This window comes from Lonchura striata, chromosome 10 (genome assembly GCF_050655825.1).
Source record: "Lonchura striata isolate lonStrDom1 chromosome 10, ASM5065582v1, whole genome shotgun sequence".
Lineage (NCBI taxonomy): Eukaryota > Metazoa > Chordata > Aves > Passeriformes > Estrildidae > Lonchura > Lonchura striata.
Genome location: NC_140712.1, coordinates 11,721,366 through 11,773,510, shown reverse-complemented (window position 1 = coordinate 11,773,510; position 52,145 = coordinate 11,721,366). Strand labels below are relative to the sequence as shown.

The following is a 52,145-nucleotide window of genomic DNA, read 5'->3' as shown; positions in this document are numbered from 1 at the left end:
AAAAATGGAGCCTTTTAAATGATTTCAGAGCGGAGGTATTACCAGATATAGAAAATGGGTAGGCAGGCCCAGGAAGTACAGACTCAGGAGGAAGCATAACAAAGCCATTGGAGAATAGATATGCAAATGTTCCAACACATTTCAAGTATTTACATCACTAGTAGGATATTTCCTACATATCCAAAGCACATGGCAGAAATGTTATGACCTATCACGAACTGTAATAATTTAGTTACGTATTCTGCATTATATCAAGATAGTCTTTTATTTGGGGTATTTAAACACTTTAATCTGCAAGAAACAGCTGTCTTTTTAACACTAAATGTTTTCTAAACAATTTTTTCCATGCCCTCAGTTCACTTCCAACTTAATTAATCTGGCTTTCCTGAGTTTGTATTTCGCCCCTTTCTTTTTTTAACAAGTTGGTTAGGAAAGGCAAAAGAAACTGAAGGATTTGCAATTTCATCAGGTAATGTTAACTATGCACTAGAAGGTGTTGATTTGTTACAAAAACAGTAACAAAGGCACTCAGATCCTGTGAAGTAATGCTTAAAATGCCATTTGCTGGAGTGAGCACTATGAAGAGAGGACAGTACAAGCAGTCTCACATCCCTTCTGTTCCCACAACTGTGCAGCATGGAATGGGCCACCAATCCACCCACACATCTGGCCCATGGAAGGCGATCTTATTTGAGTTTTTATAGGATTTTCCTACCAGAAGCAACTCTGCTCACTACTTCAAAAGTCAAGCAGAAAGGATGTTCACATGAGAACTTCCAGCTGCACTTTCAGATAAAAGGCAAGGACACACAAGTGGCATCACTGCCAGCACTGGGTGGGAGCTGCCTGCAGGCTCCTCTGTTATGGCTACCTGGCCAAGGTTTCCCTGCAGGCAGAGGACAAACACAGCAGAGCACAAGGACAGCATAGCCCAGGCTTGGGCACAGGTTAATTGTTAACTATTTTGTGGATCCCAACTCAGAAACATCTTAAGCATACAGTCAGGTCCCTGCTCCTTCCTTAAGTTTGGAATAACTTCCTGGTGTTGCTCCAATTTGTAAGCCTCACTATATATTTTTCTTCAATTTTGTCTCCTTATCCAAGCTTAACTTGTACCATTTTTGAGAGAGGGAGGAGAGCAGCAAGATCCAAGCATTGGTTAACTCTGATTGGCTTCAGATGGAGCTTCTGTCTCTTGAGTCTAGAACAGTTTCCACAGAGGCCATTTATTCTGTGACCATGTAATAATGCAGGTCTGCTCTAGAGAAGAGCTATCAGTTGTCAGAGATACTGTATGGACTACATGAACCACTGCCTCATTTGACACAGCAATCCCTAACCCCAGAGGTAGAAGTCTGTTTACTGGAATATCAGCTGCATTCACACATACAGATTTGATTTCTGGAGACAAAAATATTTCAAAGCAATTGTTTAAGACTTACTCTGGATGTCTTTATTAAGCACATAAGCATCTAATTATTAGAAATCTACAAAGGTCAAGACTTCAGTTCCAAGATTTCTACCTTGTCAAATCTTTCCTGTTAGGACATTTCCATTCACAGATTTGTCTGCTCTTTTGATCCTTTTTATTAAGACAAATTCTTGCAAATTTAGAGCTGAGATATTCCAACTAAAACCCATTATTACTTCAAGTGAATCAGCAATTTCTAAAGTATCCTTCTATTATCTCCTACATTATATTCCATCTCATAGCTTTGGAGTTTTTAATTTGCATTTTTTATGACTGTGGAACATAAAGGGTGTCTGTCAATTGTTAGTTGAGAACTCTTTGTAAAGGCATGTTCAGAATGCAGTGAGATATTTTAATAGTATTCCTTCCCATGATATGTTAAAATTAGTATCTTTCTGATTCTTTTATGTCTCTGATAATTCTTTTTCGTTGTTGATGAGCCTAAGTGATTTTGTGCAACCACCAAATCTTGTCACCTGCCAGCTCATCTCAGCATCTCTATAGTCTGGGATGTAGTCTAAATCTGAACAAGTGCTATCTCTTTGGCATGAAACCCTGAATATTTATCCTTATTTTTTTGTAGCCAGTTCCTGCTTTGTGGCAATGCCTTTCCATCCTGTTCACACAGACTGTGCTAGGTACACTGATGGGTTTACATGCAATTTTACAATCCAAATACAGGACTCCGCAGATCAAAGCACACATTTCCCCTTTATGTCAGCAGCTCAAGCCACACTAACACCCTCTTGTAAGAGTGCCTTACGTATATGGGAAGGCAACACCAGCAATGGGATGTTGTATGTCACAACAGAAAGAGCTAGTACCCAGGCACTGCAACACCAGCAATGAATTGTTGTATGTCACAAGAGCAAAAGCTAGTACCCAGGCATGAAACCAACACTTGGACTTGATCTGACCAAGGCACTCCAGTGACAAAGATTCACCTTCTTGCTCAGCTTTACTGGGCTCAGCAATTGCAGCAAGGTTCAACTGGGCAGCTGACATCTGTCATCGCACAAACTACAAAGCTCTGTATTTTAGACCAGCCCTAAAGCACATTTTCCATATAAAGAAAAAACTCAAGAAATAATTTTAATACAAAATGTTTTTATTGTTTTTGAAAACATTTAAAAAACAATTTTTGAGCACTTTCAATAAAAAAAATAACTGAAATGCTACTGCAATATTCAACTACTGTAGTTTCAGCAGTACAACAGACAACAAAACACTGGGGAAGAGGGGAGAAACTGGATTTCCTGCACTAAATGAAAATGTGGAACAGGGATTTTTCTTTCCTTATGGTGCAGTAAATAAAGCACAGTATAGTACAAGACTATTATATGATCCTCAGATGCACTGCACAAGAAACGCTTTCCTTCTTTTCAGTTCAGAAGTCAGTGCTTATTGCAATTACTTGCAAATTATTTACTTCATGAATTATCATGATAAAATGATGCAAAAATGTTTTTCAACACCAGAACAATAAAAAATAATCCAAGAAAGGAACATATTCAACAATAACTAAGCTGAATTAGTTAACATAAAAAAGGAAATAACTTGTGAATAACTATGCTCACCTGGTTAACACTGAACCAGCTTCAATACAGCAAAAGAATAAAAAAAAAATAAAAGTGGTTACAGGAATATATCTAGTACTGTACAAGATTAAGTCATTAACACTCATGCACGTTTTGTGATCATGTATTAACATGGTGAAGCAAACTAAACTTAATTTTTCCTGCTGCAATATTCTCACGTAAGAGAATCAAAAATAGAAATATCTCATTGAGATCAATGCACATTGCTACATAAGACAATTTCACCTGTCACTTTTAATGACATTTTGCCTTTTAATAATGAAACACATTAAAAAGTTTTTTTTTTTTTCATTTTGCCTTTTTTTTTTAAATCTGTGGGCCGTATTTGTTGCATTTATCCTAAGGAATGTGCCTGCCACAGGTTCAACAGAATTTTAGTGCAATATATGAACCCAGAAAGTTTGCTGGACTAACCAAGCAATCAAATTTAAAGTGTTTGCTGCAATACTGTACACAGGGTACAAATTCACTAGTTTTTATACTTTAGCAAAAACTGCTATCAAAATAATTTATTTCTTATGTTAGTAGGAAGCCAATAATGTAAACAAGGGGTCAGAACTGTCTCAAATTCAAAGTTTTGGAGTATCTGACAAAGACAGGCTTCCATTTGTTAGGATCACAGAATTTTCCTTTGGGTATTGCATACTTTGGTGTGCAGTAGTGCTCTGTCTCAATGTATCATAAAGAACTAACTAGCACTAAGTACAGGGACCTAACATTATAACACCAACACACAAACTTCTCTAAAATGATACATACCAATGTACAAAGCTGTGCCTGTGCCTTGGATTTTACTTGAAACAATTCTTAGCAAATTTAATACTTTTAAATTTAAACATATATTTGCTTTTAACCCACTGATTATAGAATATTTCTGCTGATTAAGTCACATGTTAGGCCCAATGTAATGTTTGCATTTAAAGAGAATTTTAAATGCACTTTTAAAAACCTTTGGTGATGGCTGCATAATTTAGAATGCATCAACTTTAAATCTACTTTTGCTTTTGTGAGAAATCTTCTTTAAAAAATTAGCAGTTAGGCTAAACCTTCCTTCCCCCAAGTGCCCATCAGTGTCAGTGACTGCGACCCGAGGCGAGGCCAGCCCACTGTGGAACACGGGCTGCTGCAGCAGCCGGGCAGCTCCTCCCGCAGCTGGCATCGAGTCACAGAATGACACAAGGGCTGAGCTGGAAGGGATCCTCCCCCCTTCATCGAAGCAGGTTTCACCTATTCACAGTAGTGCTCGCACTTCACACAGGGTCAGGAAACAGAAACAAAAAGGTGCTGAGTGTCTCTCAGACCCATCCTCCTACCAGGGCGGGAGGATGTTCAACACATCCTCTCAAAAGGCCATGGGCAAGTACAGGATTCAAGCCCTGCCTTCAGCAACTTTAGTCTACAAGAAAAATAGTTCAAGTCTTACTGATGGACACCTGGCAGGACAACAAGCAGAAGGTTACTATGCAGCTTTTAGTCTCCTCCCCATTACCTTGGAAGAGTCACTTTGTCTTAAAGCAAACCACATTATCGCAACATCCTTGTGCTTCAAGGAGGGATCGGAACTCTCCAGGTTTGCTCCTGATGAAGTGGCAAAGCTTCTGATGCAAGCACAGTGAAATCAGACCCCCATAAGGTGCTATTACTTGGCACACCTGTTCGTCCTTGCAGAAGAAGCCCTAAACTGGTGATGAACTGGGGGAAGGGCAAGAGAAGCCATGATATGCCAGCATCTCCAGTGCCAATGCAGCAGCACAAGTTGAATCAGTACTGCCAAAAAAACTGACCAGTACTGGGATCTCAAGTCATTTCCAAAAACTGAAGAAACAGAAAACCACCAAGTCACTTAAAGAAAAACACAAATCACATGAAAAATCTGAGCATCTTCCCCTTAGAGAAATCTAGGGGGTGGTTACTGAACCTCCCCCTTCGTAAATTTATGACCACTCATCAAAGAAATGCAAGAGAAGAAAATCTTTCCTGCTCTATTTTCTGCTTTGTGTCAGGCCACAGGAAAAGTAATAATTTTTATACTAGGCCTAAGGGATAGTATTGTAGCATACTCAGTGCACCACTTTTTTTTGTAAAAATTTGCCTCTGCAAGTCCTCTTTCTAGCATCAAGGCCATAGCTGGGTAAATACCTCTCTCTTTTGACCATTAGAGACCCATATATGCCATGCTGATAAAATAAAAGGTCTTTTTGGTTTGAGTGAACCAGTGAGACATAAGTCTAATTCTCATTTTCCAGAGGGGCAGTACTTTTTTCCTTTTAAAAAAATAGATTGATCAACCCTGTCAAATCACTTTTGAAAACTGAATTCAGGCTTCTAAAACAGTAAGTATTTTTAAAAGAAGTTTTACCAAAAGAATGATCATGTGTTTTGCTGTGTATCTGTAAAGTGCCTGGCAGTATTATGGCTCTATATGAAATATTTTTAGATTAACCACGTTTTCTAAGATTTTAATAATCTTTTGTTTGAAAGAAGGCGAGCAAGAAAGAAAGGCTCAACCTACTGAAGTAGAGAAAAAATGACATCTTCCTATGCCCTACACTAGGTTAGGAAAGAGCAAACTTTTAAAGAAAGGAACTTTCAGAAACAGTATTTTAATGAGCTCCAGCAGCTCCCTATTAAAAAAAAAAGGAAAAAAAGAGGGAAAATATCACGTTCCTTCTCTAGCATTGATACACAGTACCTATCACTTTAAAATAGGGGGTTATGCCTAGATTAAATCTCAGTACTCAAAATCTTTTTGCATTAATTTTACCTAATATAAAAACATTGACATGAGAACTAAAATATCAAGTATGTAATGAATATTAATGGATAAAATAACTACATAGATTTATTTCTCTTAAATAAAAAAATTTAGTGCATCTTTTTCCTTGATCATTCCTGTTAGCTTTTCCCATCTCTGCGTTTTACTGGAGACGCCAATGGCACCAGTGCTACAGAGATTTCCAAAGGTCACCATCGAGCAGTGCTCCAGACAGCTACACAATGATCAGGCATCTGCATGTCACCTGGTCCACTTGTACCCACTCCCCACCACCTTACCTACCTGCAGGCACCCTGCATTTCAAACCTGGATAACAAAGGTCAGTACTGATCATCTACTAAGAAGCAACAACCAATACAAAGTATGGAAAGCCTACTAACAAACTTGAATTAAAACCTTCCCAAAGCATCAACCATAGCTGTCATCACTGGCTGCCATTAACCACTTCTTTATTTGCTAAAACAAGAAATGTTGAATGGGAAACACTCCAAAATTCAAATTTTAATACTGGCTCTTTGATAGCCCATCACCTTCAGAGATTTGTTTAAAATTGGTAAGACTGCCTTTTCCTTACTGAAGAATGAGCAACAGGTACAGCAAACTTTTTTTAAAAATGCCACAATACATAGCAAGTGTTTCTGCTGCAGGAGGCACTTCCATTAAGACAAATACAATACGTCTGTCTTTTAGATACAGTGTGCTACATACATATTATAAAACAAGATTAACCCAACATTTCAACAGCAGGATGATCCTTACTCTCCATCCACTCAAAACCTGATGCAGTCATTGAGTTAATGGATTCATTGCAGATTTGTTGAAACAAGGGGTCATTTTTTAATTCCTCCAGTGTAGCATCATCATCTTGTCCCTGCTGACGACCTGGATCAAACAGTAGATTTGTGTCTAAAGTGTTCAGATCATTAATGCTGCCTGAGAGGTCGGAAGACAACCTGATGTCGCTGGGAAAGACAGATGCAACATTATTGAGATCTGATGCCACCTGATTCACCAGCTGCTGGTTTGTTGGCAGACTGTCCTCCCCTAAAAGGTCTTTTACAGTGCTGCTAAAATCTATTTGCTGCTCTCCGATGTCTGATTGTGCTTGGTTATCTCCAGAAGAAAAACTGATCTGATCGGTGCTGCTATTTTTTGTGAGGTAATTTGGTGTTTGGAATTCATAAACTGAAGTGCTGGAATTGATCATACTTTGTGGGTTGGCACTAGGAAAAGTGGTGGATGTCTCCAAAATCTGAGTGAGATTCATCCTGGCTGTGTAATTTGAGGGCATGTTGTTCATTCCCAAACCTCTCACTGCATCATCACTATCAGAATCAAGTTTGTTTAACAACACATTGGTTATTTTTTTAGTGTTTGTTTGTTTCTGAAGAGATGGGAAGGCCGTCTGCATCATCACAGTCAACGGGACTGACTGGCTTCTCTGTGCTATGTTATTGGCACTGGTGTCTGCATGGATATTAGCAAATACATTGTGAACTTCGGGAGTCACTGGACTTCCAAAAGGTGTCAGATTAGAACGTGGTATATTTGACACAGGGTAAACAGTGCTCCCACTGAGATTACGCTGGCGATGGACAGCAGGGCTCACACTCCGGCATCTCAGACTGTTGTTGAGAGATGAACCAGTTCCTTTGTTGTCCAAAGGAGCAGGAACAGCAAAGCCCTCCTGCTTGGTAGTGCTACTGACAGGGGCTGCCTGGTGCTGCACAGGTGAAACAGGAGTCACGCGACCAAAATGAGTGTCGTGGTGGCGCGGCTGAGACTGGTATGACTGGCCGGGAACTGCAAAAGCGTGAGGTTTCCTGAAGCGATCTTCCACCAGCTCCTGGTAGCTTGTAAGGATGCCATGGTTTGCAACTGAGGAATTACCAACCGCACTGTAGCCATTATTCATCCACTCGAGCTTGGTTTTGTCAGGATGGGTAGCCATAGGCCGCTGCATCGGCTTCACAGGGCTACTTGATATGATGCTGGCATCGTGGTAAGCCATACTAGAGCTGATGGGAGTAAATGCAAATGGGTTTCGGCATTCCACAGGACTTGGAGGGACACTGCTGCTGCAGTTGGAATGGGGTGTGCCAATGGGCGTGTGCCGGCTGCTTCCTAGGGCACTGTCAACGGGAGTCGTCTGAGCCAGCCTTGAACAAGGGCTCTCTCGAGACATGTTCTGGGATCCAGCAATCATTTCGGAGGTGGGTGTTGGAGTTGGGGTGGGAGTGGGAGTTGGGGTGGGAGTGGGGGTGGGAGTGTGAATTGGAGTGCTGTTGTTATGGATTGAATGGTAAAAGTGCGTGCTGCTTGGATGAGATGATACTGGAGCTCCTTGAGCTGCAGCCTGACTCTGAAGTGTCATTCCTAGACAACCACTATAAGGATGTGAATTATTCATGGACATTTGCTCCTCCATGAGCACCAGCTCCTCCACAATGCTGTCCTGGGTAAGGTCATCATCAAATGAAAAGAAGTTTTCATTTGACTGAGGGACTGTATGCTCAAACTCTTTCAGCTCAGACTGCAGAGGTAACTGATTTGAAGACTGTGCTTGTATTTGATCCAAGGAGTCCTGGATCTGGCTCTGTAACTGCTGGCTGTACACATCCTGCTGTATACCTTCGCAGTGCACCGGCTCCCATGCGGATTCCTGTAAGTCACTAGAGCCAGAGTGCCCAGCAATAGTCATAACACTGATATCTTGCTGCTGATCACAATTCACAGATGCAAAGTCAGAGGTTTTGGTGATATGGTGCCATGTATTTGGGTTAAAGCTGCCATCAGATTTTGAATCATTTTCTATGATAAACAAGTTTCCTTCCAATTTTACTTTTATATCTGGAGATGAAGCTGATGCAAGCTGCTGTTCTAAAGCAGGATCACAGGTATTTAAATTGGTGCTCAAAGAAAGGTCTGTTGCTAAGGTTGCAGCAGCTGTAGGAGGTACAGGTACTGTCACAGGTACCTTGATGGGAACTTGAGCAAGTGTTGCTGTATTGTCACTGTTAGCTAATGATCCGACCTTCAGAGACTTCTTAACATTGTTAGCTTTTTGACCCTCCACAGCACTACCAGTTGCAAACTGCTCCACTAGTGGTTTCTTTACAGGTGGTAACTGGGAATCCTGAAGTGTGGAAGGTTGTCGCTTTCTTGGACTTCTGGTGCATGTTTTGTCTTTAATCATGGACTCACTAGTAGGAGGTGAATTGATGCTGGTGCTGGACAAGTTTTGACTGGCAACTGTGAGCTTAAGAGGGCTTTGATTATTGCCTGCTGAAGAAACTGGTGTGATTTCATCAGACTGTGTCTTATATTTGGTCCCTGCTTCTTCAGCTTCCTGATCACAGCCCTTACCTGGTTTTACCTCAATGACATCATCCGTTGAAACCTTCAAGGCTGCAACCTCAAAATTAATTAGCTGTGCAGGAGGCAGGTCAGGGGTTGCCTTTATGGATTTAGACACGTCAGAGCTCTCTTGGCCTTGTGCAGAGTTCTCATCCAGCAATGCTTCTGGTTCTGTTTTGATCTTGACTGCAGGCGTAGCTACAGCAGTGCTAGGCTTGGATCCTGGAGACTGAAGTGAAACAACAGATCCATTTTTGATCTGTGGACCAGTCCTCCCTTCTTCCACTGCTCCTGCACTAGTGCTAACTGAAGGTGTCTGTTTGACGGGCACACTACTGCTGCTCGGGGCAAGAGATATTGCTGTCATTTTTACCACATTTAAGGAATTCACATGTGGGGCTGGCACAACAGTCTTGATTGGGCTACTGGTAAATAGCACCGTTGTGGGAGAGCGGATGGTGAGAGCACTGGTGCTTGCTGGCTTGGGTAAAATCTGCTGGTAGCGATGCCGGGCAGAGCGGTCACCAACGGGGCTAGCAGGAACGTTCTGGGGAGTCTTTGGTGGCTGCTTGACTGATTGCATGTGCTGAGTGACCACCTGAACATTGAGTGGCAGGACTTTGCTATCAGACGATCCCATAGGACTTGGAGATGTCACCAACTGCCTGGTTCTTGGCACCTGTAAAGAGAGAAAAAGAAAAGGTGTGGTAATGAAGTGAGAGGTGCCCAAGCCCACACATTATTTCAGCCCCAAACATTTCAAAAGTGAAAGACAACACAGCTCAATACACCAAAGGTAGTGAATGTCAGTTTGAAACAAAGTAAGTTCTACTTGTCTAAGACAATTTCTATTTCTCTGCCTAAGGATTGGTAGACAGACATATGCCTTCTATTTTTAAGGCATGAGGCACTGGGTGTACGCACTAGTCTGCTCTTCTGCTAATGAAAGGGTCATTCTCATACAATCCTTCACCACCTGGGACGAAAAGACAGACATACAAAGCTAAAGAGGAGAGGGTGTGTTCAAAATACTGCTCATTGTTAACTCAAAACTGAGTTAAATGCAAACTCACTATCAGACAAAAACTAGCTTACCTATCAAAATGAACAGTGAACATCTTAAAACCAAATAACCTTCCTATACTCCTTAGCCCAATTTCATAAGGCTGAAAGACAAAAATATTCTGCACTACAGACATTCATTCAAAATAAAATTGTACCTGTCACTAAATGCACTGGGCCAATGAAAGGCAATTTAGATTCTGTATTAGGGCCTCAGTGACCCACACAAATTAGTGTCAGCTCTCTCATCTAGTTAAACTTCATGTCCAGGCTCACTTTAATGACTTCCAAGATGAACTTGGCCCATGTTAGATGGTCAGAATTCTGCTGCCTCTGTATCAACCCGGTAACTAATGAGCTATGACACACTGCAGACAGAAAAGCATCAAGGCACCCAAGCCCTTGAATGGAAACTATTCTAATCCACTGTCACCACTGCTTAGCTACCGGCAATGTACAACCTTTGCAAAGGGTGGATTCTCTAGAGAATTGCCGGAGAGAATTACCGGTATGGGGCTGGGGACAGCAGCCACAACGATGCCAATAGGTGGAGGGGACAGAATGGCAGGACTTCCATTAGATATACTGGTCACACCGTTGGTTGCAGTGCCTTCTGTTTTCTTTACTGGAGACTCTCCAGGCAAAGGAGACTGCAGTTTCTGTTCTTGCTGCTTCTTCTGGATCTTACGCTGCAGCTGCTGCTTAGCATCAACAGGAGATGGCAGAGTTTTCACTTGTGGTTGAAAAGAATTACTTTCAGCAGTAGGTATAAAAGCTGAGGGCTGGGGGATCCCTTTTATTCCTGAAAACGAAAGAAGGAGAACAAATTGCAACCAAACATACCCTGTCTGCTGTGGTGACACTTCTACATCTAACAGATAATATATGGCAGGCATGTCCAAAACCATTCTGGGAACACTTCCTCCATGAGTTGCTACCATCCATTTCATGTTTAAATATATTCAGGTTCAGTTGATTCCCACATTTGTGGCAAAATCTCTGTCTATTAGACAAGCTAGGCATTAGCTGCTAAAATACTCTGTATGGGCCTCTCATTTCTAATCATGTGAAATGGCAACTTGTGTGTCAGCACAATCTCAGCCCGGTGCATTTCACTGAACTGGCAGCAGAGGGCGGCGGGCACGTTTCAGATGAGCCTTTAAAATCCAGAACCTGCCGTGGTTTTGTTTTGTTACCTGTTCTAAGGCAGCTTTAAATGAAAAATGTTTTCAGAAAGCTGTGGGTCTGTGTCACAGAGGAGCAGCTTTGATCAGATCATTATCTAATGGCCAAGGCATTAAATATAGTGTATCTAGTATCAGAATGGATGAAAACCTCTGTGTGATCAGGGATAATGGGGGAAAACAGCAAAAAGAGACAGAAAATTGTTTCCAAATCAGGGCAAGTTAGCAGATAGAAACACAGCTACACCAGCAGTCTATCTACAAACCAGCACTGTAGTAGCAACATACTCCTGTTCTAGTCAAATATGTAAGTTCAGCACGATTACTCACACACCCTGAAGCTCACATGCCCTTAAGTGCTTTAAAACACCAGGATCCTCACCACAGGAATGGGAGGATCACCATCTAAACCTGAGACCAGTGCTGATTTTCAGATCTTTACCCAGATGACCAGCAAGAACAGTAATTTTCAGCAACATGACTAAAATCACATAAATGAATGCTGAATGCTCAGAGTCAGTGTTTAAGTTTGCCCTGAAGAGAAGTGCTTTCTCAAACCAAGCTGTTACTGCTCTCTGCTGGAAGATCCCCCATTTCAACATTCAGCATTGTCTCATTACCTGCTGGTGCCCCTGCCATTACTGTTAAAGCTGCCATTGACTTGGTACCAATATAGTGACTTTTGACAAGGAAACGAGCCAATTCCAAAACTGTATCAAAAGGCTGGCTCAGCACTTTCTGGGCCCATTCACAAACAAGCCGGCAGGCTGCAGAGACGACTTCCTCATCTGCACTTTGCAGCTGCCCCGATGGCTCTGCTCCGTCCAACTAAACCAAACAAACAAAGGAGGAAAGGTTACTTGAATTAATAAGGGTCATAAAAGCATGAAAACAAAAATAGAAAGCAAATTATTATCAGAATCACATCAGAAGTTGGAGCAGTATGCTCACAGTTTTAAATGAAATTATGAGAATGAGATCACAACATCAATATCTTTCAAAATTAAATGTCTTAAAAATTTACAGGTTGTTCCCAAAGGCATTATATGGAATTGACATTCCTGGAAGAAAATCACAGACAGAATCCTAGTATTTGGAGCACCAACAATTCATTTCCCCCGTATCCAGAGTCTTGTCAACTTAGTAGTCACTACTACCTAGGAACTGCTTCTTTCACTGAAGTATCTCTTCCTTAGCACTGACTTTAAAAAATATGGTAAAAGTAAAACAGAATCATAGTTTAAAATATGTATACAGTGGATAGGAACACTCTGGACATCTACCTCACCTCCTAAACTAGTTTAAGAGTATTGCAATTCATCACGAACTTTACAGAAAAAAACATTAAACACTGATTCAGAACACAAGAATCATAATAAAAATCTTAAAAGCTGAAAATATCTTCACTTTGTTTTGAAAAGCTCTGACATAAAAACAGCATAATAAATGCTAACTTGCAGAAATATATATAAATAAGCAAATACATATCATACCCCATCTCCAGTTTTATGAAAGTCAAGGTTTGGCAGTGTTGGCATATGCACAAAAGCCTTCTTCCTCAGTCCACTGTAGCAATATGTGAACAACAATTAAGGTCTACATTGTCTGCTTGTTAGCTGGGGGATAGAAGAGCAGTAATTCCTCTGATAACCCTCATAAGCTTCAAAAGCTAACTCAACACAGAACTAAGAATTCCTGTCATTAGCATGATCTCACAGCCAGTCAGAAGTCTATCAATAGCTGCATTCTTGGCCAGGTCATTGGGTTTCTCAATCCATGCAGAGATGCTGGGTATGATTAACTTCATTTGATGACTTAGAACAAGCACAAAACCATTCCAGGCAGCTTCAATCAGCTACTCAATATTAAAATAATTAACATAAATCTTGACTAAACTCTCTTTCTAAAACAAGATAGGACAATTAATAAAAAAAAAGTCAATCACTATTTAAAAATGCATTCTCAAACTTAGGTTCTACTTTGTTTCCTTCTCCTGAAGGACTTCCTCAAACTGAAGTTTCCCAGGACAAGATAAAAAGCCCAAGGAGTGCATTTCTTCCTAAGATTTCACACTATTCTTGAGGCACTCTCTCCTCATCCATGATAATTTTTCTGTAAAAATATAAAGACAGACTTTTTCTGACACTGATCTCATCATTTTCGTATACAAAAATATGCTCCCTTTATTATTTGTACTCACTGGTTTATAGGTCTAAAAATCAAATCATCCTTTCTTTTTCCTTTCCACAGCATCATCTGGGAGCTCACACACACTGTCTTTTCTCTATGACACACAAATCCTTTCCAGGATCACTAATTTCTCACATTCTGTAAATATGTCTGTATTCTTTCCTAGGCCATGGAGTTTGCAATTGCTTGCATTAACCTGGATGAAGCATAATTACAGTAAAAGAAATCTAAGGAGCCTGGGAATTACGGCAGGTGTGAGACAAGGTCACATTTTCATCATTCTGAATTAGAAACATTGGAAATAGAACTTAAAGAGATCCCCTGGGTCAAGCAACAATTACATTGTATGAGTTCTTCCTTAACACTTCTCTAGCTCTATCCAAACATGAGTACTAAGTTTCAGATTTCACTATTAGATAATCCAACAATGTATTCTATGAAACAGTTTAACTGACACATAACTTCTCTATTTACTACAGCATGGAAGGCTTTTTCCCTCAATGGAAGAGAAGCAATTCTGGGCTGCCTGCTAGCATTTAATTCTCTAAGTGCATGCTTCAAGTGAGACCTGGCAAAGGCCAGTACCACAGCAGATTCACTTCTTTTGGGTTCTTTTTAATTAGGGCCTACAAGCACCTCAATACCTTTTAGCCTTTTCATGGTCTCCCTGCCCTGCTTACTGCAGGGCTTTGCCTATCCAGCATGTCAGGATGCAGTGAGAGCCAGCCCTGGGGAATGCAGCAGGTAGGACATTACTTCACCATAGCTTCTAAGGGCTCTCATGGGAAGATGTAATTCTCAGCTCAGAAAAGAAAAATTCTGACTGATGAAAAAGCTGGCTTGAAAATCACTAACAGTTTTGGTTCCTTTATTCCAATATCCCTTTGCACCGAATTATAGAACTTTTTTGATGCCTTGCTGCTGTGACAACTAAGTGTCAGAACCAAATTTAAGTACTTGTTTCCAAAGTTATATCTTGCAACCTAACACTACTGCAACTAATAATTTTTAAAGAACGTTGGAAAAGTGTAGGCATTTTTCATTCAACATTACTTCTACATTTAGTCAGTAGTTAAGCCACAATGACAGATGTTCTCCAGGCAAGAGCGTAACAAGTTACTGAGAAGCATTCTAACAAAGGATATTTTGATTTGCCTCTTGTGCCTAGACGACGGGCCTTCATATTTGGAAAGACGTTTTTCATGATCTTTCCAAAGTCAGCAGCACTTAATGGGTGGTAGCCAAGATTGTCACAATAGCTCCTGCAACAAAGAGAAAGAAAGCGTGAATGGAATTGTAGTTAATACAAGAGGCCAGCCTACATGCTAGACTCCAAAGGTTTTCAAAAGAAAACACTTATCCCCATCCATATTTAGAACCACATTTAACATTAATGAAGCTATCCACCACGAATTGAATGCATTAAAAATGTATAAACAGAGCTATTAATATCATAGTTTTTGCCTTGTTCTCTACTGAGTTCAAAGACAAGTCATGTGGAGACATAACAAGCAGCGGCACTATCTAGAGCACAGTTGAGATTTACTCCACATCTCAGTTTGAAGCATATGTTTCGATTCACATATTTCAGGACATAATAAAGCAGAGACCCTGCTCTAGCCAGAAGCACAGCTGAGTGTGGTAGGGCCTGCAGGAATATTTGAAAAGCAATAGGTAAGAGATGTGTCAGTGTCCAGAGAAAGATTTTGCATATAAAATTTTTATTTAGTAGACCTTAACAGAATTAAGCTTAAAAGATGCCTTCCCAGGGAACCAGCTTTATAGGCGTAACAAAAGCACATACTGAGGACCCAGTCCTCCTACCACTGTGACTCTACTGAACGATGAGAGATGCTTGATTATAGACAACCCTATTTAACAGTGCTAAATTAAAGAGATTCCAACTGCTGCTGCAAATGAAGATTGTCATGCAGCTCAGTATACAGCCTGATGATAGAGGGGAATAAAGAAACAAAACATAATTATTTTGCCATCTTTACTTGTTCTAGTAAAATGGGCACTGTAATCTGTCTTCAGTTCTCAAAAAGAGCAATAACAATTCTGATTCGGCATATGAGACATTTAAAAAATTACATTCTTGAGGCAGAGAACAAGAATTGTTGATTTTGCTGCAAAGGTGAATATGCTGGAAAATCAGAAACATAAAGGAGAAAACCAGGACCTATTTTGGAAGTACTTAAGGCTGCACAAAGACAGCAACTCCTTGCACTGTTGCACAGACATTGATGTGCTGTGGCCTAAAATGTACCAGTATAAAAACTTCTCAGTGAGATTCCCAACAGCCACAGCATCAACACGAGACAGCAACAACCTCCTATCCCGTGAGAAGTCCTATCAGCAATACACAAAAACAACCTGCCTCTGAAAAGGTGACTGCACATGATCAGTGTGGTTATCAGCAAGAGTGCAGAGAAACAATGACTTCACACCCCACAGTTGCCTCTGCCCTAACCAGGTACATACACACAAACCAACCCCGGAAACTCAGGTAGATGCAAAGGAAGAGCAGCAGTCTGAAACAGATGCTTCACCCCAGCATCACTTAGTAATGATCTGCATTCAGTCAAAATGTCTTCTCTTCAAGTTGTAGCTCTGTAGAAAGCTGTATGTATTTCTTGAGATTTATGAGATTTGTATTTATGAAATTTATTTTCTTTCACCACTGCCTTTACTTTCTCAGTAAAAATATTAGTTACTACAGAGCAAGTATCTGCTGCTTTTACCCTGGCTGTATGTTGGTATCCTCCACTTGGAAAGCACCACCACAGATTTAATGATTTTGATGATGACAAACAGCAACATTTATGCTCTTAGGTGCTGACACTCCCCTGCAGAGCCTCCCCACCACTTCCAGGGCCACTCTGTCCAAACCAGGATACATTGTCCAAACCATTGCCTACAACTGGTACACAGTCAGGCATCAGTCTTGTTTCTGTGTAGAATATCAAGAAGCTTTATATCCAATTTATATACCAACACATTTCATTTCAATGTATGTCACTCACAGAAGCTGGTTTCTAGATCTGTCCCTTTGAAGTTATTACAAAGGAATTCTCTGCTGCCTCACTGTACCCTCATAGGAATCACACATTGCTCTGTGTTTAATAAATAGATCTCTGTATGCCTTTTGTCCCTTGCATCTTGCCAGGCCTCCCTAGATTCAAACTTTAGACTGAAAATTCCTGAATGGAGGGTCTTTGCTGCTTACCAATGCTGATTACAAAACTTTAAATCTCAAATACCATTCAAAGGAGGACTCTGAATTTTTCTGCCATAGACAGTAGTATCTTTGATTAAAACTCAACAATGTCAGCAAAATAAAGTAAAAAAAACAAGCTAGCAAAATACCAGGATTAGGGACTTACTACTAACCTCAAAGTTAAAATTATTTCCCCCTTATGAGAAAATAAATAAATTAAAAGGGAATAAAGTTATCCATTCCTTGGGTCTAGCACATCTGCTGTAAGACAATCACTTGCTAGCAGTATAAACATACAGTCTAAATGGTCCCCTCTATCCCCAGTGGAAGCTCCTGCAAGCCTGTACATTCTGAGCTATCAGTATTATGGAATTTCAGTCTTCAGACAGATTACCCTACATGGCCCCTCCCCCTCCTGGCTCAGCTGAGAACCCTCCATGTCCATCTGCAGTCTCTCATTGACTTGACAGGACATACCAGGAGTGTCCTCCCTGAAGCTCTTCTCTCTGATCCTTGCACTCTTGGCACATCGCTGAGCCCAGGAGCTGTTTTGCTCTTTGAAAGGTGGGTGGGAAACAGACTGGGGGAGGGAGGGAAGGCCTAAGCAGAGACAGGAATGGCAAGGGACACGCGGTTGCTTTGTTCCTCTGTGCAGAGCTCCCCTACATGATAAGCAGAAAAGGTGCCTTTTTCTTTTTTTTGTAAGATCTTCAAATTGAATGTCCTCCAGACATAAAATACACTGGGAGCACATCTGAATTAAAATACACAAAAAAAAAATAACCAAAAAGCTGATGAAGAGAGACTATACAGCCCAGCTTACTGGGCAGAAAAAATCAGCATGAATAGCAAATGAAGAACCTATCAAATGAAACAAAATAGAATTATTGGTTTATCCAATCCACAAAACAATTGGTCTCTAAAAATGGGTTAGAGTCAAGAACCTCAGAAAGATGTAGGCTCTCATTAGGCTGACAAATAATGCTGGCACATAAATTAATCCTTATAATCAAATAGGATGGAAACCAGATGTCTGAAAACCACTAGAGAAATTAAATTGCAGGTCAGACTCCCAGGAGCAGCAGCAGAGGTGAGAAACAAGTGCTTTAAGTGGAGTTTGATTGGCTTTCAAATGAATTATATGGGTAGTTGCTTATGACACAGGACTAGACTTTGCAACACAATCAGTCCCATCCTATTCCTATCAGAAAATATATAAAAACCCTGGATAAGCACTACCCAACAAGATTAGTATGTACCTTGTGTCCTTTATGTGTTCAACAGACATGGTATACCTATACCTACTGGCCTCTTCTGTGTTAGCTTCTGAATATTTTTCTAACTTGTTGGTTAATATTCTTAACACTTAGTGCATATAATCTATGCATCAGGTGGCACCAAGTGGCCTAGCAGTCAGTAAAGCAAGGATTAATGATTTACAGACTCAAGGAAAGAGATACAGGATGACTCAAAGACCTCCTAATCCATATTAAGCGTATCAAGTGAATCTTCAGGACACCAAACTTAAATATGAATAACTTTTGTCCCTTATGTCACAGCAGTAGAAGTAAGGTAAGTGTTTACTCAAGAGTTTTCTGAATGCTCAACAAATCATTTTGTGGACAAGTAAGGATTTTGCCTGCATAAGGACTGCAGGACTGCAAATAGATTTGAAATCCTAATTCTCTAAACTCAGCTAAATCTACACATGGTTGTGTGCAGAAGGATGTTTTCTAATAGGGACAAGATACCCAAGTAAAATTGACTTACATGAAAACACTGAAAGGATCTAATGGGAAGCAGCATCCATTCACTGCATGCTGGATAACATGCTGGGCACCTCCCCTTGAGCTCCCATACTTTCTAGCCTGTATTCCCACCTAACTCTCAGAGGAAGATGGCAGAAGAACTTTGAGGACCCAACAGAAACCCAGCCTCTTACAGCTCAATGTATTCTGTCAGTACAAGCAGCATCAGAGCACCAACAAGAGGTGAACCAGTTCCCATCTACCTCCTTTCTAAAATTCAGCTGCAAGCTCTCAGCCTTCCCAAGTGCTACTGCCTTATATTGTGATGCATTTTTAATTTATCCCTTTCAAAAGAAAGATGAATCCACTCACTTTTATCCAGTTAGAAACATGAATTCACCCTTAAAATGAAGAGTAACAAAGCACAAAGAGTCACTGTATTGAGTAAGCCCAGTGAGAAGGGGCTACTGAAATGTGAAGGAGCTGAAAACACTATCAGCACTTGCCAATGGTGAACTTGTGTGGAGTGCAAGCTTCTGTCTTTCCCTCTTCATAGAAAAAAAATATGGAAGGTGATGCAGAAGGCTGGTAATTTTGCAAGATTTATTTTGACCAAAATTATTTTGACCAGGAATGAAGATGCTGGTATGATGCAGCAGTCTTCTGAAGTCCTGCACTTTTGGTTTACATATGCAGAGTGCATAAGCTTGCTTATGTGAGCTCATGAAAGATCCATCTCTACACACAGGAGAAATGGCAACTGGTTAATAGAACTGAGTTTTGCGAGGTCCTAGTACCCTTAAGTAAAGAAAAAAGACATACCAAAACTAACTCACATATTTATATGCCTGTTCCTCACGTCCCACTCCAAGACTACTTCTCCTTTTGGGTGTAAGAATAGCTCATGAAAATATTCAAAGAAACGGAATGTTTTAAAAACAGAACAGAAGCTTTCAAAGGAGAGCAGATTCTAAACATTTGATATTTTTCCTGAATATTTGCTTACCACCCTTATTTTGTTAGGGAAAAAAAAATACAATACACAAATACTTGATGCAGCTACATACAAAGCCATCCAAATTTCACACTCCACAATCTGTAGATGATGATATTTCCGGGCATCTGCAGCTTGGCACAGCATGGAAGCCAAGCAGATTTGTTGCTGAAGCAGGCCATAAATTATTTAATAAGAAATATATTTAAGAATAAGGCTCCCATCTCTCTCCCGCACAGCAGCTGCCGCTGTTGCCGTGTCTGCGCAGCGGCTGCTGCTCGGGGATTGGCCACGGCGCCGTGTCTGTGCCATTGGCTGCACTGCCAGGCTGCGTCACCGCTCCTGGCCGGGCAGGAGCTCGCACAGAGGTGTGTGCATGTTTATCAACCCAGGCAAGCCAATGCCATCACGCTTCAGCTCAATCAGAGTAAAACACTTCAGCAGAGAGACTTAATTAAAGAGGCATTTGCAGAATGCAACCCTGCAATAACAATTACTAAGGGGTGAATCCTGTAGGCACTTAGGAGGTGAAGGGATTCAGCTCCCTGCAAATTACAGTAATCGTTCAGATTATGGAAATATTCATACTCGATCACAAATCTGTTATTCATCTTCAGGCAACTAGGCTGAGGATGATTATTTCTTTCCCCCTCCCCCATGGGGTATGTTCTGTAAATGAATTCAAATCCAACTTTCACCAGACAGCTCTCTCTCCCTTGCTTCTAATCACTTCCTCATTACACGGTAGCTTTGAGACTTGACAACACAGACTCACAGTGGCCTTGGTTACTGGTTTCATACATATTCAGATATATTGTGCCTCTATAGAAATCAGGTTTGCTGCAGGAAGGTCCAATATTTATGCATTATTCTGGAAAGAAAGGTGCGATGGGCAAGATCATATGTGCAAAACAGCTGCAGCTATGGGGAACAATTCAACCCCTCACCCTTGTTAAGGCTGTCATATAGGTATGTAAACAAGCAGACTAGCACACGTTATAAGATAGTAACTGATGATTTTTACCTGTGCCACTGCACAAAACAAACCCAATATTCATTCATTCACCTGATACTGATATTCACTTGTTAAGAAACACCTGTACCTTTCCTTCAGCAACTGTACATGTAATGCCCAATTTAAACATCACAATCTTATCTTCAGAGGCAGTAGTAACGAATATAGTTTGCCACAGAACACTGCACTGGCTAAAGCTGTACACATGGCACTCACTTGTACTCATCATAAACCTCCTGCTTGGGCAGGGATGTCTCGGGGTGCTCTTCCAGGGTGTTGCGTATCCACGAGAAGGCGTGCATCTGCTGGGCACGGCTGGAGGACATGGAGAGCTGATCGCTGGGGAGAGAACGAGCGGTGCTGATGAGGACATGGCTCTATAGAGGACTTAATAATTGTCTGTCTATACAGGTGGAGAGACACCAGAGACAAAAAAGGCTTGCTCCTCATGGATTTACCTATTCCTTGAGCCTTGGGCAGCAGTTTCTCCCTCTTTCACCTACAATTTAACAAAGAGACTCCACACTCCGGTCCTTGACTGATACACAGCTGCAAGTATGCAGTGACTCTTAAATTTATTATTCCTTACTGTCCACGTCTAAGCTTCTGCCCACTGAGTTGGTCAGCTGTCCTTTGGGAACACCCAGTTTTCCCAGGAGATACTCAGTGTGTTTCCTATAGGCATCTGCCTGCCTATAACCATCCTACTGGGAAGAGGTTTATTTTGTGACACTCTGATCTGCGGACTGGTTTTCTAGAACTTCCTTTAGTCAAACAAGTGTTACCAGAAATACCATCAGTTTTTTCTTTCACCCACCATCACACTGGTGTTGCTATTTTATGACTTCATACATAAACAGCATAGGAACAATGACAAAGATTGTGAAACACTTTCTCTGATGACTCTTTCATTTCAAGATATTTATAATCACAAGCTTTTCATGCAATAAGAGATTCTAAAGTTTAAAAAAAACCTCAACATCTGATCTTCAGGAAAATAAGAGTACTTAATGTTTAATAAAGGTTGCTTCTGCTACCAACATCATATGAATGATTCCTCAGCAGTTAAGTGCCACAGGAAGTAAAGCAAGTTTTCAGTATTAGCTGTTCACCTTTATACTCACATACCTTTTATCTCCATTGTTGGGACCCGAAGGCAGCTGAAGGTAGAGGTAGAGTTTCTCTAGGTCTGTAAACTTCTCAACTTCTTGCTAGATAAGGTGTTTTGGTTTGGAAAAAAAAATGTGGAGAGAGGTAGGAGAGGAAAAAGCAAGTAAGAATAGTTGAACCTGACAGCTAAAAACTGTCATCTGACAGTGTATTCCTAAATAATATAATTTCAAATAACAATATATTTATTTATGTGAAAGAACATGACTGTGAGCACTATGTGACTAGAAATGTGATTTCCTATTTTATTCACACATCATCACCCACCAGAAAGCACTTATTACAATTACAAAATTCACATACAATAAAAGCAGAATCTGGAAAAATGTTAACAACAGATTGCTTCTGTAACCAGACATGTAACATGAAAACCTGGTCTTGTCAGAGCACACATGAAGCACCTCTGAGAATCCAGAATCACAACCAGCTATGCTGTAACAGCATAGAATGCCAGATGTGATCCTGCAATCCACTATATTTACTAATAGTTAAGTGTCATAGACTTTCATGAAGCTATTTAAAAACCTATATATGTACATATGTATTTTTTTGTTTCCTTTGAAAATCAGTTATTGAAATTGTTACTGCACACAAGCTCTTCATTTAACACCCATCTCAGTTATGCCAGACTCCCCCTCCAAAGGATACCAGCTGAGGATCGGACAGGATCCTCACAGATAAAACTTCCCCTGGTGTATGCAGTCAGTGACTCCTACACAGAGACTAGATTTTGGTCATCTGAAACCAGTACATGGACTTAAAAATAGAAGGAAAATGAACTGTGATAACATGCTTAGGGCCTCAGCAGCAATGCAAAGAAAGCCATGAACAGGAAGCACAGGGGGTTTCCTTTGGGAAGATGCTACAGAAACACTGCCTGAGCTGGTGCTCCATCAGGACAGAGTTGGAGACTCACATGATCCTTTTTGAAGTCAGAATACAGCTTCTGGATTACTGCTAACTCTCTTTGTCTTTACTGGTGTCTTACTGCCAATGTAACATTTTCCAGAAGCAACAGAAAAGAGGAGGGACCAACATGCAGTGAGACCTGGATCACTTCAGCAGTGAGCAGAATGGGGAGTGAGGAAACCAAAAACCTGAACTTCACTTTAAACTGGGGCTCCCTACCAGACCCCGTCACATCCAGACCAACCTTGCCAGCACAAAACTGACAGCAGCACAGAAAGGAGGTTCCACTTCCTCCTCCCAGCCCCCAGACCCTGCACAAGGACTGGTGGGACATGGTATGCAGGGAAGGGAGCTGGGAGAGCGCAGGGTCTCAACAGTCCCAGCCAGCAAGCCCCAGCCCAGAAGTGCAGCACAGAACGGGGCCACCAGCGATGCCACAGACCTGCCCAGAGCCAAGAGAAACACTTCCAGCAGCACACAGGTAACATAGACACTGGATGTGTTGCTTTTGTAAGCTGAAGCAAACCACTGCATTTGGTTGGGGTTTTTTTCTCTGACAAACTCTTGAAATTTGCTGACACCAATTTCTGTGTGGCTCTACAGCAGCTTACACAGCAGTGGTGCTCAGACCACAAAGTATCCAGAGAGGTATTTCTTAATAATGGGTGCATTTTGTCAAATTCTCTGTTTCGTCTTTCCTGGATGAATAACAACAGCATTTAAATTGGTGGGTTTTCCTTTAGCAAGTTCACTATTGCAAAGTCAACGCTCGCCAAAGAAAGAATTTACAGAAAATTAATCATCTTTGAGAAGACAGAAATTTAACAAGAAACTTTGTACTTCATTATTAGACATCCTCTTGTCCAAGGAACTTAGCCCTTTTTGTTTTAAATGGCAAAAGCCCAAGCAGCACACCAAAGGACACTGTCTGGGTGGGACTACCTTGCACGGTAAGCACTATTTCATGAGACAAAAGCATCCCAGGCAAAATAAATTCCCCCGCCACACCCCGTGAGTCTGACACTGAAGTGAAAGACAAGTTCTCCCTTCCAAATCTATGCCCAAGTGCAACACAGGAGGCAAGGTTTTAGAAGAAATATGAAACCTTCCACCAAAATACATTGCAGTAGTTTCAGTGCCCACTGCAGCTGAAGCCATTTCTGGGTCATGGTAGGATGAACGGGCTGTGTGAAGGGCCCTGTCTGAGCCTCTCTGCTACACAGTCCCCTAATTAAAGAAAAACAAAACAACAAAAAGCCCCAACAACAAAAGAAAAAAAATGTGACTGGGATTGTGTTAGCAGAACCTTTTCCAAAGGATGTGAGTGAGCCAGTCACTCTCCCATGAGCAAAACTGCATCACTGCATCTGAGGTGGCTGATTACAGCTTCCTCTCATCCATCCATGGCAGAGGCAGCTGGAGAGTGATGTGATCTCACTGTCTGCACTCTAGCCCCACTCCTCTCCATTCCTGGCCCTAGGCAGCACTTTCTACACAACTCCTTCAGCTTCCAGCAACAGTAGCAGGGAAACCCTGGAACACAGGACCTCCTCAGAATGGGAGAATTAAAAGAAGTCACAGGCAGTTCACAGAGGTAATCCTACCTGGCTGATAATTAGATAAACCTAAGCTTATTAGATGAGACTGAATCTATTTAGAGAAAATCATCTTGAAATTGAGTAAGTGGCAGCAAGGAGATAGAGTGTGGCAGTCAGTGCAAGTAGATTTGGGAAAGACAAAAAAGCATTTTGTTCAGTTAAAATTTGTTAAACAGTGTTTTGTTTAGGCTGTTTTCTCTACACATACCTGAAACCCTCAAAACTTGGTTACAGTCTTGGCAAGTACAGTCTCTTCAAACTTAGCTGACATCCATCAGTTCTCAATGCTAAAAGTCCGGTGAATCCAGTAATAACTGCACTTGTTGTTGCTACAATTGTTCAAAGCATCAAAAATTTACAATTCTTAATGCAATCAGGATCACAGAATTTGGGAAATTGGAGGAGCACTTCAGGTGCTCTACTAACTGACCAAGAAGAAAATGGTTTGTTCATTCTGTGTTATTCTTTGTGCTAGGCTGGATGCATATGGAAATAAGTAAAAAGAAACAAGAACACAAAATATTCTATTAATTCCCACCCCAATCCCCAAATACGTCAACAGTGTGGAAAAAATAGGTCATAAGAGTGGAAGAGAAAAGGAATGATGCTATTTGAGTGGCATCAAAAGGAAGAATGTGATGTTGGCACCATCTTGGACAAACTCCCCTTTGTGCAGCCTGTTAAAGCTTATGCTACTGTTGTTCTAAAAACCACAGAGCCTAGGCTATATCGGGGGAATCCTTTTCTGCTATTTAAAAGGATCTAAGTAAAAATCCTGCTTGAAGTATCCTGACCTTGATTGACTGATTCTATCACATCAGATGAAGATGGTCTAATTCTCCAAAGGCTATTTATAAATCATATTTCTTGAAGTTGCATTAGAAAAATGCAGAAGCATTCTAAACTGCTTGCAGGACACTGAGGTGTAAAGCCAGCACAAAGCATTGCCTCTGGTACTCATGCTCTTCACACATGACCTTTATCCCCTGCAATTGGAACCATAAAAACAAAGGAAGATTCAAAGAAGATGGGGAACAGGCAATGTTCATACTAATTTTTACAACTTGCCTTCAATTTAGCCAAAAATCTATCAAGCACTCAAAATACCTCCATAATCCTATATACTGAGACAGAAAAACTAAGGGCAAAGAATTAAAAACCTCAAGTCACAGCTAAGCAAAGACTTTCCGTAACACATAAAGAAACACGCATCTCTGCGATTTCTGTTCCGACAATTACCAAATACAGACAGATAACTACAGAAATGCACAAAATAAGTAGCAAACAAATTAAACCACACAGATCTGCTCCAAATGAATCTGTCCTTTTCATGCCTAAGATAGACAAAGAGCAAGATTGTCATTGAAACAGATGCAACTTTCTTTATAATTTTAACAGGCATTTTGATTGAGCAAAATAAACACCTGTGAAATAAACCATAATGACCAAAATTATGTGGGATAGGGTTTTTAAAAATGAAAATAGCAGGTTTTGATATCTGCTTCCATTCTGGGAGACACTAACTTGCCACTGCAAGTTTCTGCAACATAAAGAGACAAAGATCTATTCAGCATAAGGTTAAGGACTTAATCTGTGCTATAGGAAACAGAGTTTATTTATGCTTCTGCCTGAAGCAGAGAACCTAGAGATTTGAACATGAATCTCCAAAACCAAAGAATGTATTTCAGGGTTCCTGACCTTGGTGGATTGTTTCTCTTCTTCTGGTTTCCTTTGACTGCTGATCTACTGTCAGGTCACAAACATTAGTCAAGCTTCATTTCAGAGCTGTCAAAAGGGATTACCAAAGGAAAACTCCAAGCAAAAAACCCATGTGCTTTTTCTGGATTGTTTACCTAGTCAGGCCAAACTTTAAATAAGATAGAAGAATATAGTAAGAAACAATCAGAAGAGCTGCTACTTCTGTCATGTACACAGTGCAAATGTCATTCAAATTTGAACTACTTCAAATTTCCATAATGAAAGCAGAATTACAAGTTATTTTTGTCCTCAAGTTTGGATAAGGGGAGCTGAAGGCCAGGGACACCGCAAGCTTTATGCAAGACTACTGTTTTAGAGAGCATGGACTGCTCTTAATATTTCTTTCCACATTTTGAGTATTTATAGACAACTATACTCTAATCAAAGTGAAAAAGGCTGTGCCAATGGCAATGTAACTTGCACCTACTGGCAGAAAGGCCCTGAAATTTGTCATACTTCAGCAGAACAAATATCTATTATTTAACAACGAGAACTAAAAATAGCAAAGTAGTCAAGCATTCTCCCCACTCTATGAATAGAGAAACAAAAAGCAAAGGTGAATTACTCTGGGTCAGATGGTTTGTTGGAACTATCACCAAGACAGAAAATAACTAATACTAAAAACACCCTTTTATTCTAGAAAGCAGCTAATATATACATTTTATATACTTTACCTCAGCAGAAGGAGGAACATATTCCATGTGTTAAACATTCCAAACAAGCCCTAAAAAGACATGGCAACTTTTTTCTGACAGGCCCAAGCACAGCTGCCAAGGGCTCATGGAACTTCTGCCTGTCTTCTGCAGGGCCCAAGAGACAAGTGGCACCTTTGCTGCCACAGCACTGACAGACACTGCCTCAGCACAGCCACAGCACCAGCAGCTCTGGTTTCCACAGCCATTGATCCAGCACTCTCTCACCAGCACTGACCTCTTTTCAGAGGACTAAGGAAAGAAACCTTGGCCTTCCTGCTGAGTGACTATATGGAGCAAATAATTTTAAAAATCAGGTTCAAAAGTTCACTTAGTATGTGGCTACAAATATAACAAGTGAAATCATAAGAGAATCTACTGCTAGACATGTTTACTACAGTTAAAAAGATGCTACAATGAATTTTTAATGACTGTTTACACCACAATTCTTGCTAATTATCTTTTTTGGATTGCACAGTATACAATGATTTTTCTTATGATCTCCCAGAAAATGACAGTAAGTCGGAATGTGAGTGGTGCAGTGTAACAAGTTGAAGGCAGGTAACTCTGGACTCTTGTTTGAGCAGCTGCAGTCTCAGTGCCCTCACACTGAGAGCTCTGCCGTGAGCCACCTCCACACCAGGCTACTGCCATCACCTCTGCTTCTTCCTGCTTCTCTCCCTGCTGAACTGAGCTGAACTTGGCAGCCTACAAACATTTGTGTGCAGCTCTGCACATGGGGCTGTGACTGATGCTAAGGAAGGATTCAGGGCTACACAGACACAGCCTTTCAGTTCAACACGCTTTTAGATTCTGTCTTGCAGCTCAGAGTTTTCCAAAGCACTTAAAACCACAGAAACAATTTTGCCAGAATTCAGGTATATTTTGATTTCCTTAAACTATTCTGATCTTGGATTTTTCTTTTTTAAACCTGAACAGCATTAGATCTACCTTTGCTAACCTAGAGTGACTTTTCCACTGTTGACACAACTCCTCTGAACTCATCAGCAGGACAGACAAGGAGGCATCTGGAACAGAAAACTAGACCATCAGGACACTGCTGCTCTTGACTTGTTCCAAGTCAAGCCATGGAGACTGCTTTGTGTCCAGGACTTCTCTGAGACCTATCCAATACCCTCAATGCAAACTGATAATCCCTGCCTCAGTATACAAAGTCCATAAATCTGCAGAATTTAATGCAGAAATAGTCCTATCGTAATTCCATTTTCTTAAAACAGACTGCCAAAAGTAGATGACTGGTTAGCCTCCTACTTATTTACTCCCTCTCCAATGCTACTTAGAAACATCCCAACATCCCTTTTTTTTTTCTACAAAAATAGCTGGTGTTAAGAGTTTTACAAATGCAGTTTTGCAATCTGTCCTTTTACCACTGAAGACTCGCATACAAAATTAAGATTTAAGGCACCTGCTTGGTGTTCACAAATGTCAATAAGGAATAAAGGGGACAAAAATTACATTCTGCATCCCTATTCACACTATGTGCATCCAAGAACTTTTAAACAGAAGTTAAATGGGGTCTAAAGTTTATCTGAAACATAGTAAAGCTTTAAATTTTATACAATAATTAATTAAAAAATTTTATGGCAAGACAATTCAGAATTAAGCTTTAATTATATGGCTTCGAAGAGTATTCTTTGTTATCTCAGCCATACTATATGAAAGTATTCAGATGGTTGCTTATGACACTTCTTTGTCTTATCCACTGGTACTTCTGGATGAAGTGCTGAAGGTAGAAAGTCAGGATAAGCAATTCCTTCCAGTCCTAAGATTTATGAACTCAAGACTCTGATTTAAAAAAACTTGCAGCCCGCTCACTACTAAAAACAAATAAAACCTCTTTCTGAACTAGTGCTTCCTAAAAATAATCTCTTATCACTGCCTAAATCCTGTCATTTTAATGCACAAATGAAGATGATGTTTTTGCAATTCAAGGGCCTTTCCCACTTTAAAAAATTATCTCTCTGCCCTGAGCAGCACAGCAGAGCTAACAGGACCTGCAGTGTTGCACATTTCTGCGAAAGTACCTGAGATGGTAACTAATTTTCATCACATTCAGTGGTAGTACCTTCAAGTACTGCTAAGGAAAGGCTTGATAATAGCTGTCAGTCTCTAGAGCCATCTATTTTGGTCTTGCAGCTCATTAAATATTGAAAAGCATTCTGGAGTTGTACTTACCAAAATGCAGTCCACTTTAGATTGTACAGTTTTGCTAGATGTGAGGGAAGAAAGAGAGAAGAGAAATATAGAATTAGTCTAAAATCAATGACAAAAACATTACATATAAGAATTTCTATCACTGCACTACAGGCTTTATATCTTACTCTGAATTATCCTATTAGTCTATGGATTACATAGTAATCCATAGTCTAGCTAGTCTAGTAATCCATAGTCAGCTATTTTCCTGTAGAAAGTCACCCAAACTTAACTGCTTGCTAGAATTCTTGCTGCTTGTTCTTTTACATCAGAATTGATTTTTTAAATTAAATACCACTGTAACTATTATCCCAAGCTGCAATGCAGCCAGGATGGATATCACAACTTTTACTGTAGCTCTTATATAATTCAAATGCTTTTGACTTGTTTATCTGTAAACACAATTAACATCCCCTTCTCCCCATGCTTCAGTAAATCCCACCACTTCAAGACATGTACTTCTAGCTTTCCAAAGAGCTGCTACAAAGCACACAGCTGTTATTCCACTGGCAACTCTGGAGTTTTCCAAGTTAGTCTCTCTACCTCCCAGCTGGCTTATTAAGACTACACTGGGTGGGGATTCAATAGAAATATGCCAGGAATGACCTCAGTGCATGCACCAAGGCGGGCAAACAGTATGGAACTTATTATACTTCCTATAAACACACCCATGAGCAGCTCTTGTATTTCTTAAGGGTGCTGTACTTCACATGCTTCATCTGACAGCATTAGTTGAAGGCATTGTACCACTGCTCTGAAGGGGAGCAGGTTTCCCACACAGAAAACCCTAGCCTGAACACATACTGAACAAGCATCAAACAATTATTTTTTTGAGTTCAGAGAGCAATTATTTATTTTCCTAGTAAAATAAAACATAATTCAATCTCCTTAAACAACAAAACATCTCATGGAAGCTATTTTACTTTTGTACAGGTGCTAAAAAAGCTAGACTAAGTTAGGCAGCTGATGGCTCTCCTAAAACTCTAAGTAAGAAACATGCAAAACAAATGGCTCTAGTGTCTGGTGGTGATAGGAACCAGCATCTACTGTTCCATCAGATGCTCAGAGGCAGGAGTTTAGTTGCCCTGCTCATTACACCACTTCCACTTTGAAACACAACAGTCTAAAAATCTGTTTCGTAGAGGCTGCTAACACTGATGCCCCTTCCCATACCAGAAAAGCTCGGGTTAGAGTGACAGAATACAATAAAAGATTTCAACAGGTAAGAATATTTGACAAGTTCACTGAAGCAGATCCATCAGCAGCCATCCACTTCAGCTGACTTTGTGTAGGAGAAGCCATCAGGTGGGTAGACAGGAACACAGAGACAATAAAACAGAGCTGCTGGAGATTTTTGAAGAACAGAGAGTACCAAGGATGGTAATATGGAAGTTTTGCCTTGCCTTGGGAAAGGTGCAGCAGCTGAAGAAGGGAACCTAAATGTCATCTCACTTGTCAAAAACCACCATCTTAGCAGAAAAGTCAATGGACACCAAGCATGGAAACCTGCTGCTGCTGCATGTTGCCAGTGCACCTGACCCAAAGCTGAGGAAATTGATGGGGATGCTCCAGCAGCACTTCTCCACCCTGGACTCCACCACTGCCTCCAACCCCGAGCAAGGTCTCACAGTTCCTGTGCTGCTACAGATCAACAGCCTCTCCTACAAAGCAGCAGGCAACAGGAATCAGGCAGATGTACCCATTCTTGTACCCAAACCTCTTGTATGGCTTCACAAGGCAGCTTACACAGAAAGGGTGCATAAAGGGCAAGGGGATGAAGGGTACAGACATAGGAAACTTAGCCCAAACACACCCTCTACAGACTTGCAAACACCATGCACTGGGCTTTTCAGGAGAGCACATTCCAGCCAGCACAGCTTCCCTTCTGCCAACCTGAGCATCAGCACGCACATTTGCATTAACATCTTCTTGCAAAGAGAAAGGCAAGTTGCCAGGAGGCAGCTGGGCAGGAGATCCCTAGAGCTGTCCTTTTATCTCCAAATATCAGTCTGAGTCAAGAATTGTAAACTCTCAAATTTAGTTCAGGCTCTTTCAGTTGTGACCTCTGCTCCTACAGCACCGATCAACAATGTTGAGAAGCTGCAGCAGAGGAGCAATAACAGGGCCAGTAAATACAGCTCACTTTGTTTCCTTTTTGTAAACTGGTGGCACAAAAAGGACCGTCAAGCTCATGTCCTCCAATCTGCAATCAGATGTTGTGACATTTTAAAAGGCAAAGGTCCCACTGCTTCAACAGGGCTAAGTGTGATCTCTATTTAAAACCCAATTTTTCCATCTTCTGCTCCACACTCTTGAGTATACTTGGAGGACACAATCAAAATTTGTTAGTGGTAAACTGAGGTGTCTTTCTTTCTAACCAGAGCACAGGTAAATGTTGCTTCACTTTATAAACCTTGTGCCTAACAACAAAAACGCTTATTTCCCTTCCAGCAGAAGCAAATTCAAGCAGTGGCAGCCCTGAGGAATGAGCCCTTTGACTGGGACAGTACTGGGAGTGACCTTCTCATGGACCTGAGCACTGCAGAGAAACAATCCATTTGGTGACAATGGAGGATACATCCCCAGCACATCAGGAGATAAAAGGACAAGTGACAAGAAGTGGCAAAGGGACAGACATCCCAGTTACACCTGCCACCTTTGTTTATTTTGCCCCACTTCTTCTTCTCTAGCAGGACATGCATGCTTTGAAAGCTGAAGTTTCATTTACAAGTCAGTCAGTCTGCTTCTGTCCCTGCCAAATGCATCCCATACCTAATTACTACTGCAACTACCATGCATGCAACCAGCAATCCCAAAAACCAGGCTGAATCAGGCCCTTCACAGAGCCATTTCTAACATCTGGAGGCCATTACCCACACATTTTGCTGCAAGCCTAGGAGTAGCTGCAACAGAGCAGCAGGAATTATATTCTTTCTCTAATGAAAAGAACCACTTTAATCTATTTGGAACCTAAACCCATTAGAAACTCAGAAACTGCACCTAAAGCCCGCAGCCAGCATTGTTCCTCCTGGAGGCTCATTGTGATTCACCCCCACCTAGAAGCACACCTGGTGTTACTCTCTTTCACAGCTCTAGTCTCCCTCAAGTTAGTCTACTTACTTGATCCAAAAATTAATTCAGGCTACTTCAAGCAGTTTTATCCAGGACAAGATCTGTCTCTTGTGAGCAACAACAAATATGGCTGCTTTTACAGCTGCCTTGGATTTGCCAACTTGTGCTCAATGACCCAACACAAGAACTGTGCAGCATAAAATTTTATATCAAAACCATGTATGTCCTCCAATAAAAAAATACAGACACTATCACAACCAAAAAGGAGGCACTTATTCAGTGGGTGCCATCCTATTGACTGTTTCAAAGTTAAGGCGCACAGAGTAACTCAAGAGGGACCCTGTTGTACTGTCTAGAGCAATGCTCCTCAAAAATGTCAACTCTGATGTGCACTGATGGTGTTCAGAGCCATCTGGCCATTTCTGGTCACCTACCCACCAGCCACTCAAAAGAGAAAATGAGGTTTCTTTGTCTGTGCTTGGAGAAGCAGCACAGGGCAGCTCCCTACAAAAGCTGCTGTGTCTCATGGAGAACCCCAGACCCTACAACTTCCCAGAGACCCACGTGTTGGCTGTTTCGGGTCTGCAGCAAAAAGCCTTACAGGAAGAGGCAAGACCTCTGAAGGATTCTTGAAGGTAAATTTCAAAGGCTGTAGCGATTGACACTTCTAAAGGCTGAAGACAAACTCCTCAAATTATCTTTGGGAGAATGATGAGGAGAAATCAGATGAAAGTATTTCCTCAAACTGCTCTTCTATCTTCTGCCAAAGTATGCATTTCTGTTTTCCCTGACCCATTTATGTACTGTTGCTCAGAATAGCCCTGACTTGGCATGGGCAGAATGAGGAGTGTGTTCTCTTCTCAGGTGAGCAGCTGAGTTCACTTTGCACTGAGGGAGAGAGAGGGAAAAAAGCAGAAGAATAAGGCAAGGAGATGCAATTCTTTTTTCTAAGTGGCATAAAACCAGATGCTGCCAACCTTCCTCTAATTAAGCAATACTTTACTTTCAGGAAGAGGCAGCTGAATTGTACTGAGCAATATAGGACTATTGTATTACCAGAAGTGGCACAATTGAGTTGTTCTGAGCATGAGTACCTCCTTAATGTTGCAAATAAGAGAAGCCATCTAACTACAAGGGGTAAGAGAAGCTTTATGTTGTGAGACCAGAAAAAGGGAGGTGGCTGCGAGAAATAAAAGAAAGCCCTTGAATTTATCAGCTACTGCCTGGTTAACCCTGAGCCTTCCCAAAGCCTGCACAGCACTGACACTAACCCTTAGCAGCTTTGCAGCTGAGAGCATTCAGCCCCTGTGAAAGGCACAGCCTGACCAGCACGGTGGAAGCAGAGTGAACACTCACCCTGCAGCACAGCTCCTCTCCTGGGACACTCACCCAGAGCACGATGCTGCCACTGGGGCTCCTGGGCTGAGTCCCTGGGGACAGCAGCACCTCCAGGACATCGCTGTGCTGCTCCAGCCCCGAAAGTCACACAGGAGACGTCTCTCACCATCCAGGCACTGGCAGGGCACTCATCCCTCAAATGGAGGAGGATGTCAACAACAGCAGAGCCAGTTCAACCAAACTCAGCAGACACGCACAGCTACCATTTGTTGTGCAGAATTTAATAATGGTTTGAGTAGGTGGTCACATGTGGGAAGCCCAGAGTGATTTTTTCATCGAAAGTTTGGTGCATTCCACAAAATTACCACAGATACTCTGTATCCCATTCAGCCCAAGATTGCAAATATTTGCAAGAACTGAAACATCCTCCTGAAAACAGCGTCTGTATAGCTATGTTTCATGTGCTTACCACTTATTGGACAGTCTAGAGAAAACATTATTTCTGCCAAACCATAATGCAATTGATGAAAAGAAACTGCTTTCCCTAACTGCTCATAACTGAGCCTTACATCTGGAAGGCAGGGCTTAACTCCTGACCAGACAGCAAGGGCTCCCCTCTGCAGGGGCTCCGTTTCCAGTACTAGAGTATTAAGTTACATTATTACCCAACATGCAGGACTTACAGCAAAAAGTTGCAACTAAAATGGAAAACCCTAGCGGGCAGTTACTTACCATGGGCACAGTTACCTAGTTATTCACCTCAGACTGCAAACCACCCTCTCAGCCATTTGAGAGAGAAAATGTTTACGAAGTTATAAAATAAAAGTCCTTTGGTAATATGGAAAAACCAAAAGTCCATCAGGGACTGTTCAAGCCACAAGAAAGTTCTGAGTGGCTCATATGTAGTGTATGGTGACACTGCTGCCCTGGTATTTTACTCACACCTGAAAACAAGCCTTCCACATGAGAAGAATACCCAAGACAACACTTGGAGCTGTCTGCCAAAGAAGGAATGTCTTGGCCATACGTCCTTTCAAAAATTACTTGGATCTGAAATGGCTCCATTCCCCAGGGCATCAGCTGTTCCCCCATACCATCCCCAAGGTTGTTTGTCAACCTGCTTAGCAACAGGCCCTGGGGGCACTCTGGAAGGGCTGCCCCTGTTGGGAGCAGTAGCACCAGAGCAGCACCGCCAGGCACGGGTCTCCCAGGCACAGGAGGCACTTGGGTGTTGACAGCCCCCAGGAACTCCTCCTGTGTGGTGTCCTGCTGCCCCTTTTCCTCTTGCAGAAATCCACTTCAGCTCCCAAGGAAAACAAGTCAGAGTCCACTACAAAGTACCAACAGTGACAGAATTGGCAAAGCCATCTTTCTGAAAGCCTTGTTAAAATAGGGAAGGTCATTATTAAACTGACCACATACCCTTTCGGAAAGATTCAGTCTGAATTCCTACTCTGACGACATCAGGTGACATTTAAAAAAAGAAGCTCTATTTACTCTGTGTGCTGTGAGGAACCACTCAATAAAAGGATTACCAACCCCATTACAGTAAGTGGTACTATCAGAAAGGTACTATTATCACATCCTTACCACGACAAGCACTGTGTCCCAGCAGTGCCTGCAGCAATCAGCCCTTAATTCTAAATCTTACTGAATTAATGCTTCTCTTTCTTAGACTAACAGCTCTAAATATATCTTTATATAACCTTCCACTCAGAAGCACAAAGAAATGTTAAACTGGAGCCAAGGATCATCTAAGGAGAAAATTATGAAACAGCCGCCTATGTGTGCTGCTACTCAATTAACATCTTAACATATGCCATGTTACATTGTCTGGCTTGGCTCACAGTGATAAAGAAGTAAAATGGCTGTAAAAGCATTTCAATTAAATATTTAGAAAGCAGAGCTGCACAAGGTTGAAACATGTTTGAATTAGCAAAATGACGACTATCCATACTGCTCGGCTAACGCCGTAAGAGCTCTAGCACGGGGCACCAAGTGAGGAAAGCACACCCAGGCATGGCCCTGCAGCCCAGGGCCAGGAACCCTCTGCCATCCTCACCTGCCACCCTCGGGCGTGCAGCAGCCAAGAATCAGGCGGCTTCTGATGCCACCTAGGGGCTCTGTCCCTGCCTGCACTGCTCCCTCCCCCGGGAGAATCCAGTGTCGTGCCCCACACACCAGGCACTTGAGCCTAGCACAGACACGGGCAAACAGTGGCAAAACATTTAATGCAAGACAAATTAGGTCTTTCAGGATTCAAATGCAGATATATTTTTATTCCATATAAAAGCCACAAGGACCACAATTGCATCCTAAAAGCACATGAAGTATCGCTATTTCTCTGAAGTACAAAAATAGAGCAATGTCCAATTCTCAGGCCTCAAAAAGTAAACAAAATGAGAATTCACCAACTGGTAAATATTGCCTCTTTCAGTCTGAAAGCAGATTCCTCCTCAATCCCAGGCAAATCACCCTTCTCAGCAAAATCAGGAGGCAAATGCTCAGCAAGCCAATAAAAGAGTGCGACAAGAGGGGTGAGCTGCAACTACTTCATCCTTCCTGTAACCTAATCCACCTCCTGCCACTCACCACAGAGAATAAGCTAAACCAGTTATTCCATCAGGCATAAGAAGGAGCAATGCTACATCACAGTGATGAAAACAGCGGTTCAGCATGCCTTGAAGTTAATGCAGATTAAAATGCGTCAAATGCGTGACTTCAACACTTGTTACTTAAATAAATGCAATTAAAATAGTTCATAGAGAATAAAAATTTAATCCCTTCCCCATTTCTGACACTATGATCATTTTATGAGTATAAATAATGCCAACTATACAAACAGCTGAACAAAGAAGAAGATGAGGCAGTTAATGAAATGCCCAAGTCTCAAATATAGTCCATTGTAATGAACTGCCAAGAAATAATTAGCCAGCAGACATCAGAATACCTACGTCTGAAACGTAGGTCTATAAACATCTCTTTCAGCTCTCTGAAGAAATCTAGTTGTATTCAATGGTAAAGGCTTGTTCCACTATTCTTAGAATAACTGGGAGAACTTGCAACAACCATACACTGCCAGGTGTTCTATTCCAACAAGACAGTCGTTTAAGTTTCTAGGGTTGGGGTTTTTTTAACATTTATTTAAATTCAGTATATTGCCATAAGTTACTGTAATGAACACTCAGAAGAGACAAAGAAAATGCTTTTACACAGCTCTCACCCTGGCTCTTTCAGCACCGCTCGGAATTAAAATCAGTGCATATTGTTATATTCAGGCAGGAGATTCTGTTCCAAGGATGCAATGCCCTCTGTACAGGATGTGGGAAGATAATACGACTTCAGAGGAGCCGCATCCTGTATTTATTACTAATAATCTACAACCTTAAAAAAGCATCATGAAAAAAAACCAATTTCAGTAGAAATTTCATCTCAGGAATGTCCCACTGAAAGTAGAAAGACGGATGCTGCATAAACCAGACATGCAGGTTTGTGGCTACACAGCAAATCATCCATTGCAACAGTTCACATATTCCATAATGAAAACTGCTGGGTTTAAAACTAATTATGAAAAAACAAATCAACTTTTGGTTGCTTCACAATCCAGTCTATAGATAGCTAAAAGACCTGCTGTGCTATTTTCAGCTGAGGTCATCAGAAGCCCCATCACAACATTACTTAAGGGTCTGAACTGGAGGCACTGTAAAGCCAGCAATGAGACACTGGGATTTTTCTCCAGCCTTTGTCCCACAGGGCTCCAAGAAAGGATGCCTAATGAAACTAAGTGGGTGACACTCCTCAGCAGAACTTAAAAACCAAACAGGAAATTCAGTGCATCTATAAAACACGTGCACAAAATTGTTTCTCTTCCATGCCTGCAGAGCCAACAAGCTGAGGAGGAGGAGGAAGGCAGCACCTTGCTGTACATCAGCCTGCCACAGGTCACAGGCCTGGTTCTCCACTGCCTTTCCCTTGGGAAATGGTGGTAACAGACACTTGATAGCAAAGCAAAACAATATTAATGTGAGAGAATAGGAAGAGTTCTACACTCTGCTTACATGAAACACACACCCAGAAATGTTCAAATCTGCACAGTGCTGTGTTTAGTGTACATAGCTCAGAACTCAGCTGAACCCAGCAGAACAGCTCCCAGTGGCAGCAGCTCTGCAGCCAGGCTTTCCCACCACACGTGTTTCCCAGTGCTGGCACAGGTGCCCAGATGGCAGATTTAAACCTGCTGATAAAAACTGGATTTCTTCTTCTTTATTTCACATTATTTCCTTCAACATTTTCAAGACCCACAGCTATCCTAATTAGTTCTCTTAACAGAGAGATTTGTTGCTACTGTTACCTCTTTTACCTCTTTATTTCCCTGCTCATTTGATACCCAGGAGCTGTCACCTGGTTTGCAGTGCCACAGCCCAGTCCCATCCAAGCTCTTCTGTGGCTTTATCCTGGGGGAGCAGATGAGACCCCCCTTCCCTGCAGAGCCCCACACACCGCTCAAGTCACAAGAAGCCATCCTCTCCCCAAAACCTGCAGGGCCAACAGCTGTCCCACTGCCAGCCTGGAAATGTGCCCCAGCCTTCCCCAGCTGCCATCTCGGTGCTCCCTGGGCCTGGCACACCCTGGGAAGCAGAGAAGCAATCCAGGAGCTGCCCTGGGCCTCTCACAGACACTGCACTGAGGAGGCCCAGCTTCCTGCAGGGCTTCCCTGGCACACTCTTCATCCCTCCTCCATGCCACAGATATCCTTCTCTCCCCTCCACATCAAACAGCTCCCCCATAGGTATCAGCCTGTCTTTTTGTACACAAATCCAGCTTTTATCTAGCCCTCTCCTCCCAAGGCTGCTTGCAACATCCCATTACCCCTGCTTCTGCCCCAATTTTTGCACACATGCATTCCTCTTTCTCCTTGCTCTTTTTTCTCTCATGGCTGCCCACCACACAGTTCCCCTGCACCCTTTTTTCCACTTGAGGAACCTGACTCCCATGGAATGCAATTCTTGCAACCTCTTAGGTTTCCCTGTGCTGAGTAATGCCCTGAGTATCTACATGCACTCCCCAAGCATCTGCCTACTAAAAGAGTCACTCACTTCTTTCCTGCTAGATGGGCACAGCTTCAGGGCCATAGGAAAGGCAAATTCTCTCCAAGTTGTGCCATGGCACATCCCAGAACCCTCTCCTGTCTTTGACTTTACCGTCAGGTGAAAATTTAAAGCTGAACACATGCAGGATGAACATGGCACCGCTGCCTGATGGTGACCATACAACCTCCCATCTCAGAGGACTCCCCCTTGTTCAACTTCCACAGGTTCTTTCAGGCATCCATCCTCCAGCCTTGCACCTGCACTGAGACACTTCTCACTCAGCTCTGCTGATCAGCTTCAGCCCACTCTAGACACAGAAACTCTCTGGCTTCTGCAAATAAAGAGCTGCAAGTAGCCAGAAGACTCTTGCCTATCTCAAAGGTCAGTTCACTGAATGCTAAAGCAGTGTAACTCATCAGCTTTCCATCATACTCTGCTTCTAGGGGTAGAAAAAATAATCTGTGACACCTTTTAAAATGGTTTTAAACCCTAAACGAAGATCTTCAGAAGAGTTACAAATGCATGCTACTCCAATTCTTAAGGATTTTTTTAAAAGGAGTTTAAACATAACTGCACTCACCCCTAGGTGGCAAATTAACTCTTTCCAACAGGTATCTTACATGGCCCTGCATGGCAGGACTGGCTGCTCCCACCTGGCTCATGTGTGCAGCTCTGGGGCTGCCACCATCAGGCCAGCCCAGCTCCACAGCAGCAGCAGCACAGAGCTCCAGGGCAGCACTGCAGAAGCTGCAGTGTGGGGCAGGCCAACACCTTGCACTCACCCCACACACTGCCTCCTTCCCTGCCAGGCTGCCTCTGCAGCTGTGATGGCCCAACAAGTGAGTCTACCCGAATACTTCATCCAAAACCTGCTCATGAATGAAAAATATGAACAGCAAGCATCTGACCAACATTTAATACCCCACAACTTTAAGGTTCAGTTCTCTGTCCTCAGAACAGGGAACAATGTGTGCAGACAGTTTGTTGCCTCACCATCCTACTTCTACAGGCAACGAGGGGAACAGGACCTGGCTAACAACTTAGCCATTTTCTTCTCAAGTAACACACCTGCTTTGCAGGCATAGCATCATCCATAAGCATTTTGACATCTATTTCAGAAGTTTTCACATTGTCATGGTTTCTTTTGAAAATGCAGCAGAGGGCTTGTGACCTGTCCTAGTACAAAGTACTGAAGCCACAGCCACACAGGCCACTGAGTTCAGCACCCTATTCAGACAATTTACAGAACACCTGCATGGATTCATTATTCTTAGCATGTATATTCTAAACATCCCAGGGAGCTGCACAGTTACACCACAGCTTACTTAGTAAAAGAGTTAAAACCAGAAAAGGCTGTGCTTGATTAAATCTAGATCAGATTTCAGAAAAGCTGCACTAAACTTCTGACTTTCCAAAAACCGTAACAGCACAGAATTATATTTCAGATGTATGTAGACAGTTCTACAGAAGTACTCACCAGGGTAACAGCGCTGTTGACATTCACCTGCAGGCTACTGCACGTTTTCAGCATCTAACAATCCACTGAATCATGCTTCTGCAAGAGTCTGCTAATGGTACCCACAATTACTTGTCTGAGGGGTCCTTCCAGAAGGAGACATTGTTTAAAAGCACTACAGAATTGATCAGTCTGGATTTTCATTCTTGTGAATCACATCACGAGTAAACACTGCAGCAGGAGAGCAGATGTCTGCATTACGAGAATGAAAATCCTAATTACTAACAGTTTTATTTCAATTTTCACTGTGAACTATCTGCTGCTTTGCCACTCCTTTGCTCAGGAGCTGAACTAATCAAGCCAAAACTGCAACTCACCTTTCTGAGTTTGACAAATTTCAGGAGAATACAACATACTCAAGCTATCTCCAGGTCCTACACTGGGCCTCACCACAAAGCTACTGCTACTTAAAGTACTCAGCAGTAACTAAGAACTTTACTGAAGTGACAAGAAACACTGTAAAGTGACAAATAACAATTATTAGCTCTGCACTGCAAACACTTTACCCATTGCAAATATTTTCATCCTGAACAGCTGGAGCTGGAGCCCGACAGCATCCCAGTACATACATGGGTGACTGAGTGTTCACAGAGGGGCTTCCACACATGGACCCACGGTACACATGAGCTAAACTGCATTTCTCAATTACCTTTCAAGTTTCACCAACTTGATTGTACAAGCCATAATGATACATGAATCCACATTCCTACCCCCTCCAAGAGAAGTAAGCTGCTAGCAAGAAAGAGGCAGTCCATGCAGATATGTTCCATGAAAGCTAAGTGAGGACTGCCTAAACTCACTGATACGAAACAAAACTAAGTATTTTATTTTGTGTTTATTCTTAGCCTTAGAGCTCAAGACTATTAGCATTTTTCAGCTGCTATTAACCAAAAACTGACTACTCAGAGCATATTCAGGGTAATCAGACACCTGGCTTCTACTCAGAAGTAACCAGTAACAGAGAGGTGTCTGGATATCTTCATGGATCACAGACTTAATTACACAGGTTACCAAATCTTAAGGGTCATCATTTTAGCTTTTTTTTTTTTTTTTTTGCATGATAAAATGATGCTCAAGATTAATATTTAACTGAAGATTCACTATGAACTTCATTTAGACAAACCTTTGTCCAGTCTAATTAAACACACAGAAACAACCAATATTTCCAAATATTTCATTTCATTCAGCAAGCTATCTCCCAACAACTAACAGATTATGCTCAAAATATCCCTTTTCCAGGGGTATTTCTCACATTTTAAAATTATATATACCATTCCCATTTCACTCACTTGTTGAATGGAAGAGGCAAATACTTTTCCCTCAGCTGCCATTTAATTTCACTTAATTTTTAGGAGTCAATGATTGAACTAAACCACTGAAATCAAGAATAATGAAGGTAATGCTACAGAACAGGCTCCTGGAGCCAAAAGCAGGCTTAGCTCTTCAGCAAAATGTGATTCCAGGTGTGCAGCTTCCAATTACTGCCAGTGAGTAACTTGACTGTCTTTTAAATATCAACTAATTCATTTAGTTTATATGGCCACTAATAGCAACTGTAGGCCCTCACCATTTATCATGCCAAAAGGCTTAACACAGAAAGAAAATCAAATCATAAAGAAAATTGACCAACCTTAATGAAAGGAATTTTGTCACACTTTGTCAGAGCTTGGATAAAAAGTTTCTGTAGCACAATCTGACTCCTGCAAAAATAGTTCAAAATTATTTTTAGCCTTTTTTTCGGACAGTCCCATCACAGCAGAAGGAGTTGCAGCTTTCACCAAGGGCTGGCCAGCCTCACAGATGCCTCAGGCACAGCTACCAAGGTCCAGAGAAGCAGTGCAAGGAGCACAGAGCAACCAGGACCTGGCACACAGCATCGATGCCAAGCAGCAACGAGCACAGCTCTGCTTGGCAGGGCACCCTGTGTGCTCTTCCCAAGAAACTGCTGCCCACACAACAAACTGGTCCTGCCAGAGGATGTCCAGCTCTGAAGCAGACGCCTCGAGTCTCAATTTCAGATTGCCTCCAGACACTGCATTCACACAGGATCCAGAATCCCCCTGCAGCAAGCACCCAAGCCTCTCAAGTACTTTCCTCCACTGAACTAGCAATAAAACTAACACAGTTCTGAAAGGAGCTGTCACATGTTTTCAGAGCAAATTAAAAAACAAGACTAAAATTCCATCCACAAAAAATATTAAATAAATGTTGAAGTTTTTCAATTCAGAGGCCTTCAAAGAGTTACCACTTGTGGTACTAAGTAACTGCCTTTCCAGTCTGTATTTTAATGTAGCGGTGGTTCTGAAGAGGAAGGGAGAAGGGACACAGGAATATTTCCACTGAAGTCACAAAGACTACTCCAGGTATTTTCAAGTGATTTCTAAACAAGGGCAAGAAGGAGGTAAGGCAAACACAGGAGAACAAGCTGCTCATCCTATTATCCAGTACGTTTTTCTTATACACGCTAATTTTTGTTTGTCTAAAGGATGCTTGTGTTGACACTTACAAGGCAACCTCGCTCCTACTGAGAAAAAGTTGCAACAGTTTGTGTTGCTGACCACCTTAAAAACAGTATAATCCACTTTGCTTTATATGCAAAGTCATGAACTGTAATTCCTACTGTCCAGTGCAATCTAACTTTTTCACCCACAGGTGTCCCAAAACCTTATAAAGGCAATTAGGAATTTCTGACTGAGAAATACAGGTTGCCTGCACGCCTGTGAGGCCATCCATCAGAAAGGACACCCATCCATGACAGACCTTGACATTTAACCACAAACTTCCTCTCAGGGGGAGATACAAATATGCCTCATTTAATAAACAAGTTCTCCCCAGGAACAAGATTGAAGTACTGACAATGGGCAAGGGACGGCGCTCCCAGGCAGCTCCAGGGAAAGGCGGAGTGGGATTCATCACTGTGGAGGAACACAGGAACACCCCAGACAGCCAGGGACACACGTCCTGCCCTGGAACAGGCAGAACCTGCCCTTGCAGGGTGTCTGTGGGTCACAGCTGGGGAGGGACAACAGCTCAGGTCACACAAGCCATGAGGACAATGCACTCAGCGGGGGCAGGTCCCACCAGCCCCACTCCTGTGGCTACACCTGGCCTGCCACCCTTTGACAGGTACAATGCCACCACAGCAACCACAAGCCATTAAAAAGAAGCCACAAAGGAAATACTTGGGAAGTTTTGAATGTTTTTTTTCCACTGTCTTAATGATTAAACATTCAACACCACAAAACACTGGGCAGCTTACTGAAAGCCTGTTGATGGCACAGCAGCTGATAACAAGCATCCTACTTGGTGAGAGATAATCCTTGTTCCATTAAATCAAGAAAGCATTAAAATTGAGATACTGGATAACTCCATTTAGAACAAAACAAAACAAAACAAACCCTCAAAATTCCCAAAGATCTAGTGTAATAGAAATATCCCACCACTTCCAGAATTTTTAGATTTAGGGGATTCTTCTCACTGGCTTGAAAGCACCAATTTGTGCTGGCCTTTTGCTCAGGCTCTTTCAGGGTGACAGTGCACACACTGCTTTTTCACCTATTCAACTGACCTTGAGTCACCTGCTGATAGCTTGTACACACAGCCCAGCATTCTACCTGGACTGCTGCAGAGGGAGGTGAGGGAGCCACCACCCTGTCCTCATTGCCACAGTTTAAAAATAAAGAGCTCCTTATTTATATATCAGGTTTTGTAATATTAGATATTAGAAAGGCTTGAACCAAAAATCCAAATTTGGATCCTGATCTGAATTTTGCAGCTCTGGCCCTTCTCCAAATACTTCTGTTTGGCAAGCAGCTGAGTAGAGTAACAAGAGAAGGCAACATACATAACTTATGGGATCCGTATAAAAACATTAGAGCTCAACCCCTGCTTTCAAAACTATACACACACAGAGAAAAAGACTAACAAAACCACCCCAAGCTCCAATTAATTAAAAGATTAATCAGTGCTTCAGTATAAGTCTGATCACCCCAACCTGAGCAGTACTGTCATCTCACCTAATTATATGATTTTTTCTGATTCATTTATACAGTGTCCAGAAACTTTTAGGGGGAGTTTCCAAGTGTAGAGGTTTCAGGTAGAGATTTGGATTCCTACTTGCCAGTGGCATATAGACACATGTAAATAAAAGCAGAACTCTCCCAAATGGCAAACAACCCAGCTACAGAGGCCTGGGATGACAACCCTGCAATTCTGTGCTTCTTAAGGACTCAGAACTGAACCACAGCGTCATACCTCTGACTTGGTTCAATGGAGAAAATCCTGCAGTGGAAAGTAAAATGTTTATGAAACAAGGAATTGCATATATTTGATGCTGTGAAGTCAACAACTGCATGCACTCCAATGCATTCCAAATGAACAAAGTAAAACTTATCCAAATCTTTTATTAATTGAATAGTGGTTTTCCCTCATATAGTTTTTTTAGATTCTATTGTTTCAAAAAACAAAGACAAACAAAACCCACAGACAAGAGTGAAAAATCCACTCTTCCTAAAAGCAGGTTTATAAAGACCTTTTTTCTGCAAAGCTATTCCCTTCAACTCAGAGCCAGGATATTCAATAAAACCTCAGCTCCGTTCTCCAAAGGTTACATAAAGGTCACCATTCATTTTACTCAGGTTTATTTTCTAACCTTGTAAAAACGCCTGCAGACCAAATTGGCTTGCACACCTGCTGACCTAGAAACTCCAGCACTGTGGTGGCCGTGCCCCGTTTTGGAAAGTTCCTCCTCCTCCCACGCCGCTGGCAGCGATGGCTGCGCCGCTGCCCTGCCCGCAGCCCAGGCTTCCCCTACAGCACAGGGATGCACGCCGCAGGGAATAAGACAGATCTTCAACCCTGCTTTGCTGAGAAGGAATCCTTCTGGGGCTGCCCCACAAAAGGAGTGCCCTGTACACAGGAATGTGCAGTAACATAAAGAGCGAACCTGGCCCTATTTCAGAGGATTGGAAGATGGAACAACCCATGGAGGCCATGTCCAGGAGAAGTCAAGTTGAGAAAGGGACAAATGGTGTAGGATTGCTTTTTGCCAATTCATGAGTTCTGCACCACAGATGGTTATATCCTGGTTTAAAATTTGTTTGCGATCAGAGTTAGGTACATCAAGTGACTGGATGGATTGTTTTATGGAAACATCTTTTCTAAGAGCTAGCACTTTTTTCCCTCCACAAGAACTACATGGGAACTTGTACAGAACCAGGTGGAGTGAAATTAAACAAATTACACTTTCTGTTCCTGTCCATTTGGGGAAGCAGAGTATGAAGGAGAATGACAAGCTGCTAAATCTTTGCCCAAGGAGGGGTGACCTTCCCTGAAATCACCATGAACTAATCTAAAATATGGCCCATGGTTCAGTTTTTTCCTATGTATTTTTGAGTGTTTATACACCATATCAGGAAACACATTCAGGATAGGCAAACCTTACCAACACCTGGAATCACTGGAACCAAGAAGCCAGGGAAAACTGAGTCAGTGACAAGAAATCTTTGCAGTTTTACATTCCCATAATTTCTCAGCTAAGGGGCTCAAGGTACTTTTTCAAAGCAGGTAGACACACTTCTGATGTTGCACAGATTAAGTGAAGTAAGTGCAGCCTGTACACCTGTCAGTGACAATTATTTGAGTTTCCTTACAGAAATCAGTAATCCATAATTAAAGAATTATAACCTGTGTTTCCCACCTCCAACAATGAATTAACCAGGATGAAGCAGGGAATGACAGCCACTGCATTTTGAGCTGGGGGCACAGAATAACCACAAGTACTCTGTAATCAGAGGAAATTTTGAGTTCTCTCAGTTTTGACAGGCTACTTAACAAAATACTGAAGGTTATGTCAGGGTTTTTTTCTCTTACTTCCCGTCTCCCTCTCCCAAGCAACAAGAAAGAGAGAAAATGCAGATGGATTGGTTTACACATTAATCGAACCTGACTCAAGAAATTCTTGTTTTAAAAAAATACATACATAAATTTCCACTGCAAAAGAAAACAAGGATATACCAAAAAGGTATATCTATCTGCATTTGCTAAAAGCCTGAAACACACACCCCCCGAACTTCCTTCCTCATTGCCAGGCATTTTATTAAAAATATCAAGTCAATCAATATTAATTTTATTAAAAATATGAAATCAATCATTTTTTCTGCTGACCTAATTATACACATAAGTAGCAATTCCTATTATGAAAAACCTCAATGGCATTTCCCAAGTTGAAGAACACTTTCTCTGCCAACAGCTAAGTGACAATCCACGCTTGCTGACAATGCCTAATGAGGAGTGATGGATGCAAAAGGGAGCAGGAATGTTTTAAGTCATAAAAAAGAACAGAGCCTTCTAAAGATTAGAAAACATTGGTGTTACAATAAGCTAATCTGGTTTTCTAGCACAATAATAAGAGCACAATTCATCTCCTACTACTTCTTCAACATGAGACAAACTGGGCATTAGGACACAATTTTGCCCAGACTCGCTCGTGTGGTTTTCCAATACAACTTCTAGCTAGAAGAACAACTGGAGGACAAAAATTATGGGCCTGAAACCCACACACACATCCAGCCTGAAATGGCTGCAAATGCAGTGCTTTGTGTTTGCCACTCCACACTGCCTGGCCCTCAGCTTGGTTTACACATGAGACAGTGGGGTGGGGAAGGAGAGAAATTAACCTCTCAAGCAGAATTGTAATATTCAAATCCTAACAGATGCCTTTAGGACAAAAAGAGCTGAGATGAAGGCAAGGTGGAAGAAGCTGTGGCCAACCCATGCACAGATGCAAGCACCAGATTACTATTTACAATGGTAAACAAGTGCTCATTGCAGAACCATCACCAGTTATTTGCAACAGTGAACAAGAAAACAAACCTGTCCGCTTCTTCAATGTTTGCAGATACTGGATTTTGGATTAATACTGTCAGTGGAGGGATTAAATTACCTAAAACTGTCGGTCTTTTATGCCAGCAATGACAGACCCTCAGCTGACACCATTCTCCCTTGGCTATCTCTGCATCTCAATCCTCGTGCCATGCTGCTTTTATATCCGTACTTCGCTGGCTGTCTTCAGCTGTAAGATATTCCTTGGCAAGTTAATGTGATCCTGAGTAGACTCTGTCTTCACCACCATATGTCTGGGTACAGAAACATCATATACAAATAACACACACTTGGTAATACAGTACCCTCACCCAAAGAAATAAGTGAAACCCCATTAGTCTATATGCTCAGACAGCTGACTGGGGAGGTTGTCCCGCCTCGGGCTCCAACGTCTGGACAAAAAGCTATTAATAAATATGAAAGCTTTAACGAATCTAAAGAGAAATAAAAACAGGCAGATTAAGGCCCCGTGTCCAGTGAAGACCAGGGCAATTTACAAACCCGACCATGCTGACACTAATCAGTCAGGCTGGGCTCCCAAAGATGTGTTCTCTCTGTCTAGACTTCTAATCCGTCAATGGGAAAAGACATCCAGTGTTATTTCTGCCCACTTCACCCACACCGTAAGAACACATCCAACCACCTCAGCAACTCACACACAGCACGAAACAAAACCAGACACCACTTTGCTGCATGTGTTCAAGTGGGGCAGCTGGGACTCAAATACAGATAGACAGTGATGAGCTTCAATTACTGTAACCAAATAGCAGTTAAATACCTGTATATGATGTTGTAATGCAAATAAATACTTCCTGATTTGTTTTTAAGCACAGCTACGTCACTCTTCTATCCTCCCCTCCTTAGCTCAAACTAGTGGTCACCTTTTGTGCCCAAACACACCCCAAAAAAACCAAAAAAAACCCAAAAAAAACCCCAAAAAAACCAAACAAAAAAAACAAACCCCAACAGACTGGACACCTAAAAAGCACATTTGTAAATCTTCAGTACCTATTCTGACCATGCCTGCAAACGCAACCAGCAGGGCCTAAACTATTGTTTCAATTCAAGGGACTCCACATGTACACAATTACTTAATATATTTTTGTCAAACTACATTTTAATTTAATACAGATAATTAAATAAGTACAAATTGAGATAATTAATAGCTCATTGTCCCACTCATGGTCTGCATCAGTCTCTATATTTGTCTGGGAAGTGGAGGGACAAGCACAGACTTGTTTGTGACCCTCAAGTCCAGTATTTACGTTGCTGCTATATTTTGCTATTCTATTTTCACTGACAATACAATCTGAAGATTGAAACCCTTAAAAAGACCAACCAAACAAACAAAACCTGTAACAAACACAACCAACTAAAAGCCTCCATCCATGGTGTACAAACACGTGCGGGGGAAAAAAGGAGCTGAGAGAAAACAAGAGAGAAGAGTACTGAGCTGGATGTGCTAAACCTGCTGGGAAGCAAAGGGGGAACTGAATGCACCGACCTGCCAGCACATGCAACTGGCAGGGGAAGAGGGGAGGAAGAGGAGGGAAGGATAAAAGAGGAAGAAGCTCTGCTCTGCTCATTACGCCTCATTCTGTTAACAGCAGTGCACTGCCATTTTCACAGCTGGCCTTCCACAACCTCTGCTGGTGTTTATCCATCATCAGCACCCACTGAACAGAGAGCAAACCCCCGTTTGCTGCCAGTTCAGAAGGAGACCTTCCACTGTTTGTTGGGGTGCAGTGTGCACAACGTCCTCAGCAGTGCTCCTCATCCCTGCTGCACCAAAACAACCACTGCACCTCCAGGAAGATGCAAATTCACATTAAACTCCAACCTCAAAGGAAGACTGCTTGATCACAATAGAGAAGAGTAAGATTTGAAAACATCAAAAGAAGATGTTTTCTTATAAAAAAATAACCTTATCTTCAAATACTGCATTTCAACAGCACAACCTGCAGGGAACAGATGCTGCCTGGGAGCAGCAGGGAAGTTGAAGCCTGGTGCAGGAAGCAGGTAGCCAGGAGGAACACTCCGTGAAGGTGAGGAACGCCTGTGAAAGCATCAGGAGACAGGGCTGCAAGGTGCTGAAAGCCTCTGCCGGTCACAGGCACCTGGCACCAGGCAAGCCACTCACCCCGGGCAAAACGCTTCATTCCTTTGTACCAAACATGGGCTCGGGCTATTCCCCAAGTTCACCTGAATCAAACAAGCAGCGTTCATTTCAGAAGCTAACATATGTGCTCTTTTACCTTGAGAAGAAAAGCCACAATAAAAGGGTTTACTTAGTAGCCATTTTGTCTTCAACTTGGACATGATACCTCCTAATCTGAATGCAATGTAAACATGCTCGCCGAGGCTCATTTCCAAACAGCACGTTCATGCAAAGAGAAGGAAATGTGAAAAGACCATCACTAAATACCACAATAAATTAGGAGGGTGTGAGATTTTATGATCCAAAAAGACAGAAAATTCTGCAGATCATATGCCTTCTCTAGGTCACATTGCAGAGAAGACCAAAACAAAAGGTAGCAAGTGTGGATGAAGGAAAATGAACTATTATTTACTGTTTAAATAAATAAAAATAAAATAACCGCCATCCCAATAATAAAAGCAATTTCAGTATGCCATACAATAAAAAAAATCTGAAGGTAAGATTATATTTAGATTCTCTTTATTTTCTAGCGACATCCATTCAAACCAAACAATCTAACTGTAATATGACGTAATATGCCAGCTAGATCAGTATGTTTTTATTGGGATGAGTGTATGTATAAAATACACATGGTGTGTGTGTATATAAAGGAAAACATAACATGAGTAACCTGTATTTACAACTCCCAACTTTCAGTACTCTTTACCAGTGCCCTCAGCCAAAAGCAGCTTTTAAAACCGTACATAAAATACAAATGCTGCAGGTGACAGCCTCTTGCAGATACTAAAAAAAAAAACCATAAAACAAAGAACAAAGTGCTCTATTTGCACCAAACTAAACTCGATTTACCTCGTTCGCCTAATACGCATAAAATGAAATTCTTAAATAAAATGCTAAGTTTACTAAGAAACTGAATATTTAGTGAAAGGAATCAACAAAAACAACCAGGATTCCTATGCAGAAACTTGAAAACCATCGTGAGCTCCAGCCAAAACTGCATTTGAACAGCCTGAGACCTCAGAAGAGCAGAGGTTTACAGGAGGCTGGACAATCGCCGCCTTCCTGCCCAGCTCCGCATCCCCCGCTGCAGCAGCGCGCTGCCGGGCGCTCATGTGCGCGCTGCGAGCGCGGCCGGGAGCGCCGCGGGCCGCAGGTGACCGAGCGCGGCGCGGCCGCGACCCCCGCCCGCCGACACGCGTGGGACCCGCGCTCCCGCACAAAGGGGCCGCGCCCCCCGCAGCCCTTCCCCCGCTCCCCCGGCCCGGGGCCCGGCCCTTACCAGATGGAGCTGCGGATCTTGTGCTGCAGCGCGCTGGCCTCGCCGCCCTGCAGCCCCGGCACCAGGGCCGGCAGGGCCCCGCCGGGCGCGGGGGTGCCGGCGAGCCGCCGCGGCGGCTGCCCCCCCTCCGGCTGCTGCTCCTCGGCCATGGGACGCGAGCGGCGCTGGCCGCACTAGGCCTCTGCCGCAGCGCTCGAGTGAGTCGCCTTCCCCCGCCGCCCGGGGGACATCACGGGCGGAACCCGGCCCGCCGCTACGCCGCAGGATGGCGAGCCCGGCCCGCGGCTCGGCGCATGGCGCCCGGCCCCCGCCGCCCCCGCGCAGGGTCGCTCCGCGCTCCCCCGCCCCGCAGCAGCACCTGGCCCGGCCCGGCCCGCCCCGCGCCGCTCCTCGCCCCGCGGCCGCCGTGCCCGCCCGGCCGCCGAGTGCGCAGGCTCGGCGTGCCCGACACACGGGCCGCCCCGCGCCGCCGCCGCCGCCGCCGCCGGGGAGGGGGCCGGGGCCGGGGCCGCGACTGGGGCCGGGGGCGGCGAGCGCAGCCGGAGCGGGGGGGCGGCCCGTCCGTCAGCCGCGGCGGGGAGGGGGCTGGCCTGCGCCCGGAGCGGCCCGGCGGCGCAAACAACACGTGTGTGCGCGTGTGTGCCCGCGAGTCACGGCGCGCACCGCGCGGCACACGCCGCTGCCCCGCTGCCCGGGCGCGCCGCAGACACGTGAAGGCGCTGCGGCGGCAGCAGCATTACATCAGCTGCGGCACCGCGGCCGGGAGCGCCCCGCGCCCGGCCCGCCCTCCGCCAAGGCTCCTCACAAATAACAAGTGCTCGCACGGCGCTGGGCGAGCCGGACGCGGCACGGGCGGCAAGGCCGAGCCGCCGCTCGACCTCAGGCTTCCTGCGTGCCCCCGAGACATAAGTGGGGCCGGGCTGCCATTAGTCCCACCGGCCTTCACCCGCAACCTTTCTGTGAAAACAATTTCCCAAAATTTAAATTGTGCAGCTGCCACAACTGCTTTCTCTGAACTACAGGCACAAGCCATGTTTCTGCCCTTGGGATCGTGGCTTTTAATGGAAAAAGCCAGAGGAACTGCACAGCCTGGGATAGTGAACAGGTAAATACCTAAATTCAGGGACGATGATACGACTCCATGACCCATGTGGGTCCCTTCGAACTCTGGATATTCCACGGTAATTGTTTCTCTCCCCTGTAGGGTTATGGTAACACAGCCTGCTCAAGCTGCCCCCCTGTTGCCCCTCTTTTCCCAGACACTCCAGTTCTGGTCTGTTCCCACTGGAATTTACAACTGGGACACTCAGCCCACTTGGCAGGGACATGCAGGTACCCTCCCTGACACAAGGATGCAGTGACTCCCTCCCTAACTTGTGCTGGTCACAGAAAATGTGGGCTTAAAGGTGACTAATAATATAAATATACACATGGACACACGGCATTGCTAAATTTAGGAGATGAGCATTTTGTCATCAGCCGAAGCAAAGGCCTTTCAAAAATAAATATTTGCTTATGTCTCCACTGCTCCAAAATCAGGACATTAATGGCTGTGACAATGACGGTGATCTTCCCCTTACAAAACCTCTCATCAGAATCAAACAAACTAAGCCTTCTTGTTCCTGCCTCTTATTTGAAGTGTTTTTTAATGCTAATTGAAAATTTCTGAATGTCATTTAAAAAAAATTAGGAAAAAATAAAAGCAAAAAGTTTTATCATAAGTAAACAGAAAAGTAATCAATTTTGAATCCTAACAGTTATGCTTTTTGCAAGAAAACTACATCAGTGTGCAGGTAAACTGGCACAGGAAGACAAGGGTGAATGTTCTTGGTGATATTTTTTAGTTTTGTGGCA

General features: G+C 42.6%; 1 protein-coding gene across 1 annotated transcript; it reads right to left on the bottom strand.

The window, feature by feature from the left end:
* Positions 1–2,558: 2,558 nt before the first annotated feature.
* Positions 2,559–50,647, bottom strand: RFX7 (regulatory factor X7). Its single transcript, XM_021537403.4, has 9 exons — positions 50,292–50,647; positions 28,939–28,972; positions 21,744–21,826; positions 20,832–20,954; positions 14,784–14,900; positions 12,942–13,026; positions 12,069–12,276; positions 10,771–11,066; positions 2,559–9,881 (listed from the first exon to the last, which is right to left on the bottom strand). Exons 1-9 carry the CDS (start codon positions 50,438–50,440, stop codon positions 6,570–6,572), a joined length of 4,407 nt encoding a protein of 1,468 aa, XP_021393078.4. The 5' UTR covers positions 50,441–50,647; the 3' UTR covers positions 2,559–6,569.
* Between the last annotated feature and the right edge of the window lie 1,498 nt (positions 50,648–52,145).

Excerpts from the sequence above, each read along its gene's own strand:
- RFX7 (XM_021537403.4), bottom strand. The coding sequence starts at position 50,440 with ATGGCCGAGGAGCAGCAGCCGGAGGGGGGGCAGCCGCCGCGGCGGCTC. Across the intron at positions 21,827-28,938 it reads CTAAAGTGGACTGCATTTTG|CAAGAAGTTGAGAAGTTTAC; the intron begins GTAAGTACAACT and ends CACCTTATCTAG. Across the intron at positions 13,027-14,783 it reads GGCACAAGAGGCAAATCAAA|ATATTGCTACAGTGGACTGA; the intron begins ATATCCTTTGTT and ends ATTGTTGTTCAC.